This window comes from Poecilia mexicana, unplaced genomic scaffold (genome assembly GCF_051168715.1).
Source record: "Poecilia mexicana isolate PSO_F unplaced genomic scaffold, ASM5116871v1 scaffold_13, whole genome shotgun sequence".
Classification (NCBI taxonomy): Eukaryota; Metazoa; Chordata; class Actinopteri; order Cyprinodontiformes; family Poeciliidae; genus Poecilia; species Poecilia mexicana.
The window spans coordinates 20,319,050-20,391,138 of NW_028263382.1; the positions used below are offsets into that span (position 1 = coordinate 20,319,050).

Here is a 72,089-nt window from a genome sequence, read left to right on the forward strand (position 1 = left end):
ATTTTTTGCACACATTTTAAAGGGCCTTTTTTTCAAAATATGCTTTTCAGTGGACCCTTCAGTAAAACAGGCTATACGGCCCCAAGAATCGACCTATAACCTTCAGGTGGTGCTCTGTTAATATTTAACATATTTAAGAAAAGCAGGCACCCACCTGTTACACATTAAACACATGAACTAAACAGAGAGCAGGAGATCAGTTAATGTGTTAAACTGATAACTAACAAAATAAGAAGAAACATCCAATTGTATTGAATTCCACTTGAACAGCACTTCAACACTGATTCTGCGAAAGACAAAGAGCAAAGAGATTGTGTGTGGGATTAAGTAATCGTTCACAAAGAATGGTTTCAGTTACAAGCTTTAATTTCCTCTTTGAGCTGATTTTTTTTTTTTTTAGTTTAAAAACTTAGAGCAAACCAAAATGGCTAATCTCAACGGGCAAAACATTTCTTTTCAAGATATTAACTAAAACTGTCCAACTAGAGATGCTTTATATAAAACCTAACGTTTACATTTGTGTCAGACTGTGCAGAGGGAGTTGTTGGTGTGTGTCTCACCTGACATGTTCTGTAATTTAGGAAACAAATTGTTCCACAATCGACACTCTTTAGCTTTCAAGTTCTTCTGTATTCCTCTACTATCGTCATTCAAACTGAGGTAGACTGGACTGTTCACTTTAAACAACGGCCAATCACCTCCTTTAAACTTTGGATTTCTGAAAAAGTAAAACAAAAGAGTTTTTAGGTTTCTCACAATCCCTGCATGACTGAGAATCTATTTAGCCTACCCAGTCCGGGCAAAGTCGCCGTAGTGCTGCATAATCTTCTTGGACACAGTCATTTCATCGTTTGTGAACTTACGGGATTCATTCAGAGTATTTCCAAAGACAAAGTCTATCTCGTAGCCATGCATAACACCCGCCCACTTTGGCCAGGGATTTTGGGACGACATTTGGTCAAAAAAATAAAAAAAGGTCTTACCACCACGTTCTGCATACCTAAAAAAAATAATAAAAAGTCAATAAATGCATCATATTTGCAGATTATTTGCGTTGCAGTTGGTAATACCAATAGGACTTAACAGATGTAAAGTTAGTTCAGTAGACTGTTTTTTCTTAGAAATGTTGCCAAAGTTCAGGTGACCTATTTATTTCAGTGCAGATGAAGCCCCAAACAGAACTCTGACATTTGAAACCCTTTTGTCTAAAATAGGACCACATCTCATTATTACAGCCACATGTAAGTCTTGATACTAAAAGAAAAGTATTGAGCCACCTCCAATTTTATTTTAGCTTTTTTTTTTTAGTATCATGAACTCTATAGTAGCTGTATAAATATATATTATGATTTTGTTAAAAACATCATCTAAAGAATCCATTATTTATTTTTGGTCTTGAAACACATTGATAACATCAAATAATTAAAGGTTTGACAACTAGAGTTGTTCTGCACCGTAACTAACCAGAACAGTTTTTTTGTAAAGATAAGAAAACATTAATTTCCCATAATGTATTGTTAGCACCTTCAATTTTTTTTCTTTGTAATTTGGCCAATTACCAAGACAACCTTATTTGCACAGACATTTTAAAAAGTGTCAGTGTTACTGAAATGTGTTAAAAATCAATCAAGTGAAACATTAGAGTAACTACTGATGTTTTAATCCCTTATTTCTGGTAATTGTGATGATTTTTGCTCACAGATCATGAAATGACATAACAAAGGATTAGAATGTTACATCAGACCAATTAAACAAAACATTAAATCCAAAAATGTGGCGTAAAGAAAGGTATGTTAATAACTGCTTAAAAGTTATTTTCAAAAGGCTTTTCTAATCTGAAAAACAAACCTCAATGAAATGCACATTTAGATTTATTGAATATGACTGTATGTCATTGGGATTTTATGTGATGGATTTATGCAATAAGTACATAATTTTGAAGTGTAGGAAAAATTATGTATTTTTTTATTATTATTTTAGAAAGTTAACCTGTGTTTAGTTCTCAATTAAATTTAAATTCCAAAATACTTTATTAATCCCAAAGTGAAATTAAGTAGCAGTTCTATAGAGTTCTATAAATATAAATAGTTCTATAAAGTTTTTTGGTATTGCTCTCAGGGATCAAACATATGTACACCACAGTTACAACAGAGGATGTTTTTTCTATATAAAAGCATTTATCACTTAACCTGAGATCTGGAACTTACTTGGTAGCAAATTTCATTACAGGACAATTAAACAGCGAATCTCCAACCATCCTAGCCATTTCATCACGGTTGGTCTTCGTATTGTTTTCATCTCGCCAGTCAGTGTAGTAAGAAATAACGGCTTCTTTAACAATCTCACTTGAATTTGTCATTACTACTGGTAAACCATCCATAAAGTTCTTCCTGGTGATTAAACTTTCACCGTCGCGAAGGAAACCAGGCATTCCATAAAAAAGAAAGTAGGTTCCTTCATCTTTATTCAAGCCGATCAACAGCTCTTTTTTGGGAAGAGTAGAGCTGTTTAGCAACGTCTGCAGATGAAAAAAGACATGATTAAAATAATTATGTTGGACACATCCTCAATTAAAAATTGTCTTGTTAACATTGTCAAGTCAAACTTTTTAGTTACACATAGGTTTCCAAGATTGTTTTAGAAATTATGTTGAATTGCATTGTTTATTGGCAATGAATGTCACTTTCCTAGTGAGTAGAACATTAAGACAATAACCACATAACTGCTGGTTTAACATGAGCAAAATGTTGTCTGTCCATATCCAAATTAACACATTTCTAGGACCACAAGTTTACGGTGCCATTCGGTGGAAAACTTACAGGAATTTACCAGAAAATCTTAATATTAAAAATTTTTTTTTTTTTAATTAGTTTGTACTGCACTTAAAAGATTTTCATTTCCCTTTGAACACTTGCAATTCCATGAGAGGGGAATATTAGAGGTCCTTGGTCAATGAAACAAGGTTTGCTGTTGTTGTCTAGCAAGAAGTTATTTTTTTCAAATGGTAATTTAACATAGCATTCAATACAATTCAAATAGTGTAAGTAATATGTAAAACATTTGCAGTTCTTCACTCTTTGAAGAAATCACTTATGCAAAAATATAGAGACTTACTTCTATGTCTGATGGTACGAAGTCTCCATCAATATGTGGGACAAACGGATAGGGCAAAACTGAAGGTGGTACAAGATTTTCATATTGCTTGAGAAACAAATTTTTAGGATCGGCATTCAGCAAACAATACTCCAGACGAGCAGGATAATCCACGGGGCAGTTTATCAATTTTGCGAGTTTTAAGGATCTGTTTGTTGGGAAAGAAGTTCAAAAAAGCAATTAGTTAGCACCAAGGAGGAATGACAGTACTATGTGAGGAAAATAATACTGAACATTTATTAAAAATACTTGAACTTGTTCAAATATTTCAGGTTGTAAACAAACTTCTGCTTCTGATGAATTATGCTATCTTTTGCTGAACTTTGCTATTAAGCAGAATATTTCTACCATGCATGACTATAGCTTTCTTCTGCTTTTTTTCCTAAATCTTATGCTTTGTTCTGCTCTTTCTTGCATATTCTGCAGATTTGCATTCTCATGGCTGTATCGCTAGGAGCAGCAATTTTTATAGTTCTAATTCAATATTTGAATTAATTAAATATATGGGCTCAGAGATGCACATTTACATCTACATAACATGTGACAAAAATGAAATATACACTGCTCAAAAAAATAAAGGGAACACTCAAATAACACATCCTAGATCTGAATGAATGAAATATTCTCATTGAATACTTTGTTCTGTACAAAGTTGAATGTGATGACAACAAAATCACACAAAAATCATCAATGGAAATCAAATTTATTAACCAATGGAGGCCTGGATTTGGAGCCACACACAAAATTAAAGTGAAATGTTCCCTTTATTTTTTTGAGCAGTATATTTTAAAGTGGGTCAAGCTATTTTAGGAAATAAAGTGGTTAGATTGCATAATTTAGCTTTAAACAATATAAGATCAAAATCATGAAAATTGGGTTTGATCCTCTTAGAGTTAAGTTAAACTCAGTTGAGTAATTTTTCAGTGCAAGTAGGTGAGCTTTTATTTAAGACTACAAATGTAACAGTAACTAATAGAGAAAGAATGCTGTCCTTGAGTGTTTCTTAAATTTAAAAGATAACTAAAAGAAGCAATTATTTTACTTGATAATATTAATATTACTTTAAAGATTATTTATTTATTTTTAAAAATTCAGCTGATCATTATAAAAAAAAAAAAAAACAACTCATCTATTTATCTTGTAGTAACAGAAGCTAGCAGGTCTTGTCCTCCCCCAATCTGAACTTCCATATATGGTAAAGAGGAGCATTTCACCATCCAGCTTTGATCAACTTATCTTAGTTCAGACTCAAATTTTGGCTGTGATTTTATTATCTTTTTATTACTTTCTTTTTCTTTCTCACTGTTTAACCCTGTAAATCTGTGATTTTATCTTTTCTTTTTATCTTTTTATTACTTTCTTTTTCTTTCTCACTGTTTAAAATTATGTAAAGCACTTTGAAATGCCTTGCTGCTGAAATGTGCTATACAAATAAAATTTGATTGATTGATTGATTGATGTGTTCATTGTAATTGTTGATGTTCATTTGTAGTTGCTTTAAGGTGAAGAAAATAACTGGGAGTAAACCATTAAATCTGAATAAGATGCTGCAGCAGGATTTTAAATGTCACTGATTCTTGGAACGGTAATGAAAACCTTGTTACACCTGTAGGTGGCACAACCAGTTATTTTTAGTTTATCAAGCAGAAATTACTTTTTCACATAAAACTAGGGTGGTTTGGATAGCATTTTAACTTCTTAATTAAAATTAACATTTGAAAACTGTTTTTTATATTTCCTAAGGTCATATTTGATATTACAAATAGTTTAGTGATCCATGAAGTGCACTAAAAAAGCCAAAACATAAGAAACTCGGTCTTTTTCAAGACAATGCAATTCGTACTCAAAATGATAGTTTTTTGACAACCATTGCACTGCATGTGAGTAGATATTTGGAATCAAAAAGAAAGCTTGCAATGAATGTATTCCTTTATGCTTTTTTTCTTGGTTGCCCTCAGTATCAGGTGTCAGAACTGCTCTAGAACATGTTCAAAATTACACGTCAGTATCAAAAATTTTTTACTATATGGCTATAAGATATTTTGAAAGGTAATTATCATACTTCAGAAAGAAAAAAACACAAAAAACAAACAAACAAAAAAAAAAAACTAAATGATCTATGCAGAATATCCAGGATCAAGTAGCTCAATACTAAGCACACATACCTTTCATATATCTCGGTTTTATTCGCTATGGCCCATTCTGCATTAGGGGCGCCGCTCTGCATCACAGCCCTTTGAAAGAGGCCCTGGCTGCCTGGAGAGACCATGTGGAACCCCACAGATGCTGCCCCAGCACTCTCCCCAAATATTGTTATCTGGGAACAAAAGTAAATGCCAGTACATTTACATTAATTCATTCAATATTACTCTTTGATTTTAGGAAAAATAAGGACAATATTATTTTACCTTAGTAGGATCACCTCCAAAGGCAGCAATGTTATCCACCACCCATTTAAGTGCCAAACGCTGATCCAGTAGGCCTTGATTTCCCCGGATGTTGTTGTTGTCAGGAATAGCCAGAAAGCCAAGTGGCCCCAGTCTAAAAATCATGACCACAACCAAGAAAAGAAATATTAAAAGCATTCAACATGTGTCAGTGCTGTACTCAACATATTTTGCTGTCACTTCCACCTTGTGTTCAAACTGACCATTGTTATCATTTTTGAAGATAAAGCTATCTAAAAGAAACTTAATACAAAATATAAAAATAACAAGAAAAATGATGACAAAATATGTACAACTTTTCAATTCAAATTGTATAATGAGATTTGATGAATATAATACTATTATGATATTAAACTGATACTCTCTTTTTAATAAGCAGACTTTGGCAGTATATTCAGATAGATAAACATCAACTGTGAATCTTTAGTGATTTGCCTTCTTCTGGCTGTAGGGAGTGAACATGAACATGTTTATATTAATGTTTCCAAGATGAATATTGAACTGGCTCTCATAGTATTTGAGATAACCAGTTCAGTCAAACAGATGTATGAGATGCCTATTGTGGACTTTGTAACAGAGTTTCTCCAATCCTGGTCTTTTGTTCTCACTTTTAGCTTCCATGTTCCAGATGGCACTCATGTCTGAACAAATGAGTCAGAAAAGAGTTGTGGAAAACTTGATTCTGTTGACATAATCTTTTTCTTTGAAAACAATGAAAACTTGATTAAATGTTTTTGAGCAGGAACAGCCAAACATACAGAAAGCCGTGTGGCCAGAACTGGGATTAGGTACACTAGTGGTTTCAATTGAAATGTTTTCTCACCTGTAATTCATAGATACCACAACAACATTCTGAGATTTACACAAGAAGTGGCCTTGGTAGACATCCAGGGTGGATGTTCCTGACACAAAGGCACCTCCATATATCCAAACTAATACAGGAACACGATCTTCTGGTCTGGGTGTGGGGGTCTTGAACAGAGGGGCCCAAACATTCAAGTACAGACAGTCCTCACTCACAGGGGTGTTTGGATTCCACATCTCCGCACCTTCAAACCCTGCAACAATATCACATTGTTATTAACAATAAAGTTTAGTTACAGCCGCTGTAAGATTAATAAAACGTTTGAGCCAAATGAATCCTTAGTCTTTATCACAAGCATTTCACAGACTAGATATGCTGAACTAGCTCTTATTTTACTATTTTATTATTTTTCTAATATTTTCATCTTAATGTTAAAGACTATTTATGACAGTTATTGTGCAATGTAATGAATCATTCTTGAGTGTTTACAAGCCAGGAACAAGGCTTGTGGTGGAAGAGAGCGTTTTACAAGTTTTCAGAGTTGCACATAATTCCTGTAGATTATCTGAACGTCTTTAAAAGCTTTTCATTGGCCATTGGCTGCTTTTTCACTTATTTAAGCAGCACTTATTTTAGCTTAGTGTTGGGCTGTTCATCCCTAAGTAGAAGGTTGATAATTATAGTGATAGCTTTATAAAGTTCATTAGGACGCTAGTTTCAGTCAGCACATAAGGCAAACGTTTAGTAACTCTCCTCATGAACGAGAGTACATTCTGCTCAAAGTTGTCATGACACAAATGTCCCCATAAATAATGACTGAAAGAATTAAAAGTACAAACTAGTTGAAATTAGGAACATTTCCACCTTTAGCTCACGCACAAGTGACAAAATTGTTGGCATCCCTCTGTCCATGACAGAGGGATGCCAACAGTCAATAACATGCCTCAACAGTAAATAACAATTAAAAAGATAAAAATAAACATCTATTGAAAATTAACCAACAAAGATCAGACATTGTTTTTCAAATAAAGTTCAACTAAATCATTTTAAATAATAAACTAATGAACAGTGGAGGACAAAAATGATGGCACTTTTAGAAAAGAATGAAAATAGTTCGACCAGAAAGGAATATGTTCAATAAAAGGGTGTCTTCTAATTAGTATCAAAGGGATCTTTAAACTTATACACAGTAAATTGCCAGTGTTGAATTAAGATCCAAAAGTGTGACACATATATACACTTTTGGATGTTAATTCAACACTGGCATTTTACTGTGTAGTCAGTCAGTGATGCTCCTGTGACTACAGCTGCACGTAAGTTATTTAGAAGTTTAACGTATACAGGAGCCCTCTGGCAGTCTGGCGACCTGTCCACGGTGTACCCCACCTCTCGCCCGGAACGTTAGCTGGAGACAGGCACCAGCTTCCAGACCACATTAAGGGATAAGGGTGTAAGAAAATGGATGGATGGAGGTACATAGGACTTTAGTAAACCTCTCTGTCTGTGGCCGCAGATGGAAACTGATGACAAACTGAAGGGAAAGATAATATGAATGGTAACCAAAGAGTTCATATGATATGCTCAATTTGTTGAAATAATTAAAAAAATAAAAAATAAAAGTATTGTTTATGCAAAACATTTTCTGTTTGTACAGTCACTGTGTTTAGACAAATATACATACGAAACGACTTCAGATTAGGTCACTCCACTAAATCCCCCTGATGACAATGTCTTGTTTGGATAATATTTTTAATGCATCCTTCTATAGGACAGACTACCTAGTCCAGTGTTTACAAAGAGATCAAGCAGTTCCTATAGAGGGATTATTTGTTTGTAAACACAGTGGATGCTCGCTCAGCTTGACTGGAGTAAGGGTCGGCCTTTAACGGTCACTGGTTGCCGTGGTTACCCACATTTATCTTGCTGTTATGACATTAGCCAGCATTTTTTTTGTGTCCTACAACTCTTTATCACAATAATTAATTAATAAAATTAATTATGCTACAATATTGACATTAGTGAATGTGATGTGTTCTAGCCAACAGTTTTGAATTACGGGTTTAAAGGACTTTTAAAGGGTCAGTTGATAATTGTGGCTTATAGAAAGGCATTAACATTTAGGTCATTGCATTTTTCCTCAATTGAGAATTTCTGGCCACTTCAGTTTTGCTGCCTCAGTTTTACAAATATCCCCCACATCCACCTTGCAACAACAGCAGATCATCTTTTTGTTGTTTACTTTTGTTTTATTCTCCTAAATTTAGTCAATGCAAAGGACAGAACTTACATCATAATATGACAAGTTTTTAATTATAAACAATATTTAGATGAATTAAACTTATTTTGAAATATCTTGGATGTGTTTAGCATTGAATCATACCTGTAAACATGTCATCTCGCAACTGGTAGCAGGAATTTGGTAAAGATTGGGCATTTCTCACATTGTTCCATTTATCCATTGGCTCTGGAGGTTTGAATCTTCGAAATTCAGAAGGCGGCTTTGCATACGGAATTCCACGAAATGCTTGAAGTTGACCATCTAGCACATTTAAAACATTCCCTCGAACTTTTCCATATTTGGTGGTGATTATAGGTTCATTTTCATTGGCAAATGATGCTGTCAGGATGAGAAGCAGCAGAAGCAAAGGCTGAAAGTCTGCCATGGGAAATCTGAGAAGGACAAAGCAAAGGAACAGATAGCCATTATTATTCATTCAAGAACAAACAGTATCCTCCTTGCTATTCAACTATATCCACGTCTTTCATTGTCTGATTTAATGGGATCTTAAAATTATAAAATTTTAAGATCCCACAGTGTAGAAATGTGCCTACACATTTCACTGTGTGAAATGTGTAGGCACATTTCACACATTTGACTGTGTCAAATGGTCACATGACCATTTGACACAGTCATGTGAAATGTACTGTGTCTACAAAATATCACTTGAGTCACAACATATGCTATTCACTTATATGCAAACTACTAGGCTTAGAGGATCTTATGCTTTGAATCACTTATTCTGGAGCACACTGCACACATTTATCTAGTCTCTTATAAGTCTCTTATTTTTTGAGTAAAGCTAACATAGGCTATGCTAGCTACATTTGCTAAGCTAATTTTGCTAGTTCGGCAGTAAGTACTACAGTAAATACCTCTGATATTTATCTTCGTATTACAGAGAGGTGGAAGAGTACTTAAAAATAGTGGTCGAGTAATATTTGTAGTGTTTTCAAATTAGATAGGAAGAGAGGAGAGCTAATTCTGAGCCTGCGGAATGTTTCTTGTTGTCTTAGCAACTCCGTAGCAACTGCCTTCCAAAAAGACTGTCAGTTACGAAGCCTCCGGAAGTGACAACTACAGGATTATTTGTTTGTAAACACAGGGAAATATTCAACTGCCAAAGAACCGTTTGACCGAACAAGGCCAGCAATGAGACGGTTTCGGGCAAAAATAACGCTGAACTCAACAAATTGTACAAAAATGTCAAACTTCACACAGAAACATTTAGATAGAACCGTGATATAACATATGTAGACAGTTTATCAGCAAAAAGAAAAGATTAAAAAAAGTTGATTTGGGGGTCAGTTTCAATTTAAAGAGTCAAGATTGTCCAAAACAGTTCATTCTGAAAGGAGCTCAAAATTATTGCGTACCACTTGTAAAATTACAGGGTAAAAATAAATAAATAAACAATAACAGTAATATTATGGTTTATATTACCTGTCACATAAAAAATACTTTTTTTTCAAAGTCATAATTTCATCATGTTGTTTGGATATAGCTTTACTGATGACTTAATGAGATCGAATCACTTTAGAAGCACATCCCATTAATCATAGCATTAAAATCCACATATCTATCACTGAAGCACATATCAGATGTGAGTAGCTAATCATTTTACAATGGTTAAATTCATATACTACTTTAAGTAAATGTCAAATAAACATATCAACAGACAAAATACACATTAAAAGTAAATACAATGTACAATCAACAAACCTTTTCAGTATTCGCATGGGCTGCCAGTATGAAACAATGTTTTTTGTTGCAAAGTGAAATGCAAAGTGCTGTACTAACTGCTGTAACTGCTGTACTAACTGCTGTAACTGTCATAACTCCTATACTAACTGCTCTGTTTGAGAGAAAACAAGTAACTGCAATACAACAGAACTAGACAGAGTGCAAATTCAAAAAAGAAATGTATGCAGCTCAAAACAGAAGTCACGGACTTTACTACATAAACATCAAAATTACTGGCAAAATAAAATGTCTTCAAATTTGCTGCAATAAAAACAATTTATGGTTACTCACATTATTCATACATTTGTAAAAGTCAGCATTCCAAACTAGACATTTAATCCACACCATTTAGTTTACAAAATACATATTTACATTTCAAATTAAATATTTAGTTAGGAAGCTAAATATTTAGCCTTCAATCAAATGTTTATTTTCCAACTAGATGTTTAAATAAATGTTTTTCAAACTATATATTAAGTTGCAAACTACATATTTATTTTCCAACCTAAATATTTAGCTCAGACCTAAATATTTAGTATTTATGTCACTTTCTAGAAACCTAAATTATTATGAATCATTTCTGCCTGTAGCCATTAGGCTTTACAATGCCCAAGTCTGAGTGACTTAAATGTAATTTTCTCTTCACTTATATGTTATTTATAAATTAATATATTTGCATGTGTTAGTCATTTATTTATTTACTTATTTATATTCAGACATACTGAATTACTTACATCACTCTTGGATATATATTGTAAACTCTATATTTTGTTACTTCCCCTTGGGGATCAATAAAGTCTATTCCACAAGATGAAATGGAGTGATAAAATCCCCTGTTTTAATAATTTTAAAGAAAGAGACTTAAGAACATATACTGCCTTGAAAAACTTAACTTTAATAATAAGAAACTTGTAAAAACTTTAACTGCTTCAAAAATTTAACTTGATCTCATAAGCAGATCCCTCTGTTATATTTTTTACTTTTATTTTTCTTTTTGCTGTAATATTCCCCTTTTTATATGAATTTGGTTGTATTTTTGACACTTATGAAAACAGTATAATTGAAAAAGTACATCGTTTTATTTTACTAATGTATATAAATTTAATTAACTTTTGTTTTTTGTTAATTCATTGTACTTTAAAGATTTTAAGATTTTGACATAAACACTGCCAATATCTTTAATTATACCTTCTTTTTTTATTATATTTTGATAATTGTCATCGAGTTAGCAATCCTATGTATGTTTATTTGTTTGAAATCAATAAAGGCTATTCTATTCTGTTCTATTCTATTCTATATATTTTGAATATTAACTAAATATTTAGCTAACATGCAAATTTGCATGCCCATAAGTGGATGTGGTATATCAAAATAAGAGCATTTTTTCTCTCTCTCTGTGACAGGCTAAAGAAACCAAAATATTGCTGTTAGTTTAAAAAAATTCCTCAATGTGATTGTTGTACATTTACATTTGCCAAATGTGTATGGTAAAAAGGATCTATTAAGTGAAAAAGTAGTGGAAGGATGTGACTTATTGTCAGAACTAAAATCCAACCTTGATATTTACACGTTGAAATTGACATATTACACCAGACACAAATTTGCTATCACATAATAAAATATATGTACTAAGATAAAAATAATCTGGAGGTAAGTAGTTTTTAAACTTAACCAATGTAGATTATCTTGGAGCATGGAAGGTTATCTTTGTATGAAACCAATGAAAGTAACCACCATGTTTGAAAATGCACTTTGCTGACCATTTATGAAGAGTTTCTTTTCTAAAGGTTTTTTTATTATTGTTGTTAGTTGTGTTTTGTAACCAAAGTTCTCTTCTCGGGCCTTTATTTCATCTTCCCTGCAAAATGAATTTAATTCATTGTCAATAATGAATTATGGTGTTCCAAATTGTTGGTCAGTGGACGAAAGGCGACAGGTTGGACCCTGGGCAGGTTACCAACCATCATGGGAATTTAATTCAGTTGCAAAATGAAAAGTGAACATTTCTATCAAGATTTGCGTAAATTATTTACATATATTGTTAGACCTGCTTATGAATTTCTTTATCTCAAAAAATTGTGATCTTGAACAAACATGTTAATAATGCATTGAAATACGGTGAATCTGGTGAACATAGGGTTGTTCATTCCACACATATTAACCATACGGATTAATTTGTTTATTCTTTTCAGGGTTGATGGGTCAGAGGTTATTACAGCTTTCAGTGGATGGTTGTGAATATTTACTTGTCTACAAAACATTCCATAGCTTTTGCACAAGAGAAAATTTACTCAAATAAAGCATACTCTTAACTGTGCTTTATTTTTGCTAACACAAGCTTTTCAATCCGTTATTTTTCTAAGAAACATTACATATACAGGAACGTGTCTTTAGCCCGGGACACCATCCAGATCATCCAGTTTGCGTGACGGCAGCGCGCGCGATCTGCGCCGATTTACAATCCAGAGGTGCACAAGGTGCTGCGACAGGCTCCGCATGCGGCGCGTGCCGCTGCGTGCCCAATTCAACACGTGCTGCTGCGTGCTCGATTCAACTCGTCAACAATAAACCTAGCTTCAGCAGTTACTAGCTGCTCCAGGCTCTGAGTTGAAATTGATAAAGTGTCAAAATGATCCGATCGCTCTCCGTGGATCTGAACCAGGGCCGTGCAGAGACCACTAAAGGTCTCAACAACAAAAAAAGGGCACATCTTACCGCCTTCTAGGACAGAATATTAACAAAGCCTCTCAGCTTTCAGAGTTTAATAAACAATGATAAATTACAAAATTGTGAGATATACAATCAAAGCCAAGGAAAATCTAAAATCTCTACATGGAGCATAACACTAGGTATATGTAAGATATTTTATTAGTAATTTCTTTCTGCAGGTTTACTTTCTTATAGGAAAGTATTGCAATATTCAAACCCGCAATTTAGCAAGATATGTAAATCAGAGCTGGACCAGATATATTTTGTCTTTACAGACAAGGGCATAATGCTACCTTTTAGTGAACTGTAATCTATTAAAAAGAGCTGCCTGTTTGCTACTGCAGTGGAGATGAAGATGGTCCATTCAGGAAAGCAGAGCTGCATCAAACTTTAACGTGGAACTGCAGAAAAAAAACAAAAGCAAAAATTAAATTGTTAATGCATGTCATCATGAGAAAAGCCTACTGAGTTTTGCTTACATTTTTTTTTATTTAAATCACACATTTTTGACTCATGGAGTTAACTTTTTTTTGCAAAACAAACTTATTTGCGCATGTCATTAATCTTTTCTTGCTATTCTAAGTTTTTGTTTGTGACTCAAAGTTTTGCTTGTGATTCTCGCATAATATCGTGGGGAGGGCCTAAAATCGCAACAAAAAATTTCTGATGTGTGCAAATAAATGTTTGTTTGGTAAAAATGAGTTATTTAATTAAAAAAAAAGTCTTTTAAACAACTTTTTTTAAAGGAATCATTACAGTTCCAAAAGTTTTGATTACAATTTTATTTTACTTAACTGAGGTTAGTTTTTTTTTTTTTTCATTGAATAATTGGGAAAAAAATTTAACTACATACTCTGCGAACCAGACCCTAAACTTAAAGTCTGGGTTGAGTTTTTTCCCTTTCATTAATGACTTACATTATATCTATCATGGTAATTCAGGATGTGTTATTTTCAATTCTAAATGAATATCCTTGTTGGACTATTATTTAAGTGCTATTCTCTTTCAAGACATGTTTACCTAAAGCTAGAATAAATGCAATGTACATTATGCAGCAAAGGAAATTAGAAGATCTGACATATATCTATTGTGGGGATGATAAGTTTTGGATGGGCGAAGTGCCTCGTACACAGGGAAGAAGCTTTTCAGTTATCTAGCTTTGCTAGCAAAGTCGTTAGCTAGCAGCTAGCTAATAGCACAACAACAACACCCTAATGTCTGCATGATAAAAATACTGAATCGATAGATAAGAACAGTTTTTCCTCACCTGGCTGTCTCCTCCCGCTCAGTAGTTCTTCAGAGTAAGCCAGACGCAGAGGCCTGTCAGTGTCTGTTGTATTTCATTACCTCTCTGCTTAAACCGCTACTCCGTGCTGAAGCAGAAACGATACTACAACGTTTTCCGTCATCTGACAAGAAGCAAGTCTACTCCACTTTATTCACCAAAAACGTTTTAATTCACCAAAAACTGTTCTGTAATCTGGAACGTTCGCTACGTTGAGCTCCAGTTAGCCGCCTTATCTCACTGTGGAGAGACAGCTGCGTCATGCGTCACGGGCAAAAGGTCAAAGATAACAAGGTTACCGGCTTATTATGTTGTACAAAAAAGAAACAAAAAAGCAAATAATTTTAGTACATGTTTTTATGTGTCAGAAGAAGGCTTATGAAATAATAATACCAAAAAAAAAAAAAAAGAAAAATTGACCAAAAGGGCACTTGGGGGCAAGGAGCAATAAGGGCAGGTGCTCAAGCACCCCCTGCTCCCTCCTCTGCACGTCCCTGCTGAACTGATTTGAATTTGTGTTGTTTCAACATTAGTGACCAGTAGCCTGATGTTTCTGTTGTTCTCTTGGTTTGTTGTACTTCATGTCAGATGGATTTCAGAATGACATAGTCGCTCTCTGTGGTGGTGAAACTTGTAAACGTCGCTGTTGCGGGCATGTCTATGTTGTAAAGTTAAATTATCATGAGCTTTATCATTAGGGTAGAAATGGCCAGGTCATTAGCCCTGCCCCGCGGCCCGACGCTGACTTGTTCCGCTACTGATGTGTACGTAAGCAATATTGCAAGGAATCTCATTGGAAATGGTGGAGTCAAAGCTCGTCATGTGGAGTTTAGTGCTTAGTCAGGAAAATACGTTTTGGTATCCACACTGGTTTCCTTATTTATCCTAAGAAATGCTGACAGTGTTATGTGTAGTCTTGAATAAGTCACTTGTGACGTGTGCCAGTGAAAAACAAGATGCAACACAGAGTTCAGGAAACAGTCTCAGGTAAAAAGCAATGGGTGCTGCGGCCAAAAGAGGAAGGCATTTTTCTGTTGATCAGAGGTTTATAGATCTGACATCATGGCGATTCCAGCTGTGATTCCTCCTTCCTGCATGAAAATGTGTTAATGCAGCATTCTGTGAATTTTGCCAGTCTCTTTTGCTCTGTATGCAGTTTCGTTCTTTTTGTTCCTCCCATGGCTGTGACAAACACGAGCACTCTGATTTCTGTGGTTTGGAATCAGTTTCATAAGTAGGGTTAGTTGTACAATACATCACATTCTCTGCATAAACTGTGTTGGCAACACGTTCAGTCAGACAGATACTTCTTTCTCTGCACTGAAATCTTCTATGGCATAAACTTTTTTTATCACCTAGAAGTCCTATCCAAAGTACAATGGTCACATAGGCTTTTAAATCTGATTAAACTTTAAATAAATAAAAAAGAGAGAGAGAACATGCTCAGACTCAGTTTATGATTAAATGTTGTCCTTCTTCTAGGTTTCTGTGTAAGAGGCCAATAGCCAAGAAACCAATGAGCTGATATAAGGAAACATGAAATAATGTTAGGAAGTATAGAAAAACAACAAAAGCCTTTGATGTTCAGATCTTTCTCTCAGCAGTTTAAGGAAATGACTCTCAATCTGCTGTCCATAATGACAGCTTTGTTTCTGACGGTCAAGGGTTCATGGATTTATGTGTTTTGTCAGAGGACCAAAGCTGCTGGGCCACACATGAAGCTTTCACTGATGCCAGATTTAAAGTGGCCTTGCCTATCATGACTAAGAACATCATCTGTCTTTGGATAATCTGGGATTTTTCTCTGTTTTCTCCCTTTTCATCAAGCTCTGAAATGCAAAGATTGCACATCTGTTGAGGACTTTCCAATTTGTTGTCTGTGACTGTAGCATTCAAAGTAACTTGTTTTTGTGATCCAAATTTGCTCGACCAAATCCCTCCAATGCCTTACCCAATGTGCTTAGTTGTATACACAGATGTAAAACAGTCTTTTGATATAAATAAAACCTGTTGTATGAATATAGGATAATGTTTTCCAATCATCCCTCTTTTTTCTTTGTTTAATATTAGGTGCAGTGCTACGCAATAAAAGATTCTCATTCCTTGGTTTCAATTTTCTCTCCTCAATCTCTTCCTTTCTCTGCGATTTTAACCTGTCACCCAGTCTAAGTTGATAACTGGAGACTGTCCAGTCCACGAGTCTCATAAATATTGAAAGTGAAATCAGTAATGATGTGGAATTCCAGACGAAGCGACATAAATAATACCAGATGACAGTAGTTTACTGTCAGTAGCGCTGATGTCAGTGACAGATTGTAATCAAATTGACCATTTTGGGGGGGATGAATATTCAGATTTTCATTTGTAAGACCATTTTAAAACGTATATCATTTTATTTCTACTTCACAGTATTGCATTTATCTGTGTTGGCCTGTGAAATAAAATTTGAATGAATATACATTGCAGATGGTGGTCGTTATGTGTCTAAATGCGGAAAGTTCTGTGCGTATGAAGTTAACCAAAGAGAAATGCAATAAAGTCTGAGACTGCAAATAAAATAAGTTGAAGTTGAAGCTCATTATCGTGCAAGTTAAACTTGTTCCATAGCAAGAAAATAAATCATGTTTGGTAGTGCCAATGGGTATTTTTAATACAACAGTAAAAATCCAGAAACTCCAACCTTTCAGTGCCTTCTGACACTTTTAAAACGTTGAACCTGAATCAGCATCGCACCACTCAGAGTGGATTCTGTCTCGTTTCTGGGGCACCAACAAATAATCTTATAAGCCTGATCTGCATTAGAGAGTCCCCATGCAAAGTAGCAGCTAAAAGATTCATGTGTATTACCACTACAACATTTGCTTGATTCGCCAACACTTCAAAGCAAATACCAGATGTAAGATAGGTCAATTTTTTTTTCTCCGTCTAATCTTTTCCCATCAGAGACTGCTGTTTTCTCTCATCGAGTTGGAGTGGGCACCTTGGTGTGTACAGCTCCAGGGCAGAGCTAACTGACGCTTAGTGCCATAGCTCTCTTCAGCCAGAGTAAGTGGGAGTGTGATATTCACAAATTCCTACAATCTTTTAAAAAATTAACCACAATAGTAACTTCAAAAGCTGGGAACCTGCAAGTTTTACACTTACAAGGTCTTATTTAATCTCTTCCTTCTTGACTGGTTTGCCTCTTAAAATTATGCACTTCACATTTAGTCATGGTCAAAGCAATTCGCACGAACACAGACGCAGAGGCTTCCTCTTTTATGCACACTTTAGGAAGATGAGACTAAACACAGTTTAACCACTTTGACTCAATGTGTGCCCCAATATACCTCACTTCTTGCTCACTTCTTCTTTCTTTAGAAACCTTTGCTCAGGGAAACAAAATCTGTAATCAGCTTAGTTATGTTGATGCATCAGACATTTTTAATCAGCAGAATTGAAAAGAGAGCAGCTCAGCACAGCACTAAGGCGCTTGGCAAATGCAGAGCACTGAAAAGAGAAATGAAGCAAGAAGTGCATATTTACTTTTCATTTATCCGTCATAAATATTAGAGAGTTGTGAGACTGTAAAACTTTTAGAGCAGTTTAAAGAACATCTTTATTTTAAATGAGCATATAGATCACAGAAAAACACAATAAATAAAAGAATTCAAGTTGCTTGAGGACATGAGTGAAAGTTAGAAAAGTTAGATTGCATTATGCTAAAAACATGCTTCAGTTGCTGCTTCGTTTTATTTGAATCTGGGGTGGGAAAAAAAAACAAACAGTGGTTTCTAAATCTTTGCAACTTATTTGGATTTTTTTTATCACATATTGGGAAGAAAAAAAAACATCATAGAGAGTCAAGGGTGCCTCAAACAGATTATTTTTTGCATTGCAATGGAGACAAACATAAGGCCTACCTTAAGAAAATAATTTCTCTCCAGCATTAATTGCCATAGCTCTTAAACAGTCAATAGCTCATAGTTCTAAGACAAAGATCTTAATTGATATTTCGGAATTAATCTTTCTTTCATATACTTAACACCAACAAAGTGTAATATATAAGTTTTCCAAAATTAAGTCAACACAAATCAACTGAAAAAAACGGTAACACTTTATTTGAAGGGGGGTGAATAAGACTGTCATGACACTGTCATAAACATGACATAACACCTGTCATGAACATGAATAAGTCTTCATGAATATTTATGACTGTTGTCAAGTGTCATTGGTAAATCATGACACTTTTAATACAAAGTTGACATAATTCAAAATGTCTTCATTATGACAACTTGTCATTAACCAAGAAATCATGATCTAACATAAATTTGTCATAATAATAGTCATAATGATTTAATTATTACACTAGCAAAAGCTTTGACAAAACAATGATTAATATTTCCATTCCCTGAAATAAAGCAAAACAAGTAGGACAAGCAATAAAGATTTCATTAAGCTTTATTACACTGTCAAATGATTTAATAAAGGACTCATTAATTTCTTTTACATCAACTAAAGTGGAACAAGTAGCACCAGTTATGAATATGTCAGTAAGTGTTATTACAGTGTCATTAATATTAACTGTTACCTCAAGTAAAGTGAAACAAGTAACAACAGTTATGGCAAAGTCATTAAGTGTCATTAATATTAACTTTTACCTCAAGTAAATTGAAACTAGTAGCAACAATTATAAAGATGTAATTTAGTATTACAGTGTCAAATGTAATGCTAACAGAGTTATTGATATTAAGTCTTACCTCAAATGAAGTGAAACACACTGGACTACTTATAACTACCATCATAACTGTAGAACAAACCCTTTGTACATTGGAATAAAACAAAAGATAACTTGTTCTAAGATAACAGAGGGTTTAACGTCTGGTCAGTATATTGTTACTCTGAAATGCTGATTGAAAAACTAAAACAGAATTACTTATTCTTTAACTTAAGAAAATAGGTTCTTTCAACAGTAACATTTTTTGCTTTGATTATGTCAGCCATCTCCTTCGTAATAGTCTTCCTGTAATGCTCTGAAAACAGGAGATCTTCTTCTTGTCTTCATTTCCTGGAAGCAGCTCTTTGAAGGTGTCCAGAAATGCTCAGAAATTACAGCTGTTCTTGCAACAGTTAATCATGGCGAAAGCCTTTTCATGAATTCAAACTTGGTGAATCTCTTCTGGACATTCTCATAGTTGGTGATGACTCAATTCATTGTGGTCACTTGAAAAAAGAACAAAAACAAAAAACAATGTCATCATAATCCAGCATTTATTTAAATACCATTCCAAAAATGCCCCTTGCTGCACACTGTCAGAATGGTAGACTGGCAGACAAATGCCTAGTTAATATGACTGGTTGTCATAAAGTGCAATACAATTATTTCTTAATACAAGTGGAATAATAACTGGAGCTGAACAAAATTATTCTGATCAAATATTTGTCTGGCAGAAGTTCAGACAGACTGCCACTGTTATTCGAATGCATCATTTAACATATAGTTTTAGGCACATGAATGCATCTTTTTACTTAATGAGCATTCTAAATTATTTCTAACCAGATACTCTAACTTAGGGTTGTTTGCAAGAGGTTATTAATAAATAAATAGATCTAACATCAGTTTTAGTTGTCTAAAACGTAACTCATTAACTCAGCTGGTGAATGTTGATCCCTGCTCCCCATTCCCCACTTACCTGGCTGTCCCACCACACCCATTTTTATGGTGAAAATATTAACACAAAAACGACTTACCTAATTTTCTTGGGGAATATTTCATCTACTTCTTTCTCTTTGGTCAAATAGGAACTTCTTTCTCTGGTGGCTGGTCCTTATTATCATCCTCCACACTCGTAGCATGTCTTCATTAGCCAACTTTGTCCTCCCCACCATGTGTCCTTAGGCTAGCCTGGGTCTTCATGTGGCTAAAGTTTCCAAAGCAAAGAACACGAACTCTGTGTCACATCAGCCAAGTCGCTAAATAATGCACATGAAGGATAACTTTGACTAATATTAGCTTTTAATTTGCTAGATTAAAATTGGAGGGAAAAAAATTTTGCCTGTCCTTAAAATATGTTTAATATTAAGGGCTAAAGTTACAGTAATGGAGTTTAATAACTTTAGCTAACATTGACTTAAAGCAAGGTAGGATTGGCTTGAATTGCTTATAGCTAACATTACAGAGAAAGAGAACATAGTGAATGTTATTTTCTCAAAGAAAATGTAAAGTTAATAAGACACATACCTCATATGTATTAGGTATCAAACTTCGGCTTCTTTTTAAACAGGAGGTCTGGCCGTTATAACCATAGACATGATATGTTGATCTTATATTATGATAATAATATAATATAATATAATATGATATCATAATCTTATATTATGTCTATGGTTATAACTGGTGTTAGGTTTGTCCATAGACATAAGGATATTAGATATTATATTATGTCTATGGGTTTGTCCCACAATATGGAAGATGTCTTCTTCACCAACACACTGCACGCCTGTTCGTGCACTGCTGCCTCTCACTGGTGGAGATGGTGTATTGCACTACTTCGCCCTTGTGCTTAGAAATGGGGTCCATACCAACCGACCCCACACACGTAAAACTTTTATCATTTGCCACAGTTCTCTACGTTTGCCTCAGTCCTCGCACACACAAGGGTTAAAACAGCCTTAAATAATGTTTCAAATGCTAAGTTCATAAGTGCTTTTTAGACATCTTGCTGTAAAACTTTAGGATCAATTAAATTAAGAAAATTAAGACTAAACAACATGGGAGAGCTATATATTACTACATAAAGCTAATTTTTAAAGTGTAATCGGTAATGCTTTTATAACAAATTTATGTCAGATCATGATTTCTTGGTTATTGACAAGTTGTCATAACAAATACAATTTTGGTGAGGTTAATGACAAGTTGTCATAACAAAGACATTTTGAATAATGTCAACTTTGTATTAAAAGTGTCATGATTTACCGAATGACACTTTATGACAACAGTCATAAATATTCATGAAGACTTACTGATGCTCATGACAGGTGTTATGCCATGTTTATGACAGTGTCATGACAGGCTTATTCACCCCCCTTCAAATAAAGTGTTACCAAAAAAAACAAAAAATCAACAAATCAGTGCAGATAAAAATGCATTCACCCTCTTGGATGCTTTACCATTGAATTTTTTTTTTCTTTTTCTTTTACAGGATTTTAATACCTGAGATTTAATCTACTGAGTCTAGACAATCAGTTTATTGTTTTTTTCTATGGACAATAGCACCTAAAATAGTAACAATAATAGAAGGGCAGCATATTCTTCAGAATCTAACATTGAGGACACCGAGTCAGTTTTCATGTTAGAGTTTAGTTCAGATGACCAGAGTTGTGTCTGTTTGCTTCAAGACTGAATAGTAGATTGTGAGAGCTAGTAAGCTCGAACCCCTGAGATTTAATTTTTTGAAACTCAGAAACTGTGAAGTTGTTACTATGCTTTGATACAATATCTGAAAGCCCTGAGGACGATGTAATAGTTTTGTAAGCTTTTGATGGCTTAATAATAAAAGTTCTCACGTGACGTCACACTTCAGTGAACTTTGTAACTGATAGCCTTCTTGGTAGACAGATGCTATGGAGCTGCTGTAGCAATGATAAACAAACCACAAGGTTAGAACTAGGTCTTGCAAATATAGCTTATACCCAAGAGTAAAAGAGAGGCTACTGGACCTTTTTCTGTTGCTATTTCCCCATTTTCACATTTGTATTTAATAATAAGGTGTAAAAAGGTCAAGCAAGAACAAGTGACTTCTTGTGTGTTTATAACAAATGCTAAAAAAGGAGTAAAGAGCACATAGCACAAACGTGTTTTAATGATAAACCACTTAAACAACTATTCCTAATCAGCAGAGGAAGCAAGTTGTTCAAATAGTGTAAGAATATATATTTTGTACACACATTCTAAAGGGCCTTTTTTCAAACTATGCTTTTCAGTGGACCCTTCAGTAAAACAGGCTATAGGGTCCCAAGAATCGACCTATAACCTTCAGGTGGTGCTCTGATAATATTTAACATATTTAAGAAAAGCAGGCACCCACCTGTTACACATTAAACACATGAACTAAACAGAGAGCAGGAGATCAGTTAATGGGTTAAACTGATAACTAACAAAATAAGAAGAAACACCCAATTGTATTGAACAATCCCACTTGAACTGCAACGCCTCAGGATATCTGTGAAAGACAAAGAGCAAAGAGATTGTGTGTGGGATTAAGTAATCGTTCACAAAGAATGGTTTCAGTTACAAGCTTTAATTTCCTCTTTGAGTTAAATTTTTGTTTAAAAACTTAGAGCAAACCAAAATGGCTAATCTCAACAGGCAAAACATTTCTTTTCGAGATATTAACAAAAACTGTCCGACTAGAGATGCTTTATATGAAACCTAATGTGTACATTTGTGTCAGACTGTGTAGAGGGATTTGTTAGTGTGTGTCTCACCTGACATGTTCTGAAATTTAGGAAACAAATTGTTCCACAGATGACACTCATTAGCTTTAAACATCTTCTTTACTCCTGTACTGTCGTCATTCAAACTCAGATACTCCTGAGTGTTCGGTTTAAACAACGGCCAATCACCTCCTTTAAACTTTGGATTTCTGAAAAAGTAAAACAAGAGTTTTTAGGTTTCTCACAATCCCTGCATGACTGACTGAGAATCTATTTAGCCTACCCAGTCCGGGCAAAGTCGCCGTAGTGCTGCATAATCTTCTTGGTCAAAGCAATTTCATCTTGTTGGTACTTCAAGACAGGATTCAGAGGCATCCCAAAGACAAATTCTATCTCGTAGCCATGCATAGCACCCGCCCATTTTGGCCAGGGATTTTTGGATGACACGTGGTCAAACAAATAAAAAAAGGTCTTACCACCACGTTCTGCATACCTAAAAAAAAATAATGAAAAGCCAATAAATACATCACAATGAAAACATCACATTTTCATTTCCTTAGAAATGTTGCCAAAGTTCAGGTGACCTATTTATTTCAGTGCAGATGAAGCCCCAAACAGAACTCTGACATTTGAAACCCTTTTGTCTAAAATAGGGCCACATCTCATTATTACAGCCACATGTAAGTCTTGATACTAAAAGAAAAGTATTGAGCCACCTCCAATTTTATTCCAGCATTTTTTTTTTTAGTATCATGAACTCTATAGTAGCTGTATAAATATATATTATGATTTTGGTACAAGCATCATCTAAAGAATCCATTATTTATTTTTGGTATTGAAACAAATTGACAACATCAAATTAATAAAGGTTTGACTGCTAGGTTTTTTTTTGTTTGTTTTTTTGCCTCAAATTATCCATTCAGTTGTGCACTGTAACTAATCAGACCAGTTTTTTGTATTCTTGATAGTTTTGTAAAGATAAGAAAACATTCATTTCTTATTAACAAACCTCAACGAAATACACATTTAGATTTATAGAATATGACTGTATGTCACTGGGCTTTTATGTGATGGACTTATGCAATAAGTACATAATTTTGAAGTGTAGGGAAAATTACGTATTTTTTTTATTTTAGAAAGTTAACCTGTGTTTGGTTCTCAATTCAATTTAAATTCCAAAATACTTTATTAATGGGCTGCACAGTGGTGCAGTTGGTAGAGCTGTTGCCTTGCAGCAAGAAGGTTCTGGGTTCAATTCCCAGAACCAGTCTCTCTCCATGGAGTTTGCATGTTCTCCCTGTGCATGCATGGGTTTTCTCTGGGTACTCTGGTTTCCTCCCACAGTCCAAAAACATGACTGTCAGGTTGACTGGTTTCTCTAAATTGCCCCTAGGTGTGTGTGTGCATGGTTGTGTTGCCCTGTGACAGACTGGCAACCTGTCCAGGGTGTACCCCACCTCTCACCTGGAACGTTAGCTGGAGACAGGCACCAGCAACCCTCCCAACCCCACTGAGGGACAAGGGTGTAAAAAAATGGATGGATGGAATACTTTATTAATCCCAAAGTGAAATTAAGTACTAGTTCTATAAATATAAATAGTTCTATAAAGTTTTTTGGTATTGCTCTCAGGGATCAAACATATGTACACCACAGTTACAACAGAGGATGTTTTTTTCTATATAAAAGCATTTATCACTTAACCTGAGATCTGGAACTTACCTGGTAGCAAAGTTCAAGACAGGACAATCAAACAGCGAATCTCCAGCTATCTTAGCTAATTCATCACGGTTGGACGTCGTATTGAATTCATCTCGCCAATCAGTGTAGTCAAGAATAATGGCTTCTGTAACAATCTTACTTGAGTTTACCACTAGTGGTAAACCATCCATAAAGACATTCCTGTTGATTAAACTTTCACCCCGGTTACCGAAACCAGGCATTGTATAAAAAAGAAACAAGGTTCCTTCATCTTTATTCAAGCCGATGAACAGCTCTTTTGTGGGATGAGAAGTGAGGTTTAGCAACGTCTGCAGATGAAAAAAGACATGATTAAAATAATTATGTTGGACACATCCTCAATTAAAAATTGTCTTGTTAACATTGTCAAGTCAAACTTTTTAGTTACACATAGGTTTCCAAGATTGTTTTAGAAATTATGTTGAATTGCATTGTTTATTGGCAATGAATGCCACTTTCCTAGTGAGTAGAACATTAAGACAATAACCACATAACTGCTGGTTTAACATGAGCAAAATGTTGTCTGTCCATATCCAAATTAACACATTTCTAGGACCACAAGTTTACGGTGCCATTCGGTGGAAAACCTAAAAGAATTTACCACAAAATCTTAATATTAAAAAAAAAAAAAACATAAGTTTGTAGTTGAGTCAGAGTATTTTCATTTCCCTTTTTAATGTTTGGAATTCCATAAGAGAGGAGAAAATTAGAGGTCCTTGGTCAATGAAACAAGGTTTGCTGTTGTTTAGCAATTATTTTTTTTCAAATGGTAATTTACATAGCATTACAATTCAAATACTGTAAGTAATGTGTAAAACATTTGCAGTCCTTTAGTTTTTGAAGAAATCACTTATGCAAATATGTAGAGACTTACTTCTATGTCAGATGGTATGACCTCTCCATCAATATGAGGGACAAATGGATGGGGAAAAAGTGAAAGCGGTACAAGCCTGTCATGTTGCAGCCTTAATATTTCTCCAACATATGCATCCTGCAAACAATATTCCATACGATGAGGATTATTCACAGGGCAGCCTATCAATAGTGCCAGTTTGATGCCTCTGTGTGTTGGGAAAAAAGTTAAATAAAACAATTAGTTAGCACCAGGCAGCACTATGTAAAGTAAATAATACTGAACATTTATTGAAAACACACACACAAAAAAGGGACAAAGACTAACATGAAAAACATAAGTCCTGGGTGTCCTCATCTTTGGTTGTCTTGGTGTTTTTTCTGTATTTATTGTTTTGATAATTCGTTATCTGTGTTTAGTATTTGTTATTGCTTATTTTGACTGAACTTTAGATCAGCCTGTCCTTGGTTAATTTAGTTAGATCATGATTATTATTCATTTATTGCATTTATTTTAGAATGCATTTACATTCTCACTTATTAAGATGAGGTTCTTTTTTATTTTTAAAAATGTGTATTTGTCCATGCCATGTGTAATGCAGCACATGGCATGGATTTGAGGATTAATGGAAATGGCCTGCACTGCATTCAACCATCCTCCACTGCATAGAGTGAAGTGCCAATCTGAACAAGGTGGCTGTTAATACTAATTCAATATTTGAATTAATTCAATAATTGGGCACAGAGAAGCACATTTACATTTACATTATATGTGACAAAAAAAAATATTTACGTCAAATTGAGGTATCCCATCATTTTTTTTAAAGTGGGTCAAGCTATTTTAGACAATAAAGTGGTTCAAATTTCATCATTTAGCTTTAAACAATATAAGATTGAAATTATGAAAATTGGGTTTGATCCTCTGAGTTAAATGATACTGAATGGAGTCATTTTTCAGTGCAAGTAGGTGAGCTTTGGAGCTTTTTACAGTTTGTTATTGTCAAATGAAAAAGTTTGAGTTGCTGCTGTAAACTTTTGATCTTCCATGACGGATTAAAAGTTTGAGTGGATTACCGCTGTGTAATAATGCATTTTTTGGAGTCGATCCGATATCAAGTACATACAGGGCCAGTATCGCTGACAACAATACTGATACCGATAATTTTCATTTAGGTTTTTATTTAAGACTACAAATCTGACAGTAACTGATGGAGAAAGGATGCTGTCCTTGGGTGTTTGTATTTTAGTTTTATTTTAATGATTATTTATTTACTTTTAAAAATTCAGCTGATCATTATAAAAAAACAAAAAACTCATCTATTTATCTTGTAGTAACAGAAGCTAGCAGGTCTTGTCCTCCCCCAATCTGAACTTCCATATATGGTAAAGAGGAGCATTTCACCATCCAGCTTTGATCAACTTATCTTAGTTCAGACTCAAATTTTAGATATGTGTTCATTATAATTGTTGATGTTCATTTGTAGTTGCTTTAAGGTGAAGAAAATAACTGGGAGTAAACTATTAAATCTGAATAAGATGCTGCAGCAGGATTTTAAATGTCACTGATTCTTGGAACGGTAATGAAAACCTTGTTACACCTGTAGGTGGCACAACCAGTTATTTTTAGTTTATCAAGCAGAAATTACTTTTTCACATAAAACTAGGGTGGTTTGGATAGCATTTTAACTTCTTAATTAAAATTAACATTTGAAAACTGTTTTTTTATATTTCCTAAGGTCATATTTGATATTACAAATAGTTTAGTGATCCATGAAGTGCACTAAAAAAGCCAAAACATAAGAAACTCAGTCTTTTTTCGGTTTGAGTAACATTTTAACTTCTTACCATATTTTCCAGACTATAGGGCGCACTGAAGACCTTAAATTTTCTCAAAAATCAGCAGTGCGCCTTATAATATGGTGCGCCTGATGTGTGCACTGAATTCCAAAATCTGTCCCTGACACAGAGAGTAAGGTGTACAGTATGTACACTGGCAGTGATAAACCAATCAGAGGACATTACGTAATACGTAAAGTACATACGCCAGGAGCAATAAACCAATCAGAGAATTGTTGTCCGAGTTCTGCAGCATAAGCCTCCGGTAAAAACCAGATAGTTTGTTGCACACATCACCGTCCCTGTTCATCTGCGACTCAATGCGCGCCCATATCACTGCTACTGTGAAAAAGGAAGTGAACCAAACTAATTCATAGTTTGCCGTCATTCCAGGAGGATTTACAAAAGAACTCCAACCGCTGGACATTTGTGTAAACAGGGCGTTCAAAAAGAACTTGCGAGCGGCCTGGGAGCGATGGATGACAGACTGCGAACACACGGTTACAAAGATGGGGATGCAGCGCCGGGCGAGTTACGCCACCATGTGTGAATGGATTGTCGATGCCTGGGCTAATGTATCTGCCTTAACTGTTCTCCGAGCTTTCGCGAAAGCCGGCATCATTGGTGAACAGCCATCTGGCAACGAGTCCGAGTCTGACAATGATGAGAGGGAACCTGGCATGTTTGATGGCGAAATTGCCCAGCTGTTCAATTCAGATTCAGAAGAGGAAGACTTTGATGGATTTGTGGAAAAAGAATAAAAAATAGAGTTCAACTAAGTTTACTGTTTTGTTTCCGTTACTTTTTTTTTTTTTTTTTTTTTTTTTTTTTTGTTGACCGTATGTTTTAGCATGCGTTTTATAATCCGGTGCTCCTTATGTATGGGTTAAATACAGAAATGGACGCCATAATTTTTGTGCACTTTATTCCGGAAAATACAGTAATTAAAATTAAATTAAAATTAACATTTGAAAACTGTTTTTTATATTTCCTAAGGTCATATTTGATATTACAAATAGTTTAGTGATCCATTAAGTGCAGTAAAAAAGCCAAAAACATAAGAAAGCTTGGTATTTTTCAAGACAATGCATTTCGTACTCAAAATGATAGTTTATATCCAGGATCAAGTAGCTCAATACTAAGCACAATTACCTTTCATATATCTGAGTTTTAGTCGCTATGGCCCATGCTGCATTAGGGGCGCCGCTCTGCATCACAGCCCTTTGAAAGAGGCCCTGGCTGCCTGGAGAGACCATGTGGAACCCCACAGATGCTGCCCCAGCACTCTCCCCAAATATTGTTATCTGGGAACAAAAGTAAATGCCAGTACATTTACATTAATTCATTCATGGTCCGTACAATATTACTCTCTGATTTTAGGAAAAATGACAATTTTATTTTACCTTTTTAGGATCACCTCCAAATGCAGCAATGTTATCCACCACCCATTGAAGTGCCAAACGCTGATCCAGTAGGCCTTGATTTCCCCGGACATGTTGGTTTCCATTAATAGCTAGAAATCCAAGTGCCCCCAGTCTAAATATCATGACCACAAGAAAGAAAAAAAAAAAAAAAACACTAGCAGCATTCAACATGTGTCAGTGCTGTACTCAACATATTTTGCTGTCACTTCCACCTTGTGTTCAAACTGACCATTGTTATCATTTTTGGAGATAAAGTGATGTAAAGGAAGCTTTATACAAAATATAACAATAACAAGAAAAATTATGTCAAAATATGTAAAGCATTGGAAAACTAGTTCATCTGATGCATTTTTTTATTTGCCTTCTTCTTGGCTGTAGGGAGTGAATATGAACATGTTTATATTAATGTTTCCAAGATGAATACTAAAAGAACTGGGATTGGGTACAGTAGTGGTTTCAATTGAAATGTTTTCTCACCTGTAATTCATAGATACCACAACAACATTCTGAGATTTACACAAGAAGTGGCCTTGGTAGATATCCAGGGTGGATGTTCCTGACACAAAGGCACCTCCATATATCCAAACTAATACAGGAACACGATCTTCTGGTCTGGGTGTGGGGGTCTTGTAGTGAGGGCCCCAAACATTCAAGTACAGACAGTCCTCACTCACAGGGGTGTTTGGATTCCACATCTCTGCACCTTCAAATCCTGCAACAATATCACATTGTTATTAACAATAAAGTTTAGTTACAGCCAGAGCAGCTGCAAGATTATAAAACCTTTGAGCCAAATGAATCCTTAGTCTTTATCACAAGCATTTCACAGACTAGATATGCTGAACTAGCTCTTATATTATAATCTTCACGTTAAAGACCATTTATGACAAATACTGTGCAAAGTCATGGATCACTCCATAATTTCTTGATTATTGACAAGCCAGGAACAAGGCATGAGGTGGAAGAGAGCTTTTTCAAGTTTTCAGAGTTGTGCATAATTCCTGTAGATTATCTCAATGTCTTTAAAAGCTTTTCATTGGACATCAGCTGCTTTTTCACTTATTTTCAGACCCAAAATTTTTATGTAGTGTTGGGCTGTTCATCGCTAAGTAGAAGGTTGATAATTATAATGATAGCTTTATAAAGTTCATTGGGATACTAATTCTAGTCAGCACATAAAGCAAAGGTTTAGTCATTTTCCTCATGAACGTGAGTACATTGTTATTTAGACATTTTTTATTTAGTCTTTACACTGGCTCCCTATAGCTCAGAGAACAGCTTATAAAATACTGTTACTAGTTTATCAAACACTGAATAAATTAGCCCCAAAATGCATAAAGATCTGCTATTGTTGTATCAACCTTCGAGACCTCTAAGGTCTTCTGGTTCTGGTCTGCTCAGCATCCCCAGAACCAGAACGAAACATGGAGAAGGAGCATTCAGCTTCTATGTATCACATATCTTGAGCAAAGTTCCGGAAAATTGTAAAACACTGAGTGCCTTTAAATCTAGACTGAAAACTCACCTGTTTTGTTTAGAGTTGCTTTTGAAACATTATAAATGAAATATTAAATGCCATTGTTAAATTTTTAATTGATTATGTTTCAAAAGCAACTCTAAACTGGTAGAATTTTAGTCTAGATTTAAAAGCACTCAGTGTTTCAGCTGTTTTGCAATTTTTTGGAAGTTTGTTCCAGATTCGTGGTGCGTAGAAGCTGAACGTTGTCTCTCTATGTTTGGTTGTAATTCTGGGGATACAGAGCAGACCAGAACCAGAAGACCTGAGGCATCTGGAAGGTTGATACAACAGCAGATCTTTAGTGTATTGTGGAGCTAAGTTGTTCGGTGATCTGTAAACTAGTAACAGTATTCTACAGTCTATTCTCTGACCTACACTTTAAAACTGGGGTGGTGTTCTCCATCTTGCTGTTTTAGTCAAAATGTGAGCAGCAGCATTCTGGATCAGCTGAAGGTGTCTGATTGATTTTTTTTTTTTTATGCAGGCCTGTAAAGACATTGTTGCAGTAATCAATGCGACTAAAGATAAACACATGGATGAGTTTCTCTAGAACTTGCTGAGACATCAGTCTTCTAATTCTGGAAATGTTCTTCAGGCTGACTTTGTAACTGTCTTTATGTGGCTCTGAAGATTCAGAGCCACTTAAAGTGATGGGTGTAGTGATAAAATCTGGGTCCATCACTACACCCAGATTTCAGACCTGATCGCTGGTTTTTATTTGTAATAACAGAAGCTGTGCATTGACTCTAGATCCTACCTTTTAAGGGCCAAAGATAATAATTTCAGTTGTGTTTCTGTTAAGCTGGATAAAGTTTTGGCACATCCACACATTTATCATTTCTAATCATCTTTTCAGTTTGGATGAGTTTGGAGTCACCTGGTGACATGAGAATGTAGAGCTGTGTATCATCTGCATAGATAAGGTGGCTAATCTTATTACATGTTATAACCTGAGGTACTGGGAGATAACCTGAGTTCTTCCACAGTCTATGTTTATGTGAATGTCATTGAACACTTTGACGAGGGTAGACTCAGTGTAAAGAACAGAACACCCTTCATGGGAAGACAAGTCATTTTTACTGACAAATAATATAGAGGTGCAAGATGAAATTAAACTTACTTTAAAATATCTTGAATTGTGTATTCTCGAATCTTACCTGGAAAGGTGGTATCATGTATCTGGTAGCAGGAATTTGGTAATGCACCGGCATCTTTCACATGTTCCCATTTAGGTATCGGAGTCGGAGGCATGAATCTGTAAGATCCAACAGGCGGACGTGCATATGGAATACCAAGAAATACACGAATATATCCATCCAGAACTTTCACGACCCTCCCTCGAACGCGTCCATATTTGGTGAAGACTATAGGTTGATTTTCATTGGCAAATGATGCAGTCAGGATGAGAAGCAGCAGAAGCAAAGGCTGAAAGGCTGCCATGGGAAATCTAAGGAGAAAGCAAAGGAACAGATACCCATTATTATTCTCTCAAGAATTAATAATTTTAATAAATTGCTTGATTTTATCAAGTTGAGCGGTGTCTTATGCTCAACTATATTCACTTCTTTCATTGTCTGATTTTATGGGATCTTATTTTGTGTGCCGTTTTAAATATTCACATCTCTCTATATCTAGTTTTTTTTAAATTTATTTCTATTTTATATATTCTTCCTGGCACATTAAGACTACGTTTGTCATGTGAAATGTACTTTGTAAATAAATAAATAAATAAAAAATAAATAAATAAAAAAACAATCACTTGATTTACAAGTGATATTCCCTTTAAATAGAAACTAATAGGATTAGAGTACACTCAAGATCTTATGCTTTGAATCGCTTATTCTGGTCTGGAGCACACTGCACACATCTATCTATGTCCCTTATTTTGGAGTAAAGCTAATACTAACATAACCATATCGTTTCATATCCCTTTCATAGTCTCTTCATCCTGTGCAGATGGTCAGGAGGGACCAATGCAAGACAGCGGGACTCTAGGCACACACAAGCACACACACACACACACACCTATATATATATAAAAAGTCCACAAACTATCGCTATTGACACATCGTCGGCCATGTTTGTCTGCTCTAAATTTAATTATGGTATGTTGTGATCAGGACTAAAGAAGCCACTTTGTCTCTTATCAATTTTTCAAAACGACAACTACTGTATTGTAAATCTAGCAACTCTTTCTCTGTATTGTTGGAGACTTTTTATGGCGACAACATCGATGTGTGTGTGTGTGTGTGTGTGTGTGTGGATGGGTGGGGGGTGTGCGTTGTTGACCGAACCAGGCTGTGACGAAGTTGTACCAAGCGCTACAACCGGTGCAAAGCATAGAGGAACCATATGAGTCTCGACCAGTGTGCAAAAGAAATCAACAAAATCGCTGCTGTACTGATCAACCCTTATGGGATAGATAACAGGTCAGTCAATGTGGACAAGCTGCCTCCGATCTCTATGATCATTGCTTATAAACAGGAAGAGTGCATGGCATGGGGGAGCGTTATGCCTGGAACTCATGGACGCATGCAATCTGTGTTTAAACGAATTTGTAAAGGGGGTGGGACCTCTTCACATAATTTACAAGGTTCTGGTGACTGGCAGAGTAAGTACATGTAGTAACATACACATAGGCTATGTCCGTCTTAGCTTGCAGATAAAAACTACATTAGCTAAGCTAATTTTGCTAGTTCAGCTGTATTACAGCAAATACCGCTATTTATATTAGTATTACTGAGAGGATGTAGAGTACTCAAAAAAATAAATAAAAAATAGTGGTCGAGTAATATTTGTAGTGTACTTATATTGTTTTCAAATTAGATAGGAAGAGAGGAGAGCTAATTCTGAGCCTGCGGAATGTTTCTTGTTGTCTTAGCAACTCCATAGCAACTGCCTTCCAAAAAGACTGTCAGTTACGAAGCCTCCGGAAGTGACAACTGCAGGATTATTTGTTTGTAAACACAGGGAAATATTCAACTGCCAAAGAACCGTTTGACCGAACAAGGCCAGCAATGAGACGGTTTCGGGCAAAAATAACGCTGAACTCAACAAATTGCAAACAACAACAACAAAAAATTCAAACTTCACACAGAAACATAAAGATAGAACCCTGAATAACACATTTAGACATTTATCAGCAAAAAAAAGGTGATTTGGGTGTCAGTTTCAGTTTGTTCAAAACGGTTCGTTCTGAAAGGAGCTCAAAATTATGGCATACCGCTAGTAAAGTTACAGAATAAAAAATAAATAAATAAATAAATACATAATATAGTAATATTTTGGTTTATATACAAATTATTGACTGTTTCTTTTCAAAGTCATAATTTTGTCATGTTGTTTTGATGATATCTAATCCCTTTAAAAGCACATTCTATTCATCATAGCATTAAAATCCACATATAATCACTGTAAGAACTCAAGCACATATAAGATGTGAGTAGCTAATCATTTTACAATGCTTACAATGCTTAAATTCATATGCTACTTTAAGTTTATACCAAATAAACATATCAACAGACAAAATACACATTAAAAGTAAATACAATGTACAATCAACAAACCTTTTCAGTATTCGCATGGGCTGCCAGTATGAAACAATGTTTCTTGTTGCAAAGTGAAATGCAAAGTGCTGTACTAACTGCTGTAACTGCTGTACTAACTGCTGTAACTGTCATAACTGCTATACTAACTGCTCTGTTTGGGTGAAAACAAGTAACTGAAATACAACAGCACTAAACAGAGTGCAAATTCAAAAAAGAAATGTATGCAGCTCAAAACAGAAGTCAAAGACTTCACTACATAAACATCAAAATTACTGGCAAAATAGAACATATTCAAATTTGCTGTAATAATAATAATAATAATAATAATAATAATAATAATAATAATAATAATAATAATAATAATAATAATAATAACTTATTTACCTTATTCATATATTTGTAAATGTCAGCATTCCAAACTTTTAATTCACATTGTTTAGTTTACAAAATAAATATTTACATTTCAAATTAAATATTTAGTTAGGAAACTAAATATTTAGCCTTTAAACTAAGGTTTACTTTCCAACTAGGTGTTTAACTCCAAATTCAGTGTCTGTATTTCTAACTAAATATTTTGTTCCCAACTACATATTTATTGTCCAAGCTAAACATTTAATTTTCAAACTAAATATTTATTTTCCAACCTAAATATTTAACTCAGACCTAAATCTGTAGCTTTCTAGGTATATAGGTTGCTTGCCAAACTAGAAACCTCAATTTTTTGCATATTAGCTAAACACTTAGGTAATATTCAAATTAACATGCCGATAAGCAGACGTGGTGTATCAAAATAAAAGTTTTTTTTATTTATGACAGGCTAAATAAAACAAAATATTGCTGTTAATTTCTATTGTGTATCTTTACCAATGGCACACTATACACAATAGGTGTAAAAATCACATTATCTAAGAATGATTTATTTCAACACATGTAAATGTTTTGTATAGCTCATAGATTTATCCTCACCTTTCCAAGGAATCGCAACAGATCAACATTAAAATGCGTTGTTGCACATCTGCAGCTATTTTTCCGTGTTTGTGGAAAAGTCAGGGGAAGGGCAGGGAATGTTTGGTCAACAGCAGGTTATTTGGATTTAAAATGACGAGGGCCTAAAACACATCATTCTGAAAGGAGCTCAAAATTATGGAGACCTTTTTGTAAAGTTACTCAGTAAAATTTTAACAACAATATTTTGGCCTCTATAACTTGCATAGAAAAAGAAATAAAAAATAAAAATCAGTCATAATTTCACCATGTTATTTGTAGCATGAAAACCCAAAAAAGGATGGAATTTAACTGATTTTATGAGATTGAAATCCTTCAAAAGCACAACATATCACCATTATAACAGGTGAGACACGTATGAAATGTGTGTAGCTAATCATTTTTCAATGCTTCCATTCATATGCTACTTTAAGCTTATGACAGATAAACATATTAACAAAATGCACATTAAAAGTAAGTACCTTTTAAAATCAACACACCTTTTGATTCTTCGGAGGGACCTGCAGTACGAAACAATGTTTTTTGTTGCTCAGTGAGAAACAAAGTGGCATACTAACTGCTGTAACTGCAATATTAACTGCCGTAACTGCTGTATTAACTATTCTGTTTGGGGGAAAGCAAAAAATAATATTTGGATTTCAAATTAAATATTTAGTTAGCAGGCTAAATGTTTGGCTGGCAAATGTTTAGCCTAGGGCTATTTGTCTATAGCCGTAGAGAACCAAACTATTGGTGTTGATTTTTTTATTGTGTAACTTTATGGCACCCCATACGAAATAGGCATAACTGACCAGACTAAGCTCTCATTATCTAAGAATAATTTTCTGCAAAGAAATTTAGCGAATATATTTTGTATAACTCATAAGCGTACCCTAACCAGTTCAAGGAAACATAACAGATGCCAGATAAAAAATAAAAAATCAACTACATGAACTAGATTTCATTGTTTATGCGAACGTAAAGTCAGGCATTTTGTATGGAAAAATCGAGGGCTTACGAGTCAGCGTCACTCTGCGTCAGCAGCCACTCTACTGTGAATATTGCCTTCAGAACGCAAGCAAGAATATGTTATTCTATTTAAACTATTTACAATTACACTAATAAAGTAATTTCCAACTGGCAGCCAGTGCAGATCATCTCACTTTGCCTGGTTCAACTCCCGCACGCAGCTGCATCACATTTAACCTGCTACATTTTCAATATATTAAGGCTTAGTTTATCACCTGCCTTGATGGATGCAGCTACATCTTCATTTTCCCTCTAAATGTGGCCAAACTAGGAAGGAATTATACTATTTTTATTTGTCCTACGCAAGCTAGATATAAATGCTGTTTTTTGTAAAATAAAAACAAATAGGGTTTACGAAACCCCTATTCCGGTGCCATTAGTTTAGTCACAATTAGAGGGAAAACGAGGAAGCAGCTGCATCCATGAAGGCAGGTGATAAACTAAGCCATCAGAGATGATGTGCTGAAAAGAAAATCTCTGACAACTGTAGATGGCAAAAAGCTGCCCACTGGAGTTGCGCGGGACAAAGAGAGGTGATCTGCACTGGTGGCAAGTAGTAAATTGTTGTATTAGCTTAATTGTAAATATTTCAAATAGTTAGAATAATATATTCTTGCCGGAGCTCTGAAGGCGACATGCACAGCAGAGTGGCTGCTGACACAACGTGACGTTGACTGTTTACTATGAGAGTACTGCTGTCATATATTTTAATGTCAAATAATTTTGATTAAAAATAAAGTCATTAAGCTAGTAACACAGCAATCAGTCAGATTTATTGGTATTTTTATCTTCACTGGATAGGCATGAATCAGTTCTGTTGATGCAACTTGTTCAGCTTTATTCATTTTTTTTTGTCTTTCAGCCTGCAAGTGAACCTTAAAGTGGACATCAACCTGTATGCATGGGGTCCATGGGAGTTCTGTCATGTAGGAGCAGTACGGTTGGACGATTGCACAGATGGAGGTAGGAAAGAGACAGACATACAAAGCTAGAGAGATATGAAGGAAGCAATTTGTTTGAGATGTGGAACCGCTTCGTCTCCATCCTAACTGCGCACCATCAGGGATTAGCTGGTTAAAGGAAGAAATGACAGGAATTTGATGGGGGCCTTTGAGTGAGTGTCTCTCATTCTGGCATCATCAGAATAGGCTGTGTTGTGAAATGTAACCCCAAACATACAAGTTAATTCCACCCATGACATTTTAATATCAATATGCTGTTATGAAGGATGAGCCCAGAAGTTATGAAAAAAAGACAGGGGAAAAAAAAACAACAACAAACATTTAATTCATTTCTCGAGTAAAAGCCTGGAGCAAAGCGATAGCAAATATCCAATCATGGTGTCAGAGAGAAGAATATTGGTTTATGTCATGCTATTTCTGTCTGTCACTCTTACATGTACTTCACATCTATCTGATTTCAAACTGTAAATATTTCAAACCATAATTTCAAATATAAAATATGTCCTTATGTGTCAGTGATAAATCTATCTGCAAAATATTTGTTGTCAGTTTTGGTGAAAAATGTGGCGATAAACAAGCCTGCTCATTAACTATTACTAAGTTATGAGGAGGAAATTCTTTGAATTCTTAACTAAGCCCTTCTCAACATGTGCACTGGCCTAGCAATCAGAATGGTCTGAAACGTTCTGGTTTCTTTATCCTCCACAGTGAAAGCATAGTGAAAATACAAAATCTTGGCATTATATAAGCATACATACATACAGACAGACAGACATACAGACAGACAGACAGACAGACAGACATACATTCATTCTGTCTTCCAGTTTATGGAAGAGAGAATGGGAAAAAAAATAGGGAGCTGGAGCAGGAAGTTTACTTAAAAACCAGTGGACTGCAGAACAGAAAAACTGTGTGTGACATCTTATTAACTGGTTTCCAATTGCACCACTCTAACAAGATAACTTGCTGGGGATTGTAGACTGATAAGAGTAAATTGGCCTGAACAGGACCAGCTGTTTTCAGACACAAAGAAATAGCTGAAATAGCAGATTTTTTACTGCACCCAAAGGTTAAGCAATAGAAAATAACGCTGTAATAGAAAAACAAGGTATTTAAAGTAATTGGCGTTGAACTTTCTTCAACTTTACAGGAACTCACTGTTAACAAGTAACGATAGGAAAACATGGTTTTACCTTAAAAATAAGTCAAATTAGAAAACAGACTTTTTAATCTTACAAAATAACATTGAAAAAAAAAAAACACCAACTAAATTTACTGATGAATACATTTATAACTGCTTCATTATTTAAAATTAAGAAAGTACAAAAAGTATATTCATCATTAGTCATCAAGTTCTATGGAATAAAAAAAAATCTCTTAAAAATCTATCTTCGTGCTCGCATTAAATATAAAAATGTTGTTAAGTGGTTAATGGAGGAGGGATGTTGTGATGACTTCCTAAAAGCAGAGTGTCAGAAAGAGCAAGATTTTCTTAAAGAGACAAGAGGCCTAATTTCAAGGCATTATATTAATTCATATTTAATATATACATAATTTCATAACAACTGAAGGTAACATAGTTACTTCATTATGCTATAAAATGGCACTAGGTGCCTGAGAGGTTCCTAAACTAAACATCACCAAACGTCCAGTCCTACATGTGAAAACACAATGTTTTATTTTCTCACAGATTGTGACTATAGGCACTCCCTGAATAACTTACTGTTTGTACTATTGCCAAGTTTGTTACAGTTATGGTATGTCTTGTTTACCTTGTGTTGTGTATTTTCTTTTTGTTGTTGTTGGGTTGAGGGGGTAAAAAAAAAAGGGCTTAACGTCATATCGTGTTATGAAAAGTTTTACTTTAGCTAAACTTTCTCATTTCTATTTTAATTTCAGGAGTGTTGGTCAAAGAAATCTAAAATCCAAAACTACCCCTTTAAGACTTGGTAAACATTGACCTGGTTTGAGCTGTGTCCCTTAGGTCTACTTGTCTTTCCTTGATTCATTCCTACCATCGTCAAAGCACAAACACATGTAAATATAGGAAGTTAAAAAAGCAGGAACTGAGCCTGAAAAATGTAACTTAAGCGCCATTTATGGGAAAATTCAGTTATCAAGAATAATTATGACTGACTTGATATACAGGGAAAAAAGGGTTGGAAAGTTTTGTCTAGTTTATAAATATGGAAATGCCAATAAAGTGTTGTGAAACACTTATCTAATTTAATATTGGCTTTTGTGTCATGCATTAATGTGCAAGAGGTGCACAGGGAGAACATGACCTGCGATCGGGATTCAAACCCAGAACCTTCATGCTGCAGGGCAACATAGTTAGTTATTATAGTAACTATCTATGACACTGATACTGTCATAGGTAGTTATTATGCCAATGATCTATGACAGTTGATATGCTATCATAGATGGTGTACCAACAATCTATGAAAGTTGGTACACTTTCACAGATTGTACAGTGCCAACGGCACCACCGTGCAGCCCTTAGCTTAACCAGTTAAATATTTTTTTTTGGTCGGTCCTGAGTTTGTTGGAGGTCATTGAACTTGTTACTCTTTTTCCTTAAAATGATTTTACACCATTTTCAGTAGGATGTTTTAAGCCAGATTAGTGTCCACTTTACTGATGTTGCAGTGTGTAGTTTCTGAGTAATTAAGCCCTGAAGCTCCAAACAAGGAAATGCAGTCACCTCTTACTGACACTTGGCTCCCATGTCCACTCTCTGCTCTTTAGTCTGTATGCAGTCATGTATGACATCACATTGCTAATAGGTCAGTTTCTTGGCTAATGCCCACATCCATATTTGGGTCAGTCTCACTCTTAAAATGTAACTCAGCACAGAACTCTGTGGCTGTCACACAGATTATCAGGGATTTAGCCTGTTTATGTGACAGTATGGTGGAGGCTAAAGGTTGGGACACTGTGAAAGCAGTTTGACTCCACAGAAATCACATGTGTGTGTTTTTCTGTTTGTGAGTCAGGGTTTACATAAGAGGGAGAAAATAATGGAGTTTGCGTGTGGTACTGGTGTGTGCGTGCGTGTGTGTTGGTGGAGGTGTAGGGAGTGATTCATTATACAGCACTTTTAGTGGCATAAAATTGCATTTCAAATCTTACGTACTGTTCAATCTTAATAAAACACTTTTCTGTCATGCAGCTCACCTAATGTACCATTGCATCTACGGCTACCCTGCACTGTGTGGTCATGTGCATGCAGTTTTGTTTATGTGCACACACAAAAGGGTCCTATCAGACACTGTATGTGTCTAAAGTGTTGTTTTTATATTGCAGCCATATTTCATTTTGGCCTACTTTCTTTTAAATTGCCTATGGGGTTTTGTATGGGGAGAGGTGCCATCACATTTATATATGAGACTGAAGGAAAGGAAAGTGAGGTGAGCGACTTGTGTATGTTCTTATTCATTTCCTGTACCTTCCTCTCTCTCACTCTATTTGTATGTTTTTCTATTCCTATTGTGTTTTATCTCTTTTGGTCTTTTACTGTCTTTTTCTGTTCTTCTTCTTATTATGTAGTGCAAAAAGAGCTTTAAATGTGAAGAAATTAGAACCCAAAACTATATTACACAAAAGATTTGAACAATTGAATGTGAATTATATTTTTAGTAAGATTGAGTTAAAATAATAATAATAATAATAATAATAATAATAATAATAATAATAATAATAATAATAATAATAATAACTTTCACAGATTAGTTATAGGTACATAATATTTCTTTCTGAAGCTGAAATATACTTTAACAGAATGTCATTGTTAAAAAGAAGTTAAATTAAACAAAATTGTCCTTCTTCTTGTCTGGAAAATATTTATATATGATTATTTTTCTTCCAAAGTATGGTGATCAAACGTAACTTCAAAGGGAACCAGCACCTGTCAAGTGTCTTGATGTCCAAGCACTGTCCTTTGATATCTGCACCAAGTCAAATCAATATTTTTTTTTCTGTATCATAAAACAATGTCCTTTGACCATTGTGCAATGCATCCCATGGCTAAAATGACAATCCTTCTTACTTCCTATTCCTAAGTTGCAATGGTATCTAGAGGAACGTCCTCCAAAACCAGATGTCATCTATTCTACTATAATTCTGTACTATCTTGTCAAATGGCCATCATTCTACTTTTGGAAATTGTTACATTGATACCAGTTTATTTATGAGACAATTATTTATGAGATGCCTTTTTATATTTGTGCACTACTCCACATTTCTTACAACTGCCACAATTTGTACTCCACTAACTTTACCGCCATAACCATTCCAAAAATCTATGACCATGTTGCAAAAGACATAAAATCATTGTAACTTCAACTCGATGTCTTCTTTCCATAGTTCATTGCGAGTGCAGTGTACTTGTTTCTGATTTGTATTTAGCACATATTACATGTTGATGGTGTCTTCTGTTTCTCTCCATTATAAATGTCTACTTGTAATTTGTTATGTTTGTAATATTGGTTTACATTGACACCTCTTGCCCAGGTCAGCTGGTTAAAAAAATTCTAAAATACTTTATTGATCCCAAAGGGAAATTATATGCTGAGTTGTTATAGATAGTGATGGCTGTTGGCAGGAAAGCTCTCTTGTAGCGGTCCGTAAATAAAAATAATTAAGTGGAGGCTGCATTAGAAATTGGTGTAGCATTAGCAACAGCTCTTCTCTGGCCTTCAATAAGTCTGCATTGTAATCAGCAGTTGTAATGGATGATGTTTGGTCTGACATATCAACGTAGCATCAGGATACAGGTTTGGCCACAACTCCTCCACTCACTTGCGTGGATGGATGAGCGTTAGTTGCCAGCCTTGTAATATGCCCAGTTGCATTGAAAGACAGTACTACGGAACCAGTCAAAACAAATACACAGCAGTCCTGTGGATTTACACGATGTGCAGGTATCTAAATGGTGTAGTTGTTTCAATTAGGTCGTCCCCAGCCATCAACAACGCTGACTAGCCTCTTTCTCTATGTACCATAGTCAGTTGGTTAGTTCAATCAGTTGACCGCCATTTCAGCAGCTGTTCAGGCTGCTCCTCTGCCTCAACTGCCTGCTCTGCCTGCTCCACCCACTTCAATTAAGTTTTTGTTTCTTTGTTTTTAGATTTAAATAGTTATAAAAACAAATCTTTTAACGTAAAAAGCTGTCCTCATCCTCGACATCCTTTTTCAACCTGCTCAGCACTTGGTGGTACACCTGTTTAAAACACGCCATTTGAATCATGAGAAGTTATCATTATCTCCATCCAAAAACAAAAAGGACAACAAAATATTAGCTCTCTTTCCAGGCCCACTGTCCTGCATGTTTTAGATGTTTTCCTGCTGCTGCACACCTGGCTTAGATGAAAGACAGGCTTCTCCAGAAATTGACGGCATCCTAACAAGGTTGTGCAATCATTTGAATCTGCTGTGCTGGAGAGGAGAAACATCTAAAGCATGCAAAGCAGTGAACCCTGGTGATCAGGGTTGGGGATGACTGAAGTAAAGTATGTGGAGCAAAAAATAAACTTTTATGGTACTTAAAAGGTCCATATAAATGTGTGCAATCCCATTCTCAATTCCACGTTTTATTGGTTGAAATAAATTATATAAAAATGTTGAATTATTCAAGTACTTTCACCATTCTCCGAAATTGCATCACCATTCTCAAAATGTTTGTGACTAATTCATGTTTTTAAGTTCAGATTATTGTAAACAGACGTCTTCCAGAGACCACATGTGAATGTGACATTTACTGTAAAGACGTTACATTGACTAAGGCATTGATTATCCCAGAAATGCAATCCGTGTCCTCAGAAACACAGAGGTTCACACAGCTAAAAAATACAAGAACATTTTATTTCCCACACAAGCTAAAACATTCATGAATATATTTCCTTTTACTGGCAATATTCAATTTATGGCACTGGGGAACTCATTTTAAAATCCCTATGGCCTTTGACACAATTGAGTTTCAGCATCCACATTGTATGTTTGTTTCTGCATGTGTCTGTGATGTGTTGCCTTTCCATGCTAATCATTGCAATCCTGAAACCAATTTAAAACACGGGACCCACATTAGAACTCTTAACATCAGGTGGGCTGCACGCCATGTGGATGCAAATCAAAGTACAGTTATTTAGTTGTGAAATTATAATGAATCCATATTCATTTACAATCAATTTCAAACTCCTAATGGAAAGCACTGAAGCCTCAAATTGCCACACGGTGCTGACATGCCAAGAGTAGTTCGCTTGATGTGGGTTTTGAGTGGGCATGAACATAAAAGTGCGCTCAAGATCTTTTTTTTTTTTTTTTTTTGTTAAGATAAAACAAACAATCTACTCAGAAATTCATTAGGTAAAATAGGTTGAATAAAATAATTATGTAAACAGAGTCTACAGGGTCTATGAATATCTGATTGGGCTGATCTAGCTCTTTTTGCGATTTCGTCCCTCCATAACTATTTGTCTGGCCCTATAAACTCTAGAAGACCACATAAATTGAACTTTAATATAACAGGTTGTGTGCTTCAGTTTTATTTTATCATTAAAATTAGATCAGTTTTCATTTGCATAGGACCAAAGTAGATGTTAAAAATATTATTGGGTAGATTTATTAACATATTCTGGCATAACCGGCCCTATGAGAGCGTTTGTGATCTTGACATGGCCCAGAATTAAACTGTGTTTAGCTCTCCTGCTCTACATTATGAAGTGGTTGTTCAGTTTGAAAAGCTTTGTGGCAATAAACTTTGAAAACTAGATTTGAAAGGGCTTTTTTCATGGAGCAGTATATTTTAAGTAATTATTATTGTAGTTTGTCCCCTAAAAGATGACTAAATGTTTTTCGTACAACTGGCTCATTTTCCAAATGTCTTCAAAAGTGCATTTTTGTAAGGCTATTTACTCTCTGGCTATTAGCGTGGATATATATAGAGCGAATCGTAGAGTATAGGCGGTCTTGCAGCGTCAGCAATTTCCAACATAAGAAAAGCTTCAAGCAAGATGCCAAAGTGCATGGTTATTACTGCATAATGCATCTTCACTTCAAACTGAGGAGAAATGCATGAGAAGAAAGATAATATACAAAGAGAATGTCTGCCTGATGAAAATGCGGTTCATATTAATATTTTGAACAAAGGATTGCATCATACAAAAACTTCAATTTATTAAATGTATATTTGCTTCTTTCAGTGATTTTTTTTTTTTTACCAAGTGAAACATTTTTATTGTTACCTTTTTAGAGAAAATAGACAGATTATACTTTGTTAATCACAGAAAGGTCACAGCAGTTTGTACCATAAAAACTAACAAATAAGACAATATAGAGTTTGTGTGCAAACAGTAACCATGTTACTTTAAAATAAACAAAAAAAAACAGAAGTACACACCCAAAATCCCATAGCTTGTACAAGATCACTTAATGAAATTGTGCAATTTAAAAACAAAAAGTTGTTGCCTTAATAATTTGTGTGTAGTCCTAGTTTAGCAGTACGTTTTTACGCATTCAAACTTATTCTTCCACTGTAATGTCTTGCATATGTAATTTAATTTAAACTTTCATAGATACAGGTGGGGCTCTACCTGGGAGAAACAGAGAAAAAGATAAAATAGGCGTACAGATAATTTTCCTAATCATAAATGTCTTGGAGTCAGGCAAGAGTTGAGCTGGTATCTCGTGGTATAAATCTGCTCTTACTCATGCTTCTCAGATTTGTTGCAAAATGTGTCAATAAGAGTTACAAATCTGAAAACGTTAGCAGCTTCTCCGGTTTCCCGCCCTGTTATAATAGGTATATGTTCCTTCAAAACTGATCAATAATGTGAACAATAGTGTGGTGACATGTTAAACAGAGAGCATAAACTGACATCCAAGATTTGTGCTTCCTTGAAATTCAAAGAATCAGGCCAAATCGCCCGAGATATTCTACGGCTCAGCAGTGTTAAGCAATGTACACTGAACTTGGTCAATTCCTTTTAATAATTCAGCAATGTGTGTGCGCTGTTGTGCATTTTGTGTGTCGGCAACTTCAAGTGCTTAGGGTGTGTGTTAAACTAAAGTTCCCATAGGCAGCATTGCTACCCTGACTAAGAGCTAATAGACCTATCAAACAGTCCCCTCAGGTCATACAGTGCTGTGTAATTGAGCCAGAGAAGAGTTTATCATTACCTGTGAGAACCATTTCTCCCAGGCTCACAAAAATTTAGCACAGACAATGGTCAATACACAACCATTTAATGTTGCAGTTTGTTTTCATGAGCTTTTTAGTTGTTTTTTTTTTCTAATGCAACCCTCCTCCAAATAAACACATCTGTAATAATTCATAATCCCTAATGGTCTTTATTTAAATCTTGTAACTTTTCTTTTTCTGTCCTTCATTCGTCTCCATCTTCATCTTGTTGACACCCTTGAGTTAGTGTAAGTATTAGTTTAGGCAGTAGTGTCTTTCATCTATCCATAAATGTTCTGTAAACACAAACATACTGTGTTTGCAAATTTGTTTTTCACTTTGTGGTAGAGTTGAATGGAAATATCCGTGGTTAGAAAGGACTCCAAGTTTTTAACTAAAACGGTTTACTGGATATCTACCATAAGATGACGTTTATCCTGCTTAACTGTAGTAGTTTAAAAAAAAAGAAAAAAACTTGACTCAAATCCAGGGTGAATTGTGGTTAAGATAAAGTTGATGGAACCATACTGTTTGTGCCTTAATGTAATTCTGTTGCAGAAATGTGGGCTGTGGTACAGACTGTATTGTAGGTGCATACCTGGTAGAGCTGACTGGTATGAATGGTCTGTGCCTTTAGGGTGTTAGAATAATAATCATTCTTTTCAGTAGTGGCAGATGTTGCAGGAAGTCTTCAAGACTTGCATAATACATTTTTAGGAATAGAGAATCACCTTTCAATTCCAGATTCCTAATGGAACACATCAACCATCTTCGTTGGCTTTAATAACCACTCAGAGAAAAATGATTGATGCAAATGATTTTAATTTGTTTATCATTCCCAAATCATTCATGTATCCACGTGTTTTACTAGTTTCTAGAAACTAGTACTACTTAGTATTAGTTTCTAGACACTAGTTCATTCTAGTACTGGTTTTAGTACCAGAAAAAAACTAAGCACTTGCAAATGAATGTAATTAAAAAGCTACAAATGAAGATAAAAATAAAATACATCATCAAAAGAACTCTGCTGACGTGTGCCTTTTTGACGTCAGAGACATGTACATTTGACTTCTAGCTTAAGTAGCAATATTTTTGGAAGCACAGCATTTTAGTCCAGTACTTAACTGTACATTTGTAGTTCACCTAAAAGAGATCTTCACCACAGCATGCTGTTTGATTTGAGAACCTCTATCCAAAGTCAGTACCTCTCAAATAATGGGGAAGGTGGGAGGTCTAAGAGACAAGAGGATTTATTTAACGTTAGCGTCTTAATTTGAACAGTAAACAAGCCTCCAGTCACCAGGTGGAAGAAGTGTTCAAACTAATCAACAGGAGGTCTGTTAAACACAAAATTTGTGTCCAGAGTTGGGTCAATACATAACCCTTGAGATGACTGTGAATGCAAAATGTTATTCATTTTTCATCTCTTCTCATAAGCTAAAATATGAGCAATGTTATTGCATATTTTGCACAAAAATATGTTAAAAAGTTATATATGTAGGGCAGTGGCTTTAATACGTCAGCAGAAGAAACCAAGATGTTATATTTGTTCTTTGGGTTCCAGCAGTTGGTGTAGTATGTCCTTAATGAACACCGTACTTTGGCTTCTGTGAATCGGCAGTGTAACGGTGAGCGTTTGCTGGTGGTTCTGAAGGTGAAGGTGTAAACTGCGGCAAATAAACCTAACGGTCTGAACCACGAACAGAACCGCCATGTGTCTGACTCTTGCCTCAGCCTGCACTCTGACAACAATCCTTAAAACGTGACACAGTCTTCGGAAGTAGCGAGGTACCATCTCACACGGACAGGGTTACATATACCTTAATTTAAAGGAATAAGGTGTCTAAGCTGACAAATAACCAATGCTTACAGTATGAAAAAAGTTTTGAATGTTACTGGGTGCAAAAAAGGCACATTCCAGAGGATTATTTGTGCTTTTTCTCTTTTAAGAATCACACAGATAGAGCAATCTTCATTAAATGTTGCCAACCGAGTTAACGGTTATTGTTTACTTCTAGGTTTTCTTTGTCTCTTTCTTCTCCTTGTTTTGGTTCTTACCGTCAGCCTTCCATTTGATCCTCTTCCCAGCTGTTAGTCATCTCCTCGTTTGCTCTCCCTTCATTTCCCCTCTCAAATCAGTTATTTTGTGATCTCCAGTCCCTCCTCTTTATATTAATCCCCCTGGCCGCTCCACTGGCTCCTTCCGTTGCACTCCAGCTAATTTCCATGTTCGCCATTGTTCCTGTGATTCATCCTTGTACGTTAGTGTTCTTTTCTTTTTCTTTTCCTTCTAGCTCTATGCACGCGGGTCCTCCTTAAACTCAACACTATGACAACATGACGTTCCCCAGGAGCTCAGTCTACAAAAAACTCTGCCAGTTTTGGATTCCTTAACATCAATACATCGTGTTAAGTGTTTCATGAACAAAAATTCACATCACTCTTGGGTGTGTTTAATACTTCTCTGAAGATTTTGCATTATTCTGTCAATGTTGTGCATTTAGGCTTCAGATAATGTGAAAGCCTCTTTGAAGCATCTATGCTCCTTCAAGGCAGCAGATACAGTATGGCTCACTGATGCTCCAGTTGATCCTTGAACTCACCGTGTCCTCTAACCCATATCTTGTCCTTTCTTTGCCCTTTTGACATCTCGCAAGGCCTGATCTCAACATGAGCTTATTATATTGCCCAGGCGCAGTTGGAGACTGCCTGTATTAAAAATGGATATAACCCAAAAATAAAAACTCATTTAGAGATTGTAATTCTTTTCTGGGCATTCTGTGTCACTATTGTTTTATGGGGTCAGCTAATCTGGCACATTTAGAAATGAGCAATTATCCTGCGTGCAGCATGTGTCAAACCCAAAGAAAAGAGCTAGAAAAGAGACGGTTGCTAAAGGCCAACTTATTTCTAATGAGGGCACTTGTTGACATTAAATTTAAATCAGAGGATTTCTGATGTTTGAGGTGCAATCAACTTACAGCAAAGGCCCCAGATGACTTGTACAAATGCCATATGAATATACTTCAGATTTGCTGTAGTGTTCTTCATCTTACTAACTTCTTTGACATATTAATAATAATAAAAAAAATCCAGTGATTAGGCATCACTTCTAAACAACAATATGTCGTACAAATGTTGTATTCTTCACACATAATACATAGGCCCAGTAATGAAGACACTGTAATTAATATGTCAGAGTTTGTATGTGTGGGAGCCAGGAGAAAGACAGCTCAATTACCCTGTAGTAACACTTTAATCCTGATTGCCAAGAGTTTGGTCACATGATGGTGAGCTAAACCAGGTTTGCTGCACATGAAGGAAAACAAAAGGATGCTCTATGGAATCCTGTTTCCCCCAAAACCAGGTCTGCAAATTACAGGGCCAGACTGGTCCGTATTTACTTAAGGCGAAGTCTGCGGCAAGACAGGCAGTTTTGAATACATCTGTCTTTATCTCTCTCTCTCTCTCCCTGAGTTTCTCTCTTTCTCTCACGCATGCACATACATAAGTACTATATTTTTCTATATTCTCAATGAGTTTGCATTGACTTCCTTTCATGTTGCATTCATTTACTTAGCCCAAACCTGCCCCTTATTAAACCTGACCATTACCAGTTGATGCCTAAGCATAAACCTGACCCAATCTCAATTTACATCTTAGTCCTAAAACCTAACTCATAACCCAAATGTCTCCCCTTCTTGGGTCCGGGCTTTTGCCCTTATATGGGGCAGTTGTTCCCCTCCACGTAGAATGTGTTGGGAAAATGGTCCTTGCAATGTATCAAATACCATGCCACACACACGCACACACATGCACCCACACGCACACACACACACACACACTCGCGCACACAGAGTTAAAGAGACCAAACTATAAATGTAAGTGTGCAAAGGATGCATAAATGTGCAGAATATTAAATATTATATTTACCAAGCATACACATTCTGCTCAGTTTTTTCTGCTCACCTGTATAAATACCGTGCTCTTCTCTGCCGTTTGCTCTGACCCGGCCACCAGGCGGTTGCTCAGAGAGGAGAAAAGCTGCCGTACTCCAGGCATCGCACCAGTCATTTTAAGGATGCTTACTGGTCCCCCCAAGAAACGATAAAAATCGGAGCATTATCATCTGTCAATAAAAGCCTCCCAGACCGAACTTGAAAATTGGACGTTAGCACTTAGCACGTAGCAACAACTCATAGGTGGAAATGAGAGCACTGGGCAATGCAAATAATGACCCGTCCAGGTATGATGAAACAAAATCTAACGAAGCTTCAGGGCAGATAAATTTTCCCCGAATAATCGAGGTACTCAAATCATTTGAGGAATCGTTACTGCCCTAAATGAATGCAGGGGTCACTACCTCCCTGAATAAAATCAACAAATTATGTTGCCAGCATTTGATTGAGGTGTGGTAGAGAATGATGCATCTAAGTGTAGCAGGACAAGAGCTCTCAAGACTGGAATTGGAGAACCTTTCCATAAAAGGTTGCAGCTACAGTCAAGTTAAGAAAAGGTAGCTCTTGAAAGTATTTATTTAGGAGGGGTTGAATCAAAGTGTATGACCGCAAGAAAATTATGTATCCTTTTTTTGTCCACTTCCAAATTATGCACTACTTTGTGTTGGTCTATCAAAAAATCCAATAAAGTGCAATAAAGTTTGTGGCTGTTATGCGATAATGTGAAAAATGCCGAGGGGTCTGTATAACTTTGCAAAGCACTGTAATTAAAGGTCAAGTTCCTGGATGAACAAACAACCCACAGGGTTTCTGGAACAGGAATGACCTCATATTTAATAACATGTTTGCTAGAATTGAATAAAAAGTTAGTTTTGGGGAAAAAAAAGCAACTAAATCAATTGTTCTTCTCGCTTTGTTTTACACAAAGGGATTATGTTTATGCCTTATTCAATGAATCAGGCTTGATTGCCATGCTAGAGCAGTATGTGTCAAGATAAAGTCAACCCACAGCACACACGCATGAATACAGCATTGCAATTACTAGTCACATCTTGCACCCCTGACTATCATTTAAATATGCATATTTTGTTAAGGTATGTATAACTCTTTTGGAAGGCACTATAATTTACTAACTACTTGTAATCCTACTTGCATTTCTCCTGCTATTTAATTATTTATATCTGTCTGAAATCTGTCTCATATATATAATTAAAAAAAAATCTACGACCCACCAGCAGCTAGCAACTTCCCCCAAACTGTTATCACTCTAAACTCCCATGGGTTATTATTAGCCAGGTTTATATTTGGGTTTTAAAAGGAGGACACAGAACTGAGATCCCATTTAACTGAAAATTGCTCAACAGTAAACAGCTAAAATAATAATAAAAAACACCTTTGTTTAAAAGTGAGAACACCTAAAACACTTTGGATTGTGTAAGTTACGCTTTTATTTCCGAATCCAGAAGCCTTTGTCACCCACAAGGTTTTACCTGGAAATGTCAACTTGTATTTAAGATCAGGTAGTAATTTAAAAAGACTTTTAAAATAGCTTTATATTAATGATGTGGTTAGGCACAACAACACTCTTGTCACTTTTGCTGAACCTGCTGGTTGGGTCATTAATCATCATGTTTTTGGGAAAATGCAGGTTTGAAGTTATTTGCCATTTGTTTATTGTGTGTAACAAAAATGTTTCCTTGCTCATAAGGTAACATTTACCACTGGCACTAAAACTTAGTGATTTCAGTTTTACTTTTTGGTGATGTATGTTGTTGTATGGTAGTCTCATGACTGTCATGACATGCTAACAACTTAATATCCGGCCAGAAGAGACAACATTCCACACTAACATGCCTTGAATGTTGAATGGCAGCATCAGTTGTTGGCAAGCAATGCTAATCCATCTCATTTGTTTTGCTGCTCCTCTTTACATCTCTAACTAAAGAGTTATGATCGAGAATAGATGGTTTGAGCTTCCTCCTCCTTCTCTCTCTGCTCTTTGGCCCATGAAGATTTGTTTTCAACTCCTCTGGGATTTGGGGTCGTAGTTCAGGTATTATTTGAGCTTTTGAGATACTAATTAGCTGCTCTCTGATATTTAAAAGCAATATCTTGTTGTCATTTTTGTTGTGCAAAATTAAATAAGAGGAAATATTCTTCCAACTATGCAGCCTTCAAAACCAGAGGGAATAACTATCCAAACATTTAATCCCCTAACCAAAATCAATTTGAACAAAAAGTCTACAAAAAGAACAAATCAGTACTACCAGAGTTGCTTAAACATGCTTCCAAAATGAGCAGCACATCCTACAACTCCATTATTATATCAACATATTTTTAAAAAATGGTTCATAAACATTTAGTGTTAAAAAAAGTCACTTATTTCTTCAACTTTAAATAAATAAATGTACAGTATTTGACTCCAAACTCTCATAAAACCTAAAAAATTGTCAAAGAAACAAAATGTTGATTCAAATGTATTGATATCAATATGGGATTCCATCTGTTGCCACACCACAGACATGGGCATGCCAGATAAATGGAGGCTTTGCCATGCGAAAAATGTTGAAATAAACATGTTGAATGACAAGCTTTTCACACCTCTCACAACTCGCCTTAGAAATACATTTAAACAACTCCACCGGAGTCATAATATGCGAGAGAAATAGGAACAATTACAAGATTGATAAGTGATGTTTCCTCCACAAAAGCATTTACTCGAAAGAAGAAAAACACAGCAAGCACAGTGGGTAGAGACAAAAGCAATTTATCTCAGGGTGACAGAGCCAAGTCGTTTCAGCACATATCTGATAACAGTACTGTGGAATAACTTTAACCACAGCATCCTTGTGTTTCTTTGTTAAAGAGCTGCTGTTTTTAGTCTTGTTTTTAAACACAAAATAGTGCATGTCACTAAATTATGTTTTCAGTCTTTGCTTACTGTGATCGTTGTTTAGACTGTGAATTTGCTCATTTTGTGTAACATTTAAGTCAATCTTTTTCAACCTGTCACACAAAGTGTTGTACCTCTGTTTACCTATTTTCGATATGGATCTATTGTCTGCTGGATGACAATCGCCTGAGGTCAGTTTGCCTTCAGGCGTTAGCAGCACCTGTGTAGTGCAAGAAGGTTGATATAAAAACAATTCCTGTAGTTTTCAGTCGGTACAGGCACATACATCTCTACACACTCAAATCTACTTAATAATATGTGGAGTGTTGCAAGTTTTTTTTTCTGATTTTCACAAAAATGAGAAGTATTTCCTCATGGCCACTGCCTCTGACTTCCAGTTTTCACTTAATTTGATTTCAGGCGCCGTAATAATTACACATAAGGGTTGATGGTGGCGACGGTGGTAGGAATTTGTCCTGCAATCACTGGGTTGTCGGTTCAAGTCTGTGTTTTTGTGCAAGACGCTTCACCCGCCATGGTGGTGTCCAGAAGGGCTGTTGGTGTTGGTGCGTGGTGGCCTCGTTTCTGTCTACTGCCCCAGGGCAGCTGTGGCTACAACCCAGCAGTTTGTACTTGAACGTTTGATTTAATTGTAAAGCAGCTTTGAATGTACAGACAAGAGGTTCATAAGTTTGATGTCATTTCATAAAACAAAAGCAGGCTAAAAATTTAGAGAATCCCCTATTGCCTTGTGACTGTAACACCACTCCATACCAGAAGCAATTAAAAAATTTCCAACATCACAGAAGCTTAGAAAAATCATCTCTCACCTTCAGTTTCTGGGAACATTTAAAAACCCCAGCTAGAACCAAAAACAAACCAAAAAAATGATTATTTTTAAATAGAAAATGGCAACTACAAACTACTCAGTCTTCCACAGCAATTTCACCACAAAGCATGGCAATTGCATGTGGCTTGTCCGTGGCATGATGAGAGACATTTGTTTCCCCAGCTGCCTGTTTCTAGCCGTGTCTACACTGCTAAGCAAATGCAGATTATTCCTGACTGAGTCGTTTAACAAACTTGATCACAATAGATAAATAATAATGATTGTCCCTGCATGTACAAGGCCAGGTGGAAATTTATTTGAACAAAGGGATTAGCAGCTGCACTCTGCCATAGCCAATGACATACGAGGCTTGATTGGTTCCTAGGCTAGCCCGTTGGTGTTTTTAATAGGTCTGAAGGCTTGACAGATGCAGAAACACAGATATGGAACTAAATAATTTAAAACCTCTGCCAGAGTAAAGAAATGTAAATGTGAAAGAACCTGAAGCACTTTCAGGCATCTAAAAACTGCGATGGGATGAACGAGGCTTTTGAATGTATGCAATTTTCTTCCTATTTCCTTGGTTGACGTTTGATTTATTTATTTTTTTACTTGTTGCATAAGTAAGCATTTTGTTTATTCTGGTCTTGAAGACATTGGACCAGCGTTTCTTTTGGGGAATTTATAATTACTTAGATTCCTTGAGCAAATTTTCAAAAAAGCCAAGGTCGACGCCAGTGAAGCTGCAAATGTAGCTTCTGTAGGCTTTGGGATTAAAAAGAGAACTACTTCATCCAGGATGGGGTTTTTCTTAATTATGTTGCATAGTCACACAGTGAAGGTGGGTTAATTCAGTGCTTTCTGGGATGTCTATTTGTTCCCTCTGTGTTTCAATCCTTCATGGCCAGATCCTAGCACTAATTAAATGTCACACAATGAGGAAAAAAAAACTATTTCCATTTGTTCACAGTGACTTACTGCATTATATATGCATTTAATATATCTTACATTTTTGCGGCACATTATGTTTACAAACCTCTTGACTTTATCAGATCAGTGTTGATTGTATAACCAGCGATCTCTTGCTAAATGATCTTTCTACTAGTGGAACTTAAGAAGTCAATATCACTGAAGTAGTAGGAGGTGCCTGAAGATAAGACAATTATAGGATGACCATCATAAATGAGAGAACACAAGTCATACATTTATCAGGAAAGGTGTTCAAAAGCTCTTTATTTCTGAAACTGCGCAATGCATCTCACTGGAAAAGAGGATTAGCATCTCGCCTTATCCCGATGAACTCGGCTGCTTCATTTGTCTGCTGCTCTGAAGAGCTTCAAGTAAGAAACTGTCAGCACTGACTGAAGACATGCATTCTTCCACATATTTAGCTTAGTTTTTTTAATTAAATTGATTTAACATTGCAAAATGTTTTTAAGTTTTTGAAAGAGCATTTGCGCAATTAGAGCATTGTACTGCATGGAAGAATGTAGTTGTCTTTGGCATTTTTATTACTGTAAATTGATCCCCTTTAAATTATTTGGAAATGGACTCATAACTCCCCGTTCGACGTCAAGCAACAGTTGCTTCTCCTAAGATTATTACTGATGTTTTTGGCATTTGGTCAACAACCATACCTATTGTCTACTTTTCAGAATGGGTCACACTAGTGTTTAAAGGAGGTCTACTGTCATTTTACAGATCAGTAACTCCTGTGGCCAACTTCTTTATGTGAAACCTGTACCACTTTAGCATACGTACAAATTTAGACAAATAACTTTTACATTTTCAGTGTAAGCCTTGGGCTAAGTCTTTATGCTCGTTGCATTATCCACCTTTCACATTCAATGTTATCAGCATTCTTTTATGAGAGATAAGTTGTGAGCAATAACAGCTTGTCTGGCAAGTTTGATTAGCTTTATGTGCACCAGTCGCAATGATTTCAGCCAATAATGTGATGTAAATAAAAGAGTGATGATGAGAAAGAAGAAACATTTTGCCAACCAATTCATTTTCTGTCTTTCATTCATGTTTTTTTTTTCACTCTTCTGCCATTTGTAGATCTGCAAAGCCCCAGCAGATGCCATTAATTCGGTGCCTATGGCCAGATGACTTTTTTTGCTAGTCTTTTAGCAAAGTGTGACTCACATGAATCCCTTTCATCAAACACACGCATTCTTAGTAACACCTTTAGTCACCAGGAATTTGGTGAAACTGCACATTTCTTACACCTAGCAGTTTGTGATGCGAGCATTTTATTACATACCTCAGAGTATTCATAGATGCATACATCTTCTTACCCCATCCCCTCTTTCCTCACCTTATGAGGATCTAGACATAGATCGGGACGAAACAGGGTGCAGGACAGAGTGGCAAAAAGCGGTGTCGCATGAAGGCGTACCTCTTAAAACAAACAGAATCCATTCGACTGAAGGAGGCCAGCACTGAGATTGTTTTAAGCAAAATCAACCAATCTAGTTTATTTGCATAGGACATCTCAGCACCAAGGCAGTTCAAAGAGTCAGACAATGAAAAATACAGTTTGGTATATGTTTCAAGACTTACTGCAAAGGGTGAGTGGCAAATAGTAAAAGTCAGAATTACAGCAACTAGAGTGCAAAAAGGACCAGTTTTTTTCTTACAAGGCAGCGGCAAATTGTATCAAATAAAACAAAACGGCATCCAGAATATGACTAAAAAAACTTCACCATAAACGAATTACTAATGCTAATTACGAATTATTAATTAGTAGTAAAAGACAATTACAGTAATAAAACAAGATTAACATTGAGCAAAGCAGGGGAAAATAACAACACGTGACTGCAATTCATGAATGACAAAATCCAAGCACGGCCAAACCCTCAAACCATGACAATGTCTACCGCTGCAGCTGAGCAACACCAGTAGGCAATTACTGCCAGGTGAGAATGTGACACTTTCCACATATCACTTAGCTGAAAGATTGTTTTTCTGTTTCCAGCCTGATATTGTATCTGAAGAGAAACAGTTGCATGAGCACTGATTCTCACGAGAAAAACAAACAAACAGAAAAAAAGCATGGACATGGTAGCACAGATATTCCAAACAAGATCTCCAGACAAAAAGAAAACTATTTTATAGTGCTTATTAGTCTGTGCCAAATGTAATGTGCAGATGTAAAATATTCAAAGAGCAAGCATTAACCAAGCTTACAGTCTGTTTGTATGTGCATTGTGAAATTGGACAAGTCACTGAGAAAATAACATATCCCTATGATTTGGCTAATACCGCTTGGAAGGTTAAGTGAAAAAGGATTACACTTCCTGGCTAATACCATACTCCTGCTGACATTAAGTAAAGGGAGATTCACAGAGAAGAGAATTAACACATATAATGAAAGGAATATAAATTATTTAAGGAATAAAAAAGTGGGTTGAGAGGAAATGACAAAAAAAAATAATAATTTTCATTCTGGAACATGACACAGAGATTTCACTACACTGATATCCCTAATTAAAATCAGCTAACGTTAAAAACAATTCATTTGCAGGGTTTCCTTCCTCAGGACCATACATATATAGTGGGTAACAAAGCTCATTTTTTCCTCCCAAATTTTTTTATTCGTATACGGTTCCTGATGTGCATTACAACTTTCTTGGTTGTCATTTTAGTACTTTGCAGAAAGGCACAGTTACTCCAAGAACATTGGACAATCATTAAAATATATTTGTCAAATGTGTAGTCACATATTCAAAACTCTTTAAATATTATTAATACAGTATGGATGATGCCTTACAAAAGACTCCTGTAAAACGCATGTCAAAAAATGCAGAAAATAAATGTATCTCCATTTTAATGGGCATCCTTCGCTTCATGAACATGCACAAGTGACTCAATGAGAAGTGGATGTTATTTTAATGGAGCAATGTTTTTTAAGGGTTCTTTTCCCCTGCTAACACCCCTCAGCTGCACCAGCCCATATTGACTTCCCAAACTCATCTATTCTCATTTATGAGATGATGTCAAAACTCCATGGCAACCACTCTACCAGTAGCCGTAGGCTTGCTACCCAAAAATAAACAAGAAACTGGAGTACCATATGCACACACAGCCCAACACAGAACCGTTCAACTGTAACACTGATGGTGTGCAACATGGTGTCAGAATTTGTTTATGTTTCAGATGGAAACCATGTTGAAACTCTCTTGCTACAGAATAATGAATTTCTTATCGTAACAAATTTAAAAAAATAAGTTCCATATTGTAATATGCCACTACATCAACCCTTCACTCATATGTCTAAAGCAAACAAACAAACAAAAAAAGAAATATTCATGTATTCTGAAAGCTGTTTTCTTGAGATTGCTGTCAGGGGATTGATGCGAACAGCATAGGATGCATTCAAGCTTTAATCCAGAGACAGACGAAGATAAAAATAGTAATTATTGAAACTAAAACAGGACATGATCTCCCAGAACGCATAGCTCTAAACAGTGACACAGGCTGAGGCAACCCAAGAACTGGAACAGAGGAAACACACTAAGGAACTAAAGTAACTAAAGATCTGAATAGGACTAACCAAACACCAGTGACAGTAAGCAAGTAAATAATAAAAGAGGACCAGGTGTTTTGGGTAAGTAGAAAGTAAGACTAGGAAACAGAAACTGATAAAAGAACAGATACACGAGACAAGATAAATAATATCTCACATTTGTTGGAAGCTTGCTGTCCATAATGTGGTCTCCTCACAAAAACTCCCCATTGTTATCAAAATGTACAATACATAAGTCTTGTTAAAGTGATGGTACTACGTAAAATTGACTTTTCTGAAGTCTATATATTCCCATATCAAAAACTTAGCTACAATGTTGCTTTGGTTTCTTGCATGTTTGAGGAATTCATGAATCTCCTTTTGCAGTATTTCTAGGGTGCTTAAGCCTTTGCTCTAGCAACAGGCGACATATGTCCACAAAGCTCCTCCTTAAAGCAGCACTCTCCAGCTAAGCTACGGTCTCACAGAGTACCCTCTCCGCGTCTCCCCCACTCAGCTCCTCCAGACTAGCGGCAGCAGGAGTTAGCAAACACCTGGTGGAAAACCACATCTGCTGGGCTTATCATATAAGCTACTCAGTCCAGCACTGCTAAGGACAGTCTTAAATGGCATAAGAGAGAACTGTAATGATTTCAAGATCTGTCTCCTATTTCACTTCTATAATCTGGACGAACCACAAGCAGTGAAGGTATATTGTTCTTTCTTTACAAAAGGCTTATGGTGCATTTCTTTGTGTGTGGGAGAGGGATTTATTTGTCTTCTCAACTGGATAAACAACATCCATGCCTACATTGCAGTGCAAAGTATCAGAGAGACATCCCAACCAAACTTTCTTTCCATGACTCAATGGATTCTTTCAGTTCTCTCTGGGATAAGATTGACCCACATAACATAGGGTTATTTGCTATTGTTGTGACTCAACTTTGTCCCTGGGCAAACAGATGAGATGACCGCTCTGCTATTGAGCAGATTCTGCGCTGACATCTGAATGCTTTGGTGTGTCTGTTTGCATCAAGTTGCAACGCTTTCACTCATGCATGCGCAAAGTCTGTAACTGCCTTCGATCCATATTAAGTGGACAACTGGCTGGCACTTGCTCTTTCAACCCATGATGTTCCTGGGCACGTAGTTGAATGTCAGAGTAGAATTTCTAGCCTTAATTCTAGGAAGACAGATGCCCCCGAGGGATTGTTTGTCCTAGTTTTATTTTGGCACCAGTGTAAATTGTGTTACTCTCCACGACAAAAGGCCAGCTGTCCCCCCTTTGAATCTAGAAGTCCTGCTGTCAGCCCTACACCACAAGCCATCTGAGCCATCTGAGCTAGAGAACTGTCACAAGTCGATATTATTATTAGCCATTAGGGTAATTCGGAAGACTCCATGACATTTTATGATGTGAAGAATGTGGTAAGGTTATGTCAACATGATTCAATTCTCAGACCCTACAGTCAATTCTTAGACTTTTCATAGAGGCCCATACGAAATGTACAAACTATCCAGATTACATTGCAAAGGAACCAGAGTAAGTCTCTTTTTTTTCAGTTGACATTTAGGTTTTGTCCATGCAGAAAGCAGTGCTAATAACTTCATTTTCCAACTCTTGCACCTGGTCGAGTTTTCAAATGGTCACATCTTGACAAGAGCCTTTAAACATGATTGCTATCAATTCAAGTGACTGGATAATTACAACTTTGAAACATAAAGGCTGCTATTGTCTTTGAGTTCTCACACAGTTTAAAGCAAAGTTTTACATCAATTCCTGGTCATTTCCAACTGATTCCAGATCAGCTTGCAAATTGACAAGAACAGTCACTTGCCTCAACTTCCATGGCAATTTACACGGCCACATACTAACACAAAGTCCACTTTCCATGCAGTGTTGACTGCTTTTATTTGATAGTAACCAGGTTAAAGGTTTAAAACACGCTATGCTGTTAGCTTTTATTAATTTGATATTCTTATTAAATTGCCCTAAAGAAGAAACTGTTACTGTTTTTAGCTATAATGCCAAAAACATTTCAAATCAACCTCATCAGTCAACATATTAAAAAAAATCTGTATAACCTTTTACTAGCTACTAAACGGAAAGGTGAAAACTTTTTCTTCTCCTCTATTGTCAGCCACACTCAGTCATATGGAGCTAAAAGTGTCTCAATATTCACAAATGAACAGGGCGATTGAATAAAAACAAACATCTGTGCTAGTTTTTAGATAAACACATTTTATTTTAGTCATTTTTTAAGATTTCCATGAAGCACAGAAGTACCTTTTTCATTTTCTTCCGTTATGAGATCTTGGCATGTTCAAAATATCTCCAGGTATTGATCCTCAAGAGCCTATTTTAATGATTCCTGTGGTTCACATATTTGACCAAATACTACTCTTTGATCCAGGTATCTCAAATATCACCAAGGCAGTCCTTTGTTCCCCATCTCAATTTGTTACTAAATTCTAAACAAAAAATCTATTCTCAAAAAGTTAAGAAATAAAATACCATCCAGTCTTATTGTCAAATTACGTATTTCTACATTTTTAGCTTACATGTGGAAATGTGACTTAACAGCACTATGTTCTAATTTATCTAAAGATTATGTGTCTCCACACTGAAGTTCTGTGTTGAATTGTGGGACTACAATTAGGGTGTAAGAAAGTCCAACATTTCCTTAGAAACCCAGGATCAGTCTTCCACTGCTGCCTTTTCTCTGCTTTCATCTGTACTTCTCATGGGCCATTACACTTAAAAAAATAAAGAAACTGTACAAAACCATTTGAAAATGTGGGTACAAAAATAAACTAATGGAAGGCAAATTGAAATGATTTCAATGCTGATTATTATTGTTCTGATTGTGGTGCTTATCATGTGAGCCAATTTGTTTTTTCCTCCTTTCGTTTTGCTTTGAAAGCAAGATTTTTTTTCTTGCTAATTGCCTTGGCATCACTCAGGCAAAGCCTCGCCAATAAAGCACCTTGAAATTGAAAAGTGAATTGGAACGGAGAGCAGGGAGGAGATTTTCTCTCTGTGTGTCTCCCTCTCTCTACAGCTGGTAAAGCAGGATTAGGTTTGGCACAGAAAGACACAAAGAGGAGCACATGTGTGTTTGCACTTGGATTTGTGAATGTGTCTTTGTGAATGTGGGATGCATTTGCGCAGCAAAGCTGTCCGGGAGTCAGGGCAGGAAGGTTTTTAAAGGACTCAATTAGTTCGGCCCAAACGCAAATCCAGAATCTTCCACATTCCAGGTTTTTCTGGGGATATGGTGGAGGGGGACAGAAAAACTCTACCCGCAGACAAAAACAGCTCAAAGTCCCTTTCCTGTTCCGTTTATCCAAGAGAATCCATGCACACTGGGAGCATGGGGGCTCCGATCACAGGAAGAATCCCCCGATTAGCCGCTGCTGTGGGTTTTCTGGTTTGCTTGGGTGAAATGCGATTTGGCCCAGTGTCTATTGTTTTCTCACTTATTTGAATTACGTTTGTTGGAACAGCTATTTGGTTTGTGTATTTATTGTACACATGCTTAATAGAAGGCTAATGAAAAGGAGTTACTTTGTACCTAATTTCAAATAAGATACCCCTTTTAATCTCCTATGGGACACTGTGACCATTTCATCTGCTTGAGTATCCATACGTTTTAGAATCATGTTTTAAAATACACTGACAAAAGTATGTGAAAGTATATGTTTTAAAGATGAGATCACTTCTAACCCAATGGTAAGGACTGCTTTTTGAACAAGACATAATACTCACGGTCAATATTAGGCTGATGTACACTATGCATTGAAAATTGTGTAAATGACAAGGATTTTGTCGAGGATAAATGTTTTGAGTAGGTATGTTGTTTGTCTAGTTAGAATAGAATATAACTTTTTTAGTTGTTGCAAGAACAAAGATAGAGCAGTTTAGTAACTCTCTGTATAGCATCCTAAACTAAAAGAGGCCGTACACAATATACACAATTACTTGTAGGACAAATTCACAAAAAATACACAGAGAATAAGATTACTGAGCAGGAAACCTAAAAGTGAACAAATTATGTTCTTTGTACCCTATAAACTGGAATATTTACAAATTAGGGGGCAAATATGACATCAGTGATATGTTAAAATCTTGAACATAAAACAAGCCTGTGGTTGAAAGCTATTGTTCAGTCTGTGGTGCTCCAGTTCAGGACGGGGCATGTTTCCAAGGATCAAGTATGTGCTATTGACAATTGTACTATCGTATTTTCCGCACTATAAGGTGCACCTTCAATGAATGGCCTATTTTAAAACTTTTTTCATATATAAGCCGCATAAAATAGACGCTACAGTAGAGGCTGGAGTTATGTTATGCATCCTCTAGATGGAGCTGCACTAAAGGGAATGTCAACAAAACAGTCCGACTCTGGTCGGCGAGGACAGCATTCTGCGACTGGGCCGGGGCGTGGTCGGACGATGGTGACCCTTCTCCGTTCGCGCACAGCATGTTGGTGGAGAACGTGGTGCTAAATGACCTGCAGACGACCTGATTCTAGACGGTCGGTAGGTAGACAGGTCAGACAAACTTTATTAATAATTACAAACCAGCGTTCTGACAACTACCCCTGCATGCACCGTGTGCTTCTTCTTCTACGGGCGAAAATGAAGTCTGCGACTGCTTACCGTAGTTGCTGGACCTGTTGTGGCTCTATATTGGTCCATATATAAGGCGCACCGGATTATGAGGCGCGCTGTCGGCTTTTGAGGAAATTGAAGGTTTTTAGGTGCGCCTTATAGTGCAGAAAATACAGTACTCAAGGATAAAGTACATGACTTGTTTTACAACACAATCTCCATTTTTTGTTTTTTCTGTGTTTATAGATTAAGTCAAGTCATCTATCTGTCATCTGGGAATTCAGTTGCAATGCTCTGGATCAGAAAATTAAAATAGTACATAAAATCGATAAAGAAGGATATTTAGGTTAATATTCTAAATATCCTTATTTCTGAAAAGTGTAATTTCTGTCAGTACTTGGGTGGCCACTTTGCTTTCACCAATTACATGGTGGGACGTGGATGGAATCAGCCTGTTTTGTTTAGATTTAATGAAAGCAGAAGTTGTTTAGACTGTAGCCTTCAGCTTATCTGCAGAGTTGGGTATGGTGTTCGTCACTTTCCTCTTGAAAACACCTCAGATTCTCCATAGGGTTAAGGTCAGGCAAGTTTGCTGGCCTATCAAGCAACATGTTTGCACAAGTCACTGCTCTGGATTATCTTGAACTGTGGGCATGTTGCCTTTGGCCCTGTCCTGGACCTGCAGCCTATCCAGGTCTAACCCCAACACTCACTAAATGAACAATGGAGTTAGGCACAAGCCCAAAACACAGGTCACTCAGACATTAAAGCACATAATTTAGAGACGGTGTACTTTCTTTTGCCAATGACTATGGAAAAAAAACATATAGAGTAGCTATGCTATAGCTTCCTAGAATGTAAATCAGTGATGTTCAAAAATGTTTAAGTGAAGTTTCACTGAATGTCTTTTGCAGAGTGAAATAAGAGGGTGAATGTGCATCGACTCGCCTGTTTGGATTCTGAAAGCTTGGTAGAGAGAGATATAAAGAGCTTTTGACTCCAGGTCTTACCTTAAATCTGTTCCTCATATTTTTCAAAGTGTTTCTCCAAGACACCCAATGAAGTAGCGAGGGACACTTTTGTCAGAGGCAAATTAACCTTATATAAACAGGTTTCTGTCAGAGGAGACAGGACTAAATCTTAAAGGGGCAGAAGAGTTGCTAAGGAGAGGGGGGAAGTAAATTGATACGAAAATGACAGAATTTCAAAGCTGCATGGAAGGAAAAAAGAAAAGACCTGAAACACTGAACAGTCTTGATTTGGGGTAACAGAGGAAAGATTCAAAGAGAAAGAGCTCTTTGCTTTGGTTTAGGATGGCAGCCAGTGCAGCAGCTCATATGAGGTAAGCTGCTTCCAGCTGAGTGAAAGGAGTCACACAGACAGACACACATGGGCAGAGGAGGAAGACGAGCAGCATGTGAGGCTCAGTTGTAGCATGGCATACGTGTACATTTATTCAGTACACTATTAAATAACTTCTACAAATAAGATACGTGTTTAGATGAGCTTTGATAAAAACACAGTGGCCTGAACAGAATATTTCACAAGATATACTGAGCCAAACTCAGCAGGCATTTGCATTTTCGGGATTCCTGCTTTTGGATCGAACCAAGTGTAACAGTGACCTCAGGCGTAAATCTTTCTTAAATCTCCTGTCAATGTTTCTAATCTTACAGTATGGATTGGTGTATCTAACAATAAACATCATTGCCAACAGGAAATAAATGGACGTTTGTGCAACACATTGTGTGATGTATTTAAGATATGAGTTTTATTTTTGATGCTTATTTATATTATGTGTATTGGGAGCGAGTTTGTCAAATTTACAGTTTGCTACTGCCAAGAGAGCAATTGATTTAATCTTAATATTTAATTAATATGAACAACGGCCCCCTCGTATTTGACAATTTCTAAATAAATATTGCATATTCCAGAGCGAGTTATATATGTTTTTTTTTTCTCTTCATAATGCAAGTGCCTGATGCAGCTTATACTCCGGAGTAACTTGTAGTCCAGAAAATGTTGAGTGTTCATTTAAGTACATCTCTGGGCCTCCATATTTGAATAAAAGTGTTAATTATGGAGGACATATTGAGAACTTATGGTGCGTTCACACTAAATGTGTTATGTGCATCAAAAACACGTCTGATGCTTCAAGTTTGAGTTTTGGTGGGTTCATACCACATGCGTCTTGAGTGTCAGGCGCGTCTGGTTTACATTCAAAGTCTGCGGAGTGTTGGACGCGTTGGATGCGCCAAACACGCCGCAACGGCCCTCGATGCACCTCCAGATAGACTTTGAATGTAAACCAGATGTGCCTGCCACTCAAAACGCATCTTGATTTGGGGTAACAGAGGAAAAATTCAAAGAACTGGCCTTTCTAAGAAGTCATTTGATGTTCAGAAGGTGCTTTTATTTCAGTCAGATTTAAGATCCTAATAAAGTGAATATATTAAGAATGCATTAGCTGTGTATACATTCAGCAACACTATAGTTTAGTACATATAATTACCTCAAGCATAGATTTAATTTTTGACAAGAAAAATGCCAGAGAGATTCCAAGTAAGCAAAGAAGCATCTTTCAGGACCTGCTGCATTTTGCTTATTGTGTTGGGGTTGGCACTGAAACGTCCATAATTCACCTGCTTTTAATACCCACTGTGATCTGACCAAAGAGCATAGCACCGAGGATCATGTTCTCTTCTTTCCATTATTTGATTTGTGTTCAACAAGCAATTCCTATTTTCAGTTTATTTTTCTCATATGCTTTTAATTATTCACAGATAACGAACTGTGAGTTCCACGGCCTTCTCACGTTTTCACTCTTCTTATCCTCGTTACGCTTTGATGCCTGTTGCAAAACTCTTAGGGTGTGGGCTAATCTCTAATACCTCACAGTCTTTAATTATGGATCACTAACTATGGTGCTCAGATAGAATTCCTCGTTTGCACTGTGCACAAGCAGTTCACGACAGTTTTGGTTCTGCTAGAAAGACAGAAAGCAGTTTTCAAACAAACTGATAAAAAAAATAAACATCAGTATCCCCAGTTCCTGGGTGTCAGTACGATGCTCCTGCTTTACAGTGCGTAACCTCTTCTTGTTATCCTCTGTTTTCCTTGGCCTTGTTTAATTTATACAGCCTGGAGCTGGTGATAACAGCAGCAACACAGGCCACAGTAATGAAAAGGAAACTGTACGCAGCAAACTGAAAAATGTGTACACATATAAATATTGATACTAACACAGTTAGATACAAACTCTGAAACCACTTGAGGAAGTCAGACAGTGTCCAGCTGTGCTATAAGTCAATGGTCTTATGACCTTGGATAATTAGTGGTTTATTATACAACTGAAAGATTTCTGAAGGTGGTTAAACTTAGCGAGCGTCCAGCTGCAGCTCAAAGAATCGTCCCTTCCTTGTTCATCATGTATCTGATAATTAGTCACCAAAACTGAGATACATCATAGCTAATTTAGTTCTCACGCCATGGGGGTGGTATTGAAAATAAATGTTTAACTGTACTGTTGTTTAATTCAAAAGATATTCTTTTTTTATTTTTTTTATGAGAGATTAATAGAAAAATTTACAAGACTGAGCAATACTGGTAAAACATATAGGAGAAGAGAGAATCACATAACAGTGATACACAGCGGGAAATGGTAGGCAAATGAGCAGGCCACACTAATCTGTCTGAACCAAGTCCAGTGGCAGACATTCAACAAAGGCTCTCAGGTATGAAGAACTGTCAGACCTGGGATCTATCGCACGGACATCAGAATGTCATTTGGACTGGAGAAATGTGGCTGGATGGTGACAGAGGGAGGAAAGGTAATCCACACAGTGGGGATTTCAGTCCCAGAAGGAAGAAAATCAGATGTCGAGGAATGTGGAATTGTGAAACTGCAACCAGGAGAGCAACAACAGCCAAATATTTGGATTGTGTAAGACCTGGGAAGTCAGGTCGGCGACAAGAACAGTCAACCGCTATGCTTGGCCAGTAATCAGATATTTACTTAAGCAATAATTATTTCCATGTTTATTAAGCAACTATATGTGACAGGAACTCAACAAATTGAGACAAAGGCATGTCTCAGTTTCTTTTCTTTTGGTCCTAAATACATCTAAACTATATCCTAAATTAATTTTGAATTATTTTCCACCATTTCGACTCATATTTCTCTTGTTCAGTTGAGTTTTACTGGCATTGTAGTCGCCTTGTTGGCTGAGAAATATTGGAAATGGAGATTTTGTTCTTTGATCAACAGAACAATAGAAGACATTGAAAGGGGGCTGTGCATGTCATACTTTTGTGATGCCCAGATAGCTGGAAACTTACTGCTCCTGAGCTGCAGTGAGCCATCTGCAATGCCTTTGAACCAGCCTGCATCCACTACTTGAATTATACCACTGCAATGATCTACAGCAGTCGTCGACGCTTTAGCTGAAACAAAGGCCGAGGGTGAGATTTATGAATTTGTTACTCCTGCTGCATCATCAATTGTGTTTAATGTAATAAAACAAATAATTATTTAAATATCAAAACTAATATAGTTTGGGATGCATAGAAAAAAAAAACTAACCAGAATTTCTGGAGTTTTATCTATATTGTTGAAATTTATTGTAAGATAACTTTGCCCCTCTTTAAAAAAAAAAGAAAAATAAATCTGTGTTATTGTCATCATTTAATAGTGGATATAGGAGGGATTGACAGACATTTACAAGCTTTACTGTAAAGAGTAAAACATGGAAAATATACAATGCAGCATAAATAATAATAATTAAAAAAAAACTTTAATCTGGCAACTCACAAAAACATCTGGATGCATAAAAATAATTAATAAGATCATTTATCCTGGGGGCAACAAATTTATAGAGGGCATTAATGCCCCACTTACCTCCACCTGCATTGTTCTAAAAAACAAAGCAGTTCTACTGGAGGTCTTCTGGTTTGCTTCAAATTATGCCAGAATACTTGTTGTCTTAGACCATTTCTGTCTGTGATGTTTTCTATACATTTTCTGTTTACCTGTTTGTTTGTTTTTTAAAGTTAGAGCAAACAACAGGTTTTAGTATCACCGCAAAAACTGGGATTTTAAAGAGAATTTTTGTATATTTAAATTGCTAACAATACGTGTTACAATGATCACTTACCTCAGATTCTTACAGTTACATTTTAATACCATAACTGCCTTGCCTCTAGCTAATAGCTCTCCGGAGTACATTCTTGAACACCTCTCATTAACTGTTTCTTTATCCTTTCTCCTCCCTCTCCTTTTTGCCTCTGTGCCAGTACAAGGGTCGCAATCATTGTAATGTGTTGTAATCACATTTAGATAATTGAAAAATCAAGGGGGTAGTTATGGAGTAATATTAAGTAGTGGGGGGGTATTTGAGGTTGAGATCTGACTGAGATCCGTTCACATTATCCAGCCCCCTCAGCACACATCCCGCAATCCATCTCATTTTTATACTCCCTCACAGCTTCCCTCCCACTCTTGTATCCCCATTCTTCTGACTCTATCAGCGCCCAGCCTCGATTGTGCTGATAGATTATAATGATCTTTAATTAGATCTAAATATAACAACAGGCGCACACTGCCATCAGTGCCTCTTTCTTTGCGGACTGGCTATCATTAGGTTGAATAATAAGAAGCAAAGAAAAGATGTGAAAAAGATTGGGACGAGGTGGCAGAGAAGAAAAGAGGGGGGAAGTCCTTCATAGACGGATTGGAATAAAGCTTGAGATGAAGGAAGGGACTGAAACCATCTTTATTTTTTTATTATTCTCCAGAGGTTCATCATTTATTAAGGAAGGGGGTTATTGAAAATTGTTTTTGCCGGTTTTCTATTGTAAATTAGTACATTCACAATGACCAGAAGAGAAATATTTTCTGTTATTTTCAGGTGAACATACCAGTGAATTATAAGGCTGGCAGGCTATATAAGCATAATTTGTTTATTAAATGTATTTCATTTATTAATTTAAAGTTGATTAAATGTGAAATATATATTTTTATATACCATTAAGAGTGATTCCAAAGACGGGTAGAGTATCTTTGGTGAAATGATTAAAAATGCAAGACAATGAGCTGCTCGTTCATCTGACGGAGGGGGGCGTGCGTCGCCTAGCCCACATTTTTTAATGTTAGCCAAGTCGCTGCTAGATGAGGGAGAGTTAGCTTAGCTAGAACTGATGTAAGGACTTTGTAAATGCAACCTTCTGACGTTAGCATCGTATTTGTGCCACCAACCTGAGCGTGCAGTGCGACTGATGTGGCTGCATATATCTTTGTGAACAAAGACTAATGTGTGGCATGTGTTTACATCTCACACATGCTAAACAGTACGTGTTCTCACATGCGCTTGGGTCTGTGTCTGTCCTTGCACCTAGACAACATAAATGAGCCACACAGCTAGCCAATGACAGACAGGACTTTTCCATCCAATCAGTGTATTCCTTGCATTCACTTTGATAAATAGCAACTGATCACAACCAGCAAATCAAAATACTGCACTAAGCAGCAGACATTACTTTGCGAAGCAGTAGGATTTAGGAAAACATAAGAAAACTTAATACAATACTAAATAAAACTAAATGCAACTACTTGGATTCTTGGACCTTAAGAATATTTAGGTGTGCGTCTTTTATAAAAAAAAAAATGTTTTACTTTTTCATATTTGTTAACACTGTCACCGTGACATTATACCTGCAAGTGTGTGGCAGTATCACCCATTTGTCTTACTCTTGCGAAACTCAGATTTGTTTTCTGCTTTCAGCTAAGCAGGCGTCTTCTAATAAATAACAGATAGAGTTTTGTTGGAGCCAGAGCTGCCACTGGATGAGCACATGGCCACACACGTGAACGTGTTCATTTCATTATCATTACAGATGGTCTGCAAGAACATTTGCGTCTGGGTATCATCAGGCAAAGACCAAATACTAATTAAAGTGATCCATCGTCTCAACTTGTACATCCTTTTATCTCAGGTCATGGTCTTCTCTCCAAAATTAATATGTCAGTGGGTATGTCTATGTGCCTAGCAAAATTACAGCATTAAAAAAATAATTTTAAATTTGGATAAGCGTCCTATTACACATAAATTACTGGTTACTTTAGGTCAAACATGTTCATATATTTTAAAGGCAATAATTTGCAGATGCTGTGTGTGGGGTATTAAAGACTTTATCACTGCGCAATACATAGACGCACGCTTTATCACGCCACTACATCCAGAGTTTTAATAAAGTCATGATGCAGACTGTTGCTTTTGAAAAGCTTTTCATAAGATAGTCCAACAGAGTTGGTGCAAAAGGCGTCAGCATTTCTGAACCTCATTCTAGGCAGTTTTCTAACACAGAGAGATGGAATATGATCCGATAAGCTAGTAATTAAATTATAATTTTACATTCTCCACTCAGATTTGTTCATGCGTATCAAATCAATTTGCATGTTTAAATTTACTAGTTTTATATGTTTTATATTTAATAATATAGTTGATTAGAAATAGTGTCTCCAGCGAAGGGGACCATAGACATCTATAACATTTGTTGAAATAATTAATCCATTCATATTCTAAAGTGTTGCCCAATTTATTGTGGGCCTACTGATAAGTGTGTTTAATACCTGTTTAAAGGTTTTTATTTTCAATCAACCCTCATTGAAACACATCTTCAAATTGATTTGAATAATGCTGTACTGTTTGTGAACAAAACAATGCTGTGACAAATTATTAGTCAGTCAATGATCATGGATATCCAAAAAGTGAATATGAATGCGATGTCCTATCTGCTAACTAACCACCATATGTGGAGGTCTGTTATATTTAAAATTGGATTAGAATCAGGATCATTGAGGCGCATGAAAACCGATTTGTACTTCCAAACAAACAAATCATTTCTTTGTCTTCTTTAAAGTTGTTGCCATTATGTCAACAACATACACACCATTTTCAAGCAGTCTGACAATTCCTACACTCTTTGTTTTTTCTCTGTAAAATATTTACAAACTTACAACCTGCTGCTTGGGTTTTCCACAGCGTCATCTCTCCCTTTCTATATCTTTTTGTTTTTCCAGGACAGTTTTCTATCATGATTTGTTCACTGTTCATGCAGGTCTATCCAACAATTCAGTTACAGATGGGACTGTGAAGAATACAGCAAACAGACTCCAAAAATAATAAAAATGTGAAATTGTCAGAGTAACATTAAAGGTTTTATAGCAACAGTAAAAGCTGGATTGAGTTTTAGATTATGTTTTGCTTTTGTTTTGACCTTTCAATTGCATATGCGACAAATGCTCAATCTCACTGAAGAGTTGATGTACCAAGCTTTGGGAAATATTAGACTGTTTAAAGAAATCTTCTTTTGCTTATAGTTTTGACTCCTGTTCAGAAGAGTTACATTTTTGCTTATTCTTTTCACTAACTTGACATTTACCACCACTCCACAAGATGTTTTTCGTTTTATTTTTAGTTAAGGAAGATATTCAAGGTCAATATGCTGGAATCATTTTTAACATCTGCCAATTAGTTCTGAATAATTACCAGCAATTCACAAGTCCATAAAATACTTCTAGTAGAGTAGCCAGGTAAAAGCCATTGTTTGGCACATCACATGGGGATATAATGTACTTTCCAATCACAAGAAAGAAAATCCTGTGATCTAATGATAAAAGGAGGAAACACCCCTTAGCCCTGAACATTTGCTCAACAATACCCTCTCTTGGGGTCAGCATAATGTCTTTTTATGATTATTTTGAAGCAGAGAGTGCTGAAAAACTACAAACAGATAGAAGATAACTAAAAAACACAAAACCACTGTCAGCCCTAATATATTTTCAACGGATACATTGAACAAGCAAACTGCTCCAGCTGCAGGTTTCATTAAAGGTTCCATTGTTTCGCCTAAACTCCATGACGTCTGGCAAAGAAAGACTTATTTATATAAATATGAAACTGTTGGATATATTTCATTGCATAAATATGCAACAGCTTTTAGCCTTTAGCCTAAACTTCAACTAAAGTCAACCAAACAACAAATGGCAGCAACACAGACCAGCAGAGTGAGGGTTGGGCTGGTGGTCTCTCCCCAGTGTGTATATTCTAGTGTTATTTTAGTATTGTAACACTATAGTTTGAGGCTGATATGGATCTCGGTTTGAACTGGAACCAACATTCTGAAATCTGATCACCTCTTGAGTTGCCCTGTTGATGTCGGTGACAAAAAAACACTTCTTGTGATGCTAGAATGAAAGATAATTTAAACTGTTTGTATGGCAACAATTTGGTCAACTGTTTCCTAGGTTGCACACATGCCTATTTACTTATGGTAAATGGTAACTTTTTAGCGGCACATCTTTGCACCAAATCAATTACATAATAAAAGTAATGTCTGAGATTGTGTTATATTCTAGGAATGCCATCCTTTAAATTTTTATTTCCTATCCTGTTGATGCTGTTAATCATCATTTTGCAGCAATGTTGCACAGCCAGTTCATTTGCTAATATATCTACTGTTTGACATAAGTAGTCATTTCGGTTTGCACCATCTAAGTGCTTTCTGAAAGTTTTCCCTCAATATTGATAATGAACTGGTCTTTAGCTTTTTTTTTTTTTTTCTTGGCAATGCTGGGTAATATGTTTGTGTAACTTCTGTCTACGGTTGTTTCAGAAGGGGATAAAATTGTAAATGAGAGGCAGTAGGGTGCTCTAACAATGTTTGATAAGACCCAGGGTTCCAAATGATCACTCCTCCGTCTTTCTCTTTTTCTGCTCGTCTTTCAATCCCCTACTTCACCTCTCCACACTCTCTCCCACTGCTTCCTCCCCACACCATGTTGCTTTGGGTAATTTACCAGCAGCGGGATACGCCTTCAAGCTCTCAGCCGCGAGGAGATAAAAACACAAATACACACGCACACACACATGCAGACTCACACATATAAATATATATATATACACGCTACTTTTCTTTAAATTAAACACAATGTTCCAAGCTCAGTTCCCCACAACACTTTGTAAAGTTTTCTGAATAAATTTCTCTTTTTTTTTTTTTTTTTGCAAGTCAGAGTGCAGAATTCACCTCCTGCTGCTTTTAAGAGGGGCAATAACAACGTTTTCTGTTTTTTTTACACCATTTTTAAGTTCCAGATTGTTGGGTGACACCATGACTTGTGGAAATGCTTGCAACGCAAAGACGCATGAAGGATGTAAATAAACACAAACAACTATGCAAAAGAACAGATGCACCAAATCATCGTTCCAACTCTGTCAAACGTAGACACATCATCAGTCTCTGTTCAAGGTTTTGTTTTTTGTTTTTCTAAAAATATTTTTACACTATTAAATAAAACTATCATAAGATATACAAGTGCTGGTCA

At 36.0% G+C, this 72,089-nt stretch overlaps 2 protein-coding genes and 1 long non-coding RNA gene across 3 annotated transcripts in view; all 3 read right to left on the reverse strand.

Annotated features, from left to right (window-relative positions):
- LOC148155814 (cholinesterase-like) overlaps window positions 1-9,135 on the reverse strand; it is a 9,226-nt gene extending 91 nt beyond the window's left edge. Inside the window, exons 1-9 of the mRNA XM_088011854.1 lie at window positions 8,786-9,135; window positions 6,424-6,658; window positions 5,562-5,694; window positions 5,319-5,470; window positions 3,115-3,301; window positions 2,208-2,518; window positions 791-1,000; window positions 561-718; window positions 1-286 (exon numbers count right to left, since the gene is read on the reverse strand). The exon at window positions 1-286 is cut by the window's left edge and continues 91 nt beyond it. Of these exons, the coding sequence (XP_087867980.1) occupies window positions 201-286; window positions 561-718; window positions 791-1,000; window positions 2,208-2,518; window positions 3,115-3,301; window positions 5,319-5,470; window positions 5,562-5,694; window positions 6,424-6,658; window positions 8,786-9,119 (1,806 nt within the window). The 5' untranslated portion in view covers window positions 9,120-9,135 and the 3' untranslated portion in view covers window positions 1-200. The remainder of the gene's footprint in view (window positions 287-560; window positions 719-790; window positions 1,001-2,207; window positions 2,519-3,114; window positions 3,302-5,318; window positions 5,471-5,561; window positions 5,695-6,423; window positions 6,659-8,785) is intronic.
- An 11,070-nt stretch (window positions 9,136-20,205) lies between these two features.
- On the reverse strand, window positions 20,206-20,696 carry LOC148155815 (uncharacterized). The gene is made up of 2 exons (XR_015765003.1): window positions 20,641-20,696; window positions 20,206-20,320 (listed from the first exon to the last, which is right to left on the reverse strand). It is a non-coding gene; the product is annotated as an uncharacterized LOC148155815 (long non-coding RNA).
- Window positions 20,697-22,119: 1,423 nt separating this feature from the next.
- LOC106917369 (acetylcholinesterase-like) lies at window positions 22,120-32,248 on the reverse strand. The gene is made up of 9 exons (XM_088012127.1): window positions 31,362-32,248; window positions 29,163-29,397; window positions 28,665-28,797; window positions 28,414-28,565; window positions 27,014-27,023; window positions 24,556-24,863; window positions 23,119-23,328; window positions 22,887-23,044; window positions 22,120-22,621 (listed from the first exon to the last, which is right to left on the reverse strand). The coding sequence occupies exons 1-9, from the start codon at window positions 31,642-31,644 to the stop codon at window positions 22,533-22,535; spliced, it is 1,578 nt and encodes a 525-aa protein (XP_087868253.1). The 5' UTR covers window positions 31,645-32,248; the 3' UTR covers window positions 22,120-22,532.
- Window positions 32,249-72,089: the final 39,841 nt, after the last annotated feature.

What these genes read in the sequence shown, in the direction of transcription:
- LOC106917369 (XM_088012127.1), bottom strand. Translation starts at nt 31,644, where the DNA reads ATGGCAGCCTTTCAGCCTTTGCTTCTGCTGCTTCTCATCCTGACTGCA. An exon ending in ACATGATACCACCTTTCCAG is followed by an intron (nt 29,398 to 31,361) that starts GTAAGATTCGAG and finishes ATATTGTTGCAG; the next exon opens with GATTTGAAGGTGCAGAGATG. An exon ending in GTCTTGAACTTTGCTACCAG is followed by an intron (nt 23,329 to 24,555) that starts GTAAGTTCCAGA and finishes ATTTTTTTTTAG; the next exon opens with GTATGCAGAACGTGGTGGTA.